General features: G+C 34.6%; 7 protein-coding genes and 2 long non-coding RNA genes across 9 annotated transcripts in view; 6 read left to right on the top strand and 3 right to left on the bottom strand.

Moving 5' to 3' along the window:
- Positions 1-4019: 4019 nt before the first annotated feature.
- Positions 4020-4753, bottom strand: LOC128218946 (uncharacterized). The gene is made up of 3 exons (XR_008258517.1): positions 4690-4753; positions 4390-4439; positions 4020-4157 (listed from the first exon to the last, which is right to left on the bottom strand). It is a non-coding gene; the product is annotated as an uncharacterized LOC128218946 (long non-coding RNA).
- Positions 4754-8804: 4051 nt separating this feature from the next.
- LOC128218776 (uncharacterized) lies at positions 8805-10427 on the bottom strand. Its single transcript, XR_008258456.1, has 3 exons — positions 10319-10427; positions 9600-9670; positions 8805-8913 (listed from the first exon to the last, which is right to left on the bottom strand). It is a non-coding gene; the product is annotated as an uncharacterized LOC128218776 (long non-coding RNA).
- Positions 10428-12079: 1652 nt separating this feature from the next.
- On the top strand, positions 12080-17325 carry LOC128219155 (putative nuclease HARBI1). Its single transcript, XM_052926975.1, has 6 exons — positions 12080-12388; positions 14461-14929; positions 15933-16068; positions 16491-16639; positions 16807-16950; positions 17252-17325. Exons 1-6 carry the CDS (start codon positions 12080-12082, stop codon positions 17323-17325), a joined length of 1281 nt encoding a protein of 426 aa, XP_052782935.1.
- Positions 17326-30901: 13576 nt separating this feature from the next.
- LOC128218742 (uncharacterized) lies at positions 30902-33709 on the top strand. Its single transcript, XM_052926429.1, has 4 exons — positions 30902-31094; positions 31402-31468; positions 31799-31915; positions 32215-33709. The coding sequence occupies exons 1-4, from the start codon at positions 30984-30986 to the stop codon at positions 32649-32651; spliced, it is 732 nt and encodes a 243-aa protein (XP_052782389.1). The 5' UTR covers positions 30902-30983; the 3' UTR covers positions 32652-33709.
- Positions 33710-38181: 4472 nt separating this feature from the next.
- On the top strand, positions 38182-38712 carry LOC128219154 (major royal jelly protein 5-like). Its single transcript, XM_052926974.1, has one exon. It carries the CDS (start codon positions 38182-38184, stop codon positions 38710-38712), a length of 531 nt encoding a protein of 176 aa, XP_052782934.1.
- Positions 38713-51329: 12617 nt separating this feature from the next.
- LOC128220462 (tumor necrosis factor ligand superfamily member 15-like) lies at positions 51330-53806 on the top strand. Its single transcript, XM_052928871.1, has 4 exons — positions 51330-51563; positions 51806-51872; positions 52448-52558; positions 52841-53806. Exons 1-4 carry the CDS (start codon positions 51363-51365, stop codon positions 53275-53277), a joined length of 816 nt encoding a protein of 271 aa, XP_052784831.1. The 5' UTR covers positions 51330-51362; the 3' UTR covers positions 53278-53806.
- Positions 53807-59236: 5430 nt separating this feature from the next.
- Positions 59237-61323, top strand: LOC128219153 (putative nuclease HARBI1). The gene is made up of 4 exons (XM_052926973.1): positions 59237-59780; positions 60160-60295; positions 60661-60811; positions 61132-61323. Exons 1-4 carry the CDS (start codon positions 59237-59239, stop codon positions 61321-61323), a joined length of 1023 nt encoding a protein of 340 aa, XP_052782933.1.
- On the bottom strand, positions 60909-62495 carry LOC128218936 (uncharacterized). The gene is made up of 5 exons (XM_052926713.1): positions 62466-62495; positions 62202-62276; positions 61869-61921; positions 61446-61642; positions 60909-60963 (listed from the first exon to the last, which is right to left on the bottom strand). The coding sequence occupies exons 1-4, from the start codon at positions 62484-62486 to the stop codon at positions 61447-61449; spliced, it is 345 nt and encodes a 114-aa protein (XP_052782673.1). The 5' UTR covers positions 62487-62495; the 3' UTR covers positions 60909-60963; position 61446.
- Positions 62496-70932: 8437 nt separating this feature from the next.
- Positions 70933-72089, top strand: part of LOC128220623 (uncharacterized) — a 3761-nt gene continuing 2604 nt past the window's right edge. Inside the window, exons 1-2 of the mRNA XM_052929094.1 lie at positions 70933-71152; positions 71397-71463. Coding sequence (XP_052785054.1) covers positions 70937-71152; positions 71397-71463 — 283 coding nt within the window. The 5' untranslated portion in view covers positions 70933-70936. The remainder of the gene's footprint in view (positions 71153-71396; positions 71464-72089) is intronic.

Below are 72089 nucleotides of genomic sequence, written 5' to 3'. Positions count from 1 at the left end.
AAGGGTGCAGGCATTGTCGAGTTATCACTCGGACATTCTTTTACCATTCAAAGTCACTGTGACCTTGACCTTTGGCCCGATGACCCCCAAAAACAATAGGGGTCATCTAATGGTCAGGCCCAACTTCCATATCAAGTTTGATGACCATAGGTCTAGGCATTGTTGAGTTATCACTCGGACAACCTTTAAAATTATTTTACCATTAAAGGTCACTGTGACCTTAACCTTTGACCTGATGAGCCCTAAAATCAATAGGGGTCATCTACTGGTCAGGCCCAACCTTCATGTCAAGTTTGATGACCATACGTCCAGGAATTGTTGAGTTATCACTCGGACAAGCTTTGGTCTACCGACGGACCGACCGACCGACATACCGACATGCCTGTGCAAAGCAATATACCCCTCTTCTTCGAAGGGGGGCATAATAAAATATAACAACAATAGGAGACCAAAAATTAGTTCTTTCATTAAAATATAACAAACTAATTTGTTTTCATTTGCAACCTTAAATTCAAATTATTATCCCTGAGCTGCTATTTTTGTTATTTATTCATCAATATTATCAAAAGAAACTTAAATTAAACGAGATTTGATGTTTATATGTTATGCAATTGTTAGACATGTCACTTTAAAATAAGCAATAGTAGTAGCTTATGATATCTATAGGCATACCGTTTTTGTAAAAAAAATTCACATTCCACTGGATGTGATGTACAACTTAGAGGTGCACCTCTATATTAAGAAGTGCATATTTGTCTTTGTGCTTCTATGTTTTAAAACATAATGTAGCCGAGCTCTCTAACTTATAGATGCACCTCTAAATATAGGCGGAACCCTATTTTGTTTACTCCTAGTACAATAATTTGACCCTATAGGTATATCATAGAAAAATGATGTTAATTGGTATTATATTATGTTTGCACTCACTTCATTTCATGCAGATGTCTTCATAAGACTGGAGGATTCCTCCAAATCACACCTGAGAAGGCAGCCAAAGTCTTTGTTGTTTGTGCTAAACTGCACAACATGTGTATAGATGATGCTGTCGTGTTTGATGGACAAGTCCATGTTGCCCCTGACAATGCACCACCTTACATTGGAGCACTTGACCCAAATGCGCAGAGGGACAGAAGAGCTATTATTGCAAGATTTTGAAATGAACTCTCGCATTGTTTTAATTGGTTGCATATCTTGTTATTTGGACTAGCGAAGGAAATATTATTAATTTGTGATAGATTCACATTTTTATGTATAATTAAGTTAAGAACTTTCTGTATCAATTTTCATAAACTGTCACAATTGCCCATTTTTTCTCAAAACATCTTAAGTCTCTTAAAACAGAATTTATCTTTTATCCAATATTTTGGTTTCGGTATAACTTGTACAGTATAAACATTTTGAAGACTTTTTATACATGTACTTTCAATAGAAATTATTTTGCTTATATTACTGACAAACAATCTTTAACTTTATAGAGTTTTTATTAGTAATCTTGATTAATGAAAATAAATACCAAAGCTTGTTATGCTTTAGATGTTTCGAGAAATTGGGTCTGAAAGATTAATACCTGTATGAACTAAAATACAATATTGACACAACTGATGACAAACTGTGCCTGTACCATGAAAACCTATTATGACTCAGTATATGGGACAATCTTCTTTTTAAATGAAGTTGCCGCAAACTCCAAAATGGCCAAAATTAGTAAAACAACCTTGAATTTGAATGAAGCTTTCAATTGTATGGATTACTCTAAAATCTCAGTATAGTGTAAACCGTGAGAACAAACTTTTTCATGATATAATGAATCTGAATGTATTCATGAAAAAAGGAGACAATGCATTACTATTATCATAACCATTGTTAATTTGTTGCACAAACATATTTGAAATGTAATGATTACCATCTAAATTGTCATATTTTATTTCATTTTGACATGAAGAAAGTAATTACTTATTATAACATACAGTATAGCCATGACTCATAATATGATGAAACAGTAGCTATTCTATTTATTATGCTGTTTATGAGGGGGTATATACTCCTAATTATATCAGTGGAAGAACTTGAAGTAACAAAATAAATGCTGTTCCATGGTGATTTTAATCATCCTTTATCTGATATATAAAGAAATCTTATAACACAGTAAAAAGGAAGTTTTATATTTTGTTGAAATGCCAATACAGTTTACCTGACCATTCTTTTAAATATGACATGTTCTTTGCAAATTCAATCATTTCAAATAACTCAAAAATGTACTAGCTAATGCATTTCCGCTGATGATATAATAAATGATGGTTCAGGTAAATGCCATATTTGGATGATAACAAATGTACAGGAGTGATGGAAGTATATTGAATGCTTAACTAGATTCAATTTGCTTTTAGCCAATGTTCCCAAATTAATAAACATCACTTTAAATGAAAATGTATGAATTGATGAAGCTGTTACTGAATAGCACTTTTTTGTTATTAAAACAGTTAAACTACAAACTGGACTTTAAACTTAATGAAAGTAATTTATAATGTAACTAACAACATATTTGTGAAGTGTCACATAGTAATAGTTTTCTTATAACTTTTCATTAGCTGATGTAAAAATCATGGAGAGCTGTAATAAATACATGGATCTGTACACATATTTCTGGATAAACCAGTTTACAATTATACATCTACTACATTGACACATAAAACTTTACATGAACATATAACAGACATGAAATAACATTTTTTTGTAATGTTAACTGTAACAAGTATATGTTATATGTGACTAACATTAACTTTTTTGCTCACCCTCAAATTTGATTTACATAAGTTAGTACATTAAACATTATACAACATAAGAACAGATAACTCTGATAAGTGTCAATTATAAATGTTAATATGTATATATCCAAAGTCAATTTTATGAATAGATACACCATTCACAGTAAATTCTGATGTAGGCATGATTGATATCATTTGGAAAAAACAATTGTTAAGTCAGACATTTTATGAATAAGTATTAGTGTAAATGTCACAGCAGATGAGAACAAATTCATACAACATATTATACACAAATAATTAAGTTGTCAGAGACAAATGTGACTGAAAATAATGTTGGAATTTAAATTTCTTCTACTTCTAACATTTGCTGCACTACAGCTATGGATATTATCGTGATGATTTGGTGAACACTTCGAAAATTATTTATAATAAAACCTGAACTTGCAAACAGGCAATTATTAAGCAATAGGCATAATATTTAAGAATTTCAGGTAGTTTTAATGTCTGCCTACTGCCACTCATCTGATACACACTCCCTGTGTTTTTTTTGTGTTGACAATGAGTCAGTAAATGAGTTGTATTTTAAGTAAGTTAGGGCTCTTTGCCTTTGCTCAATCTGCCCGTTCTTAATCATTAATAATTAAGTTCATGTCAACTATTAACTATTACACAGACTACTTAAAATAATATCAGTGTAACAAGACTATCATTTCTAGAAATTACTGCCTGTATCAGGTCATGTTAACAATTAGCCTAACACCATCATAAGCAAATTATTGAGTTCTTTATCAATTGAGTAAATAAATTATATCACTGGATGTGATTAATAACCCCACTATACCGCCTTATTGTAATAATATTGCAGTACAACAGGGAGTGATGTACACTTATTGAATGCCCTGTGACTGTGAAAAGGTATAAGTTAAGTTATAAATGTTCAATACCTAAAATACTTTAAACATGTCAAGTAAATGCTTTGGGCAAAAAATAATTATGTACATTAACAAAGCAATTAACGCAAACAAAAGTGCACCCAGAGGTATGGTTCTTGTGCACTGCAATTGGCCTTAACAAGATATATATCAATAACAAGTTTAAAAGCAATATCTCAAAGACTTTAAATTTTTGCTTCGTACAAGACACAAAAACATGAGTAATGGAGAAAAGTATACTTGTCCCAATGGCACAGGACGGACGGACAGACGGGACAAGGTGATTCCAATATAGCTCACAACGCTATATGGTGGGAGTAAAATAAAGTATTCATGTCATATATTTATGCCTTCAAAGTGTAGAAATTTATCATTAACTCATTAGTAATTTTTTGTTGTTGGAGTATTTCACTGAGGAGCTGATTCTGTTGAACTAGAAGATTTTCAATGCTATCTGCACCTGAAAAGTAATGTGATTTCATTTTTCAAGGAGCTGCAATAAATGAAAAGAATATCTTGATCAAAATTATTATGTTATTATTCGTTTTACAGTTATTTTAAAGAAGATGTAAATAGCATTAGAATTATTCATAGATTATTAATATAACTCAAATAATTAGTCAAAAATGATACTGCATATCATACTGTTTTATTTCTGATTGAGAATATTTAATTAAGAAATACTACAATACCTCTGCCTTTGTCTATTTGACCGCTGTCTTCTGTCACTGCCATTGGTGCACTAAATGTGAATAAACAATTATGTAATTTGTTACATTTTTGTTAATTTAGTTTTTTAATGTAAATGTAAGTTCTTGACTAGTTGTAATTGAAATATGGAATAAATAAATATTATACTAACAAATGATTACAATTGAATGATGATTATAATTTAATAATGTTGATGTTGCTTCATTGAATGCATCAATTGAATATTTAATGCAATATCCAAAGAATAGAAGTGCATCCAATGATAACCTTATTAAAATTACCTTTCTTGAAGAGTGGCACCTATGGGCATTGATGGTACTGATATGATGTACGGCAATGGTTTCTCATAGGCTGCCAGTGCTTCAAACGGCTCAGTGGCTGCAGGTTTAATGGATGATGTTTCATTGGTGTAGGTTGATTCAACTTTAATAAATGTAGTAGTGATAAAACATAATATTACTGGAGCTTGCATTAATGACAATAATGCTAACAAGAATAACACTTTAACAGTTAACCCTTTACATGCTGAGGTCACATACCTTTTTGGATCAGAAAGTATGTGGTAAATAAAATAACAGTAAGTGGTGATACAAATTTAAAAAAGGCCACTTACTCTTCATCAAGAAGGTATCAACACCAGCAAAGCCTCCAATCGCTGAGTCATCAATCAGGTTAATCATCTGTAACAGTTACACAAAATCAATGTAACTAAGGCCAAAATTAAAGTTATGTTTCCTGTACACAAAAAAACATTTTCATGTCAGTAAAATTCATTTTTGTTTCAAATATTTATATAACAATAGATTGAAAATTATGTGATTTGTTTTGGAATTATTTTTATCGCCTGTGCCTTTCGAATTGTGAAAAAGGTTGACTTTGGGAAAAATACAAATCAGGCCAAAATAGGCGTTTATCAAATTTGGGAAAAATATAAGTAAGAGCCACCCAGAAACATAACCTATAATCCATTTATATTACATTTGATTGTGTCCAATACATGAGATGGCATTATAGTGGACCAACTCATAAGCACCCCATTTATTGTGTTTACTTCAAAAGAAAACAGTTTAAATGATTATTTTACCTTATCCTCCCAATCCTCCAATTTCGGAGCTGGCCCACCCCGTCACATTTGAAAGCTGACGCCTCCTCCTTTCTCGTCTCTTCACATCAGTTTTTATGTCACTGATTTTTTTTTGCACTCATCAAGTGTCCTCTCACAAACGCCTTGCGCATTCACTCTGAAATTCAAGTGAGTTTTCAATATGTATTTTTATATAATATTTAATTATTTTACTCATATTTCGGGGTGGGGGGGGGGGGGTCCTCCCACAGTCTGGCAGTCAAAATTGTTGTGGCAATATATATTTATTGGTAAAACTAAACATAAGAGATTTATCTTTCAAATACAAACCGATTTTTGTTGTTTATGACTGAAAAATACCATACCGCTCCACTATTTCCTTCCAGGCCCGATCTTTATCAACATGAGTTAGTCCAGGGCAGAACTTATTGTCTAATGTTGAGGTTAGCTCAAAGTAACTTTCCTTTAAAAATATCTTGTTCCGCCCTGGACCAATTCACCTTACGTCGCTGCTTTGCGGTCGGCTCCATTGTTGCAGACGATTGTTTACTTTTTTTGACAGGTGCGCGCGTGCTACCTCCTATCGGAGAGTTACGCATTTTTTTACCCCTACGCAAATCAATCGTAACAACTCGGCCATCTCCGGCAAGCTTCGAGATAGACCTCGTAAATAGTAGTAAGGATATACGAAAGTGCGATGCGGCTGCCGGCGATTAACACCGTTTTCAATCCGCGTAAAGAAGGCCAATTGTAACAACAAGGAAATGGATTGTGTTAAATTAAATGTGCTTGCTTAAGAGAAAATATTTATTGTAACCTCAAAGAATGTTCGTTTTATGAATATTTAGATGATTCCTTATAGTTGAAGCACTCTATTTCCTCTAGAAAAATCGTGAGCACACAGAAAATGTACTTGACAGTCATTGAAATGATCATACGGTATGCATGAATCATTACATCGGATTAAATGCATGCATGGACTAAATGTCAACATTTTCTCAACAGTTATAGGAATACCCTATGAAATGTAAGTTTTAAGTCATACTTTGCCGTGTTATTTTTCACACCATGCCTTGCCATTAAAACAGCATTACTATTCTGTAAAATCATTGATTGCCTTGTGCAGAGTTTTGTGGGTTGTGGTAGGATGGGTGTGAGCTTGGCACCCAGTCAGCTTTAGCAGCTGAAATCTATGCATGCCTTTACTTCAGCATTGTTGGGTTTGGGCTGCAGATTTTTTTTGTGTAAACAGTTCTGTGGGGTTGGGGTGGGGCGGTGACTATCCACGCAGTAAGCTCAATTGTTAGAGTACCAGTACAACGTTCATGAGGATATGCACCAGACAATTGTAACCACGCCCCCCCCCCGGTCTGGGGAATAGTGGGGACTTTGACTTTCAATACAGCCAACCCCGGCTAAAATCCCCACCCTGCGCGGACGATCCAATGGCAAAATCCCTGCCAAAAGCCCCCACACCCAGGGACTATAGGTAAGGTCCATTCCCCTCTATATTTTAAGCGAAGATAAAACCACCGCATTCACCCAGCACTGCAGGGCCACCTGATAGGTAAAAACACGGCCCATTTCCCCGGGTTAACCCCAGTATTCCCCCGGACCTGGGGTGGGGGGGGGGGGTTACAATTGACTGGTGCACTAAGTTGACAGAACTTGTCTTAAAATTGTATTTGTTCAAGGCAGATCATGCTTCACTTTACCTCCTAGGCTGTGGATAAACCCATTCATTAGAAGTTTCCTTACACATTATATTTGTCTTAATCTATAATTATTAGTCTCAATATCTTTGAGTAAATTGTCATTTTTTATTAAAAACAACAACACCAAAAGAGTAACTGATAAGATACTCAACTGATTTATTTTTTTCTAAATAAAAGCCTTAAACAAATATTTAGCCAGGTTACTAAGCTTTTCAGCAATGTATACCAGACTTTTTTCAATAATACTTAATCTATTTTGAATAATTAGCCTTTAGATCACTCTTCACCAAATGACTCTTTTATGTCCAACTCCATAAAATGCAAACAAGAATAATTACAGTTTGGATCAACATGTCTCTTAATTTTATTTTTGATATTAGTCAAGTAATAACAGAGCCATCTGTATGCAATCCAATGTTAAATTAATGATAAATTAGGTTTTGCTCCCATTTTTACTTTCATTTCTGTGCCAAGCCCTTTTAAGTGCATTGAGTTTGGAGACTTCACAATATTTCTGGCGTTTAATCCACATATATGGCTTTAAGTTGCCATACAAATTTAAGTCTTCGTTATAAAAAATACTGTATGTCTCCACTTTAACAATAAACACACAATGAGAGGACTATTTAAAGCATTACCATGTGTCAGAATTATAGATCTTTCTTTGCATTTTATTTGTCTAAATGTATTACCGGTCTCTTTAGCAATATCCTTGTGCCTCTTTGAGTACTTGGCTTGACAGTTTGGTTTTAATTACATTGTTTTGAATGTTTTATTTGTACACAACAATGATGATGATGATGATGATGACACTATGCTATGCCAAAACCTCAACACATTTTCTTCAAACAAAAAAGGACAGTCATTCAGAATAACTTTTATTACATCATTTGAGAAAATAAACTCATACAATCAACCAAAATAAACATGCATCTGTAAAATCACAAGTCATGTTACGTGTTCGTTAAATTTAACTTAATAAAGAAAATAAATTGTGGTTGCAGTAAGCAATGCGCATCACTTCTAATAAACATTCCAACAGACTGAAAAATAAATCAACACAAATGGAAAAACTGTTTGCAAGTCAGCTAGTATCTTATTTTATGCCTTATCAGATTGCTATGGAAGCTTACAAGATCACTCTTAAGTCTGTTGCCTAAGTAGAAACAAGTATGGACATCCTTTTCCTGAGGTCAAGAGAAAGTATCTTGGAGGTCTTGAACTCACAACCTTGAATTTGAGGCGTATCCTCTAGACCACTTTCACCTTTTCACAAGAGCCCAGTTTACAATATGGCATTTGCAAGGATGTGCCCTATTAACGGAATTTCTGAAGACTTAAAAATTGAACTGAACAAAATAGTTTATTTGGTCTGCCGATGCCATCTGTTTCTGTTTTTGTAGTTATCTTCCCTCGGAAAACCACTTTAAGCGTAGATATATCCTTTACCATATTACCCTTTTAAAATATATGTTCGGATTTATTTAATAATCACGGACCAACAGATGTCTTTTATCTTCAACTTCACATCAGTATGTAAGTCATCAAATATTCGAGATGACAAGATGTTCCACTGAATGCTTTGTTTCCTTTCCATCTTGCACTCATTTTTCAAGGTAGGCGTTGCAGTTGTGTTAGATGATTTCCATGCATTGCAGGTCAATCCTCATACAATGGCATTTTTGATTACATTCGGATTCCAGTGCCTGAAATAGAAAACAGAAAATACAACAATAATAGGAATTATATTTTCAGATCAATTATTTTAAAAGCCGGTACAACAACAGAAAAGTATTCACAAAACATTAAGTGCAACACCAATTTAAAGCTGCATCCTCACAGTTTTACTGTTCTGACACCTTTTTTATTTTTACCTTTAAACGAGCCAATTGGCAATTATTGTGCAAATGTATGGAAACCAGTGATATTAGACTGCTGACATAATATCAGATCACAGTCTTTCATATACAAGTTTGAAAATTTGGTAAAAATTCCTCCAACTAGTCATATAAGGTCACACATAATAGAACAGATTTCAATTGTTTGGAAAATATTTTTTTGCTATTGCTTTAAGCCATATAATGAATTATATGTGTAAATTTAATTTAATTACTCCTTTGGGCTTTTGAAGAATGACCAAGAAGAACTGTCAATCTGTGAGAGAGCAGCTTTTAGCTCTGGACTACTGGTAAATTAAAAAATATGAAATGAAATTGTTATCATGTTTTAATTTATCTACAAACTGTAGATAAATTGTAACAATGTTGATATTTTAATACTGTCAATCCTTGTTGGTTAATTGTACAAACATGCAGGTACTTTTGGGCTTAAACCAATAGGATACTTGACTGTTAAATTATTGTCCGAATTTCGAAAATAGCACAACCATTACCTCATCTGCCTTTTTTCATTAGAAGAAGCCGGGAATCAGAGTCAGCTGTACCCCTGGTACCATACTCTTCTCTGAAAATGACAATAAGATTAAAATTTAAATGTCTGCATTTCATTGGCACAGTAAAAATGTCAGCATTTTTCAATGTTTCTGCATCACCACCACTGGTGGATATCATAGAATTTAGTCTTGAAAGAAATGTGTGCTGGTTTATGCATTCAAACTCATTTTGTTAAACCAATAGAATGAAGATCTAATTTATTTAGAGAACTATATTAGTGAGCAGGCCGAGGCATTCAATTGTGCCATTACATTAAGTTGTTCGATACCAACACTCACAGACATTTAAACCATACATCCTTGGTTAAAAGAATGTAAATTTTAATTATAATAATTAAAATTAAAGTTAATGATATGAAATGTATGAGATAAATACACTGAGAAAGAAAGTCGAACCAATTATCGATCTAAGTAAAGTCAGATTCAGACTTATTTGTTATTAAAAAAAATCAAATAGAGTATTTGTTTTCTTATTTTTTGCCACTGATCACTGGAGCTTCAAAATTGTTATTTACTATATTAGAATCTGTCAAATGAAAAAAGACTTTACCCCACCCACTAAGAATTAATGACATTTCCAATTAGTTTCTCATTAGGGCTCTTTTAAAACTATTTTTATATTTTATTAAAATACAATAAGTATAAAAAATAACACTTACACACAAATAAGTGGTAAAAGTTCGCTCCTCATTCTGTCTTTGGACTAACATATCTCTTGGTTGTTTGAACATCTTCTTGGTCGGCCATGATGGACTATTTTCTTACGACCCGTATTATATCCGAGGCCATATCTTGATACTAGCCGAGGAGTTCCGATTGCTACGCAAATATTTAGGGTCCTACTAAACACTGCAAAGCCTAGCAAAGCCTAGCAAAGTCAAGCAAAGCCTAGCAAAGCCAAGCAAAGTCAGTTGTATTTTTATTAATTTGTATTTATTTTTATGAGTTTTATATATTTAGTTGGAAAAATGTATAATTTATTGCAAATTTTGTGTTAAATTTGTAAAATTACATTACTTCAAGATTGAAAAAAATCCAGCGAAACCTAGCAAAGCCTATGAAAACCTAGCAAAGTCAAGCAAAGTCTGTTTTATTGTTATTTATTTGTATTTATTTATATGAGTTTTACACTTACGAAAATTTAGTAAAACGCACGTACGCATTTCGTATTATTTACGTAAGTTGAAAATGTACGTGGAAACTTACGTAAAACTTACGAAATGTTAGTAAAACGGGGCCCTAGTGTGTTTCATTTAGTCATTAAATAAACTTTAAAGTGTCCGGAAATAACACTTCATGCCTTAGTTCATATTATCAGATAACAAAATATAAACAGGTAAATTCAGTTCATTTATTGTTTTGTCTTGGTAAAGCGGAGAAAGTCTTTTAACCGAAACTCGTAGCCAGTTAAGACTGTCTTCGTAATGTCTTTACTTTTCTTCATTATTGATTGGTTGTACCGACATCGAAGCTGATGTTCAGTTTTATCGGTTTGCGACCTCTCTTCTGCGCATTTCGAACATGGCAGACGGACTGCTTAAGAGGTTGAATATAGTCAGTCTATTGTTATTGCTTGTCGTTCTTATTGAAGTACTCTGCATTATGTGGACTCTGTCGGACAGTATGCAAATCGACAGTGACTCAGAAATGTCTGCAATAATAACAATAGTGTAGAATGTGGTAAAACAACCGATTTGTTACATGCATTGTTTGAAAAGGGAAATATTATAAGCTTTTGATTTGAAATAAATGCTACTGTCTAAATTAGTTTTAATATGACATCAATTATGATTATTTTAATGAGTTTCGTTTTATGTTCACAATTTTCGGTGATAGTTTTGATAACTATAGTTTATATATTTGTAAGTATAAACTCATGAATTATTCCGTCCATATTAATTCAGCATTCTCAAAGTCACTTCCTGGTTACATTTAACTTCCCACAATAAACGTGCAAAGATAATGTCTTTAACCCTGCCAGGAAATTTCATCTGCATACGCTGGAGTTGAAAAAGGAGAAAATTCAAACACAAATGGAAAGCAGGTAAAGAAAGAATAAACATACTTGTTAATTGCTTGTAAATAAATTGTTAACGTAGACCGTCTGTGAATGGTAGACAGTCATGGTATGGTAGATAGCCAGTACTCGGTAGACAGTCAAGATAGTGTAGACAGTCTGGTATGGTAGATAGTTTGGGTATGGTTGATGGTCTAGGTATAGTAGACAGTCTGGGTATTGTAGACAGTCTGGGTATGGTAGACAGTCAAGGTTTGGTAGACAGTCTGGGTAAAGTAGAAAGTCTAGGTACGGTTAACAAGTCTCTTTTAAGTAGACAGTCTGGGTATGGTAGAGAGTCTGGGTATGGTAGACAGTCTTGGTATAGTAGGCAATCTGGGAACGGTAGAGACTCTGTCGGGGTATGGTAGACAATTGTGGTAAAGTACACAGCCTGGGTATGGTCGAGAGTCAGGGTATGATAGACAGTCGGGGTATGGTAGACAGTCGGGGTATAGTAGAGGGTATGGTAGACAGTCGGGATATAATAGACAGCCAGGTGGAGAGTCAGGGTATGGTAGACATTCGGGGTATGGTAGACATTCGGGGTATAGTAGACAGTCTGTGTATGGTAGACATCCTGTGTATGGTAGACATCCTGGGTATGGTAGACAGTCGGGATATGGTAGACAGTCTGGGTATGGTAGACAGTCTGGGTATGGTAGTCAGTCTGGTATGATAGATAGTCTGGGTATGATAGACGGTCAGGGTATGGTAGACAGTCTTTGTACGGTAGACAGTCTGTGTATGGTAGGCAGTCTTGGTATGGTAAGCAGTACAGGAACAGTAGAAAGCCTCTGTATAGTAGAAAGTGTGGGTTTGGTAGGTAGTCCGGGTATTGTAATCAGTCTGAGTATGGTAGGCACTCTAGGAACGGTGGAGAGTTTCTGTATAGTAGACAGCCTGGTTATGGCAGACGGTCGAGGTATGGTAGACGGTCGGGTTATGAGACGGTCTGGGTATGGTAGACAGTCTGGGAAATGTTGAAAGTCTGGGTTTGATAGACAGTCTCTTAGTATTGTAGACAGTCTGGGTATAGTAGACAGTCTAGGTATAGTAGACCGTCTAGGTATGATAGACAGTTTGGATATGGTAGGCAGTCTGGGAATTGTAGAAAGTCTGGGTATGATAGACAGTCTCTTGGTATTGTAGACAGTCTGGGTATAGTAGACAGTCTAGGTATGGTAGACAGTCCGGATATGGTAGGCAGTCTGGGAATGGTAGAAAGTCTCTGTATGGTATATTATATAAAAACATTCAAAAACGAGATAGATAAGACAACTACGAAGTATAATTGAGTACGAAATTAATATTAATGAAAACGAGAAGGCATCGACCGTGTGCCATGAACGCGTAGTTCCTTATCTTTATCTGCAACGTCCGACAAACCGACAATCCGTTGCGTATCCGACAACCCATCTTATTTGTTCTATATAGTTTGAAATGCGCTTACCATCCAACACCATCGTATCAGCCTCTCTGTTACATTTGTTACATGGACCACAATCTAGAGGCTCCACTTTCGCACATGCGCATTCCGGCGACGTTTGGCAACGAGACAGATCGTGATCGTGACATGTCAGATCGCACAAAATGCTGTCCATGCAACACAAGGAAAAAAATTAAAGTGAGCTGGTTAGCCTGGTCAATATTCTTTTTCGAATGAATACGCTGCCGTGATCGCTGTCAATCTTGTAATTGTTCTTTGAGACGAAGATGGCAGACAAGCAGATCATCCTGATGCTAAACTTGCGATGAACATATATTGGTTGAAGTACTGGATGAAGTATATAACGGTAAGCAATTATTTCAACGCCACGCAGTAATTCTTCCTCGTCTTGTTGACAGAAATGCTAGCACAGGCAATCAAGCGTTCATGACCTTCAAGCAAGTGTGCTAATTCCGACACCTTTGGCATCAAAAGGAAATCACCCCCATCGTTTGTGTAGCCCATGACCTCAGAGCTGACCAGGTGCTTCTTTAAATTTTCAGGCATCTTTACACTTTTAGACCACGAATTCTGCCCTGACACTTATCTGTCATCCATATAGAAGAAACAAGTGACCCAATGCATACTTTGCATTGTTTACTTCTTTACTGGAATATGCTGCTGGAATTATTTAGCCTGATTGCCAAACGGGTCATTTCATAATGGCTAAATTTACAGACTAATACACTCTTATAAAATCACTGAACTTAAACGGTAATTAAAAAAGCAACTCTTGTCAAGTCAAGGTTGTGAACAACGTTTAACTAAAAACGGCATCTTGGTAGGAGTGGGAGACCTTCGGACTTAACCAACTCGTTAACCTTTCAATACTTATCGCATTGGAAGGATACCCAGAATTTCCTGTAGTTATTGAATGTTTTGCTAGGTCTGTAAACCCAATGTCCCATTAAAGTTTTGAACACACACCCTTATATTTAACCAGAAAGCCTAAAATTATTCATTTTCTCCTAGACGTTCTTACAGCCATAACAGACCCGGGGCCGGTTGCTCAAAACCTCTGTTTGGCTTAACGGACCGTTAAACAGCTAACGGTCCGTTAAATTTCAACATGGCGTTAATTTTCTGTTGCTCAAAGAAATGTTCAGTTTTAACGATGGAGTTAACGGTGGAACTGACCGTTTAAGTTAATTGAGTTAAGAACCTCGATTTAAGTTAACGGCAGCTTTACCATGGCAGGTGTATTTTTACCAAATGTAAGGAAACAGCGTCAGTATAGACATACTCCTCATGTTCAGCATCTTGATGATGGGGAAATGCATGAGAGGTATCGTTTCACAAATGATGGCGTAGCATTTTTGGAGGATATCTTGAAGGATGACATAAAAAGAGACACTCACCGGAACAGAGCCCTCAGTGTGCGACAGATGGTTCTTATAACCCTTCGGTTCCTCGCCACAGGGGCGTTTTTCAATGTTGTACTTGTAGGAGACAGCATGGGTTACCACAAATCAACAGTTTCTCGTGTGGTAACCCACGTGACGGATATTATTTGCAAAATAATGAAACGATTCATTGTATGGCCTTCCGGCGAAGAGAAGAATAGAGTGAAGAGCGGATTTTTCACATCGGCAGGCTTCCCTCACGTAGTGGGGTGCGTTGACGGGACACTCATCCGTATCCAGGCCCCTTCTGTTGATGAGCCAGCTTATGTCAACCGAAAAGGCTATCATAGTATCAACATGCAGGCAGTTTGCGATCATGAAGGTAAAAAATGATTGAAATTTCACCATAAACATTCTAAAGATCCTTTTCTTGTGGCTCAAGACCACAGTTATCTGCCCCCCGTTGACAAGATCCGGATGTGAATACAGAAAAAAGGAGTGCTTGTGTTCAAGTATCAATATTTTATTAAAATTGAATGAAAAAGAAGCAAAAAATGTTCTTTTTGCAGAGTACTTGACTGAATTTGACACTCTATGGCAGAAATTGATAGTTTTCAATGTAAATATTTGAAAATTCATAGCTTGTGGAAGTCTGAAAATTAGTTGTTTGTAGCCGATTGACTCCCTGGCGGAAGGGTTATGTATTTGAACTAAATTTTGACAGTCGGGTCAATGGTCAACATGGTGTTTTCTTGTGATTATATTTTGTGTCTTGAATTGTTCTAGAGATGCCATGTCCTTGTTTTTCAATTGGGGTGTGTATAAAGTCACAAGCCAGGTTAGTGTCTATATGAAACATATAGTAAAAATAACTGTGGTCTCACGCCTTGTAAACGCTTTATCAAATAATTTTTGTCAACTCGTCTTAGACCGAAACGGTCATAAAATCTGAAATTCACCCCGATTATCGATCAATAATGGGCATATTGGGTTTGGTCAGAATGTGACAATTATCATAGAAAGTTTTACAAATGGTCCCCTAAATGTTTTTCATTTAACTTAATACAGTTTACCACTCTAACCTAACCATACGCAGGGATGGCTCCAGGATTTGATGATTGAGGGGTTTTAGTTGGGACATACAGCTCTTAGTGCTCCCTCTATCCCCCGACATCGACACAAATAAACTTTACATTTGTGGTTGTACATTAAAGAACATTAAGGAACCGTCCCTGATGATATGGGCTGGAGGCCTTCATGCAATAAATGTTTGAATTGAATTGATGATAAAAAATGCGAATGTTGTTTATAATCATGTCATAAAGTTGTAAGACTGAACGTGCTGTTAAGCTAATTGGTAAATAACTAAATCATTATTTTCCCAGGATTGTTCACAAGTGTCAACGCCAGTTGGCCAGGCTCGTGCCATGACGCACACGTGTTCAGGACATCAGGGCTGTGCAACAGGCTACAACGAGACAATCAATGTCTGGAAGATGGGGTGTTTCTTGGAGATAGTGGGTAAGTAGCATATACAAAGCATGATGTCATCAGATGAAATTAGTAGCTGAACCGTGGTCTAGTTGTTAATTATAAACACTTCACTTTCAATCAAGCGGTCGCATGTTTTTATTCCCTGTCGCATCACTAAACGTAATAATCGTCTCGCGGGAGGGACGTTAAATGGGGGTCAGTGCTATACACTGATGCACGTTAAAGAACCAGGGTAGCTCAAACCAGGGTTACATTCTGTCTGTGCACAGCATGCTCCAAAAATTGAAATGACTAATATTCTTAAGGGAGCAATCGCTGAATGAGCAAGGCCCGAGGGCGAGTATAAACAATCTTACACACACCCGTATGATTACAAGATTGTAACATCGGGACGTTGTTGTTTTTTTTGTCAATTTTATTATTGATATTGATTTTATTCCCCGCCACAGGTATCCTTTACGGCCATTCCTCATGACGCCGTTTATAAACGCTGACACTCCTGCCAAGGAGAGGTACCAGCTAGCCCATACTAGAACCCGGGTTTGCATAGAAAGGGCCTTTGGTAGGCTCAAGCGGCGCTTCCACGTGCTGCACAGTGAGATACTTTCTTGCATATGTTTTTTGAATACTCGGACTAAGTTTCATTCAGTCTATAGTTTAAGTGCATAAAGTGACTGCTTTCATTTTTAAATTTACTGCTCGCCTTTATGATATGTGATGATATTAAAAACTTTGCTATGATTACTATTTATTTATTTTTATTTCAGATCAGGCTAAGTCCAGACAAGGCCTGTCGCATAGCTACAGCCTGTGCAATTCTACATAATGTAGCAGTCATGTTTAATATGCCAGAGGTAGATGATGTAGATGTCATACAAAACATTGATAATAATATGCAGGATGATGTTGGTACTGGAACAGCGAAACGGGATTTTATTGTTAACAGTTACTTTTAATCAACATCATCATCATCATCATCATCATCTGACATCATGCTCAAATCATCATGTTCAGATAATCATAATCATCATCATCATCATCATCATCATCATCATCATCATCATCATCATCATCAGCATCAGCATCATCATCATACTGTAATAAAGAATAGCTTTAACTGTTTGTTTTGTTCGTTTTCATTTTTACATATCTATTTACAATACAATATAATAAAATTTAATTTAATTGAAAAATTGGCTTTTTATGAAAGAGTCAACGTCCTCGTTGTCCATACGCCTCTTATATTTCTCTAGTACCCGTTGCTGTGTCTCAACCAATAATTAATTTAATAATAATAATAATAATAATGATAATAATAACATTAATTATAATTATGATAATAATAATAATAATGCTACTGATACTGATACTACTAATACTACTTTAACTACTGCTACTGCTGATGATGGTACTACTCCTGCTGCTGTTACTGCTTCTGATGCTACTACTGCTACTGCTGCTGCTGCAACTGCTGCTGTTTTTGCTAATACTACGACTATTACTACTGCTACCACTAGTACTATAACTAGTACTACTACACTTCCAGTTTTAATTCTATTACTTTCAATAATAATAATTAGCTGCAACAATCACGAAAACAATAAAAATAATAGGAAATTGATTTTATAAATGATGTTTATACCTTCTTCTCTGACAATGCCACCTGAGATTTGAAGAAACGAATTTGCCACTCGGCAACCTCCTCGCTTAGGGGTTTCTTCCGCTTTGGTCTGCAAACATAAAATCAGAGAATGCAATTATCAATACAAGGTTAAGTTAAAACTGTTAAATGGATATTCTAGAAGCTGCCGTAAACTCGGTTCGTATACGCATTTCATATCAACACAAAAGCCGGTTTACACTTTGACAGTTACACGTTAGTAAATATATTATTTTGTGTAGAGAACAAATAACCATATTACTGAAAATGATAAACTAACACAGAAGCTCTCCCTGCAAACGTTGCCCGTAAGCTCGAGGTGCAGGGGTCCTGTTTCACTTCAGTTGGGCATGTTGGCTCGAGATCAGAGGGCTCCTCTCCCTCCAATGGGACCACTGATGGGATGTTAGCAATATAGCTCAAACCATCTGCAATTAAAAAGCATAAGTTGACGTTTATTTCAAGATAAAAGAACAACACAACAACATTGTATATTGAAGAAATCATATATCTTATTTCATGATAAGTTTCTAACAATCTGTATTAAAGAACAAAGAATTAAAGTACGTTTTGACTTCTTTCAAAATTTGCCAACAAGAAAGACAGAAAAGTCAATTGACAGTAAATGACTATCGATTTATCATGCCATTAAAATGCTTTTGAAAGTCGACTAAATTTATAATATATATACACTTGTAACTAAGTTGTATGTATATAACGATTGTACATGACAAAATCTAATTTCCAATTAAATTAAGTAACAATGTAATTGAATTCCAATTAATATTGTGTCACTTTGCAACAGCTCGTAAAGGGAGGTCACTGCGTCGCAATTCAATTCTTGGTATAGTTTTCTTTGCGATATTTATTCTTGGGAGTTAAATGCTTGATATTGCCATGTGATCGTGTTTCTATAAAACTGACAAAAATGGTGATTACTGTGGATGTTTCGAGAAGTGAATGGAATAACAGGTACGTGTTAATGTTTATGTTTAAGCAGCTTTGAATAGTAAAATTTCACTTATTCGTCAGTGCTTTTCAGTAATAATATATTTCTATTAATAGCAACATGATGTACGTTTATTTTTAGAACATTGGGTTTTCCATATAGCAGTATTTATTTAGTAATCGTACATTATTCAAACACATACACTGCAAAAGTTCAAACCATTTTCGTCAGTGTCCGTCCCTCCTGTTATGCCGCTGAAGCTTGCATTGCCATGAACAGAGACAATCCTCTGTGATTGCTCCGATGCAACCTTTAGACTTGCCAAGCCCCTACCACTCTCGCGTCTCTGCAGCTTTTCACTGTAATTTTTGAGAAAATTTTATTATTCCATGACCAATAACTTTACTTACAGTTTAGTAATAAAAAAATTCTAATGATTTTGTGTGCTGTGAAAATCTTCAAATGAAAACAACATAACAAACCAGTGAAATTATCAACATCACAATATCTTATTTTTTTAAAGATGACATTTGGTATTATTTATTATTTTGCAGTATTCTATATATCTAAGAATTAAACAAATATTTTCACCTTGTCACCTCTTCCTTTGCAATTCTTCTTATATTCTGCCATTTGTTCGATACTTCTTCTGCAGATCTTATGGCAATGCCCAAAGAGGAGATTATTCCAGCAATTCGGTGCCATTCTTCTTCTTTTTTCTGATTTGTAACCTTGTTACTGAAGCTAGAGCTAAGTAGCTCTTTAGTTTCTTCTACACTCATAAGTTCCTCTAACATCAAAACTTCATTTTCATTAAAGTTTGTTTTTCTCTTTTTTTTGCAGAAGACAAGTCAGCCATCTTGGAAGGAGAATGATGCATTATGGGACAGGAAGTAGAAATTTAACAGCCTGTTAAGGATTTATCACTGGCGTTATGGACTTAACGCTGACGTAATTTAACGGCAGCGTTAAGTCTCTTTAAGCAACAGGATTTTAACGGAGCGTTATCTTACGCTCCGTTAAGGATTTAACGGACTATTAAGGTAACGTAGCGTTATATTTAACAGAGGTTTTGAGCAACCGGCCCCTGGCGTACACTGCCTTACGATGGTGCGGATTCTCTTTTGGTTTTGATCGATATGGGGGTTTGCCTAACATTTCACTGCTTACCTGCAACATTCCGATAAAGCTTTCGTTCATTCTTACGCCAATGCTCTCGGTTCTTGCTCCCACCAACCCCTTCGATCCGTTCTAAAACTGCAAATTCTGCACTTTGTTTTAGTCATTTTGAAAAGGGTTTAGAACACGTACCTTACAAGAAGCAGCTTGATAAATGTCATAAGTGGATACTTTTCACGAAACATATATTTTGCTTCAACTATATAATTAGCCTTGTTGACCACCTCTATACGTTCCACAAAAACCCCATTTAGAGCAGCTTCAGAAAACATTGGTATGACAAAGTCTTATGCGACAACTATCTTTCTGACTTAAGGGACAGCACTATTCCGCAGGCAAGGGATATCTACACCGTCTAACTCTAATACGTCTCTACTCGGCAACATGTATAAAGAATATCTTATCTTATCTACCTAAATTCCGAACCCATGCAACGAGTCGTTTCTCTATGTCGGTTATTAAAAGCCCTTTTTTTCTTTCTGGAGTTGACCAGTCGTAAACTTGAATATCCACTTGCCCCACTCTTTGATTAGGGTTCAACCAGCTCCAGGTCGACCCAATCAGAACTGAGTTCTCAAACGTACTAACCTTCTCGTAAACAATGCGTGAGACAATGGGACTAGTAGCCACCAAACATTTCAGATACAGTGCCGATCTTACCCCTATGTAGATCCCAATGTCGTTGTTCCTTCAAAACTTACAAACCCCTTACCCATGCTGTGAATGCCACTTTCTGTCGATATATTTACGGCATTCTTATTCATGATCGTCCTCTAGTTACTCAATTGAATATGCCATAAACGTAATCATTTAGGTAACTTTAACGTTTGTCTATCTAAAATGTCAGCAAAACGAACAAGGTGTACAGTAACGATCATATAAACTTAAAGAAGGAAGCAATTACGAGCAGTGCAAATTTTTTATGCATTTCAAATGCTTAGAAACCCACCTGGCAATATTGCCTAGCCTGATCTGATTTCTTTTATAAATAGTTTTGCTCTTCATGCTTATTATGTGTATTTCATGTCAGTTTATATTAAAATACTATATTCTGTAACTTCACACTCCGAAAGTCCGATGTGTTTATTCCATTATGTTATAATATGTAATATAATAAGTATCCATGAATGATCTAAACAAAGGTTATTGATGACACATGATAACTTTCGCTCAAGATTGAATGTTCAGATATCTGATATGGGTTAAAAGGGTGTTAAATATTTTTTTATGGCGGGTTATATAAATATCTGGCTCCTCATTTTAAACGGTTTAAAAGCAGTTGCAAGGTCATTACTGTCTATATAAATCGAGGTAATGGAATTTGATTTGACTTCTTGAATTATAACAAAGGACAAAGTTAAGGATATGAGAATAAATAGTGGTCAACCAGGTAAGTTAAACTACTAGGTAAGTGATATTGGCTTAAAGCATCAATTAAAGGCCGGGAGGCCTGTCTTCTAAAAGAGATATATTTGTTCTTTCAGACTCTGCATAACATAACTGCTGAACATGTGTTACGCTTGGTACGGCAGTCCAAAAATGTGTGTGCATTTAATCACACGAGTGTTTTTCAATCAGTTGAAACTAAATCAAATAAACCCTTTATTTTAAATTTAAGACTTGTGTAACGTTATTAGCTTTTTTCAACATGTGGAATTGGTTAGATTCATAAGATCTCAAATGTAATAACATGTGTATGCATTCCTTCTCAAATAGCAATTGAAATACAATACCACAGGGATACCTTTACATGAAACATAGTATTCAGATTCAGAATATATAACTTCAATACGAAATCATACAGTAGTATATCAAGAATTGTGTCCCTTACTTACATTTTGATTTAGTATGCAACAGCTCGGACTTTTCGAGAGTCCTTAACTCTTATTTAAAATTGTAAACACATGTGTGTTTGTCATCGGGATGACTGCATGATTTTCAATCTAGTTGAGCTAATTTCTATGTCTTTTTCTTTGTATTGGTTCCAATGTTATTGTTTCTTATGGTATTAATGGTTCACTTATACTTGTATCGACCACAAGATACTAACTTTGTATTATGTTTGATGAACTTACTCATTGTATCATATAATTCAGGGCTCGCTGTTTATAAGGCGTGATCTAAATGGCTCAGGGTTAAAGTAACGAAAATGAACACCAACGCGTATTACAGCGGCTAATCCGTCTTCGGTTTAGTTTGACCATTGAGCCTGTTTCTGTGATATCTAGAACCGTTGTTGTAGTACCACCAGCTGCCTTGGATCAAAGTGAACGACTGCCAAACCCTAACTTGCAAGCGCCTCCATATCTTTAAACTTTTGTTACATACAAATACTTTGTTTTCTAATTAATGTCTTACTGATAAAGCATGTACACAACGATTTACACATGGGACGATGTGCAGTTAGTGTTGATAGGGGTCAATCGAATCCTTTGTCAAATATATAATGAATTATAAATCACTTTTTATGACAAAACGCACGGTGCTCAACGCTATATGAACCGAAACGAATCCCTCAGTTCAAATGCCTTGTCATAACACTGCAACGGTCATCACACAATTGGGCACAGCTATGAAGATGTTCGCTGTATAGAAATATCCAGCCAACAACAGTGTCATACCGTGTTTTCAGGGGGAATTACTTTTTTCCATCTAAAGAGCACACAAAAAGCATCATCGGGATTGCATACATTTGTAAATTTGAAGTTATCATGTACAAAAAATGGCCTCTACCATTCCATGATCGGACCTATACATTTAAGCAAATCAATCAATGTTATTATTTCAATAAATGATAATAATAATATTTCATTCCTTCCTTGAGTCTGTATTTAAACATCGTACAACAATTCATCTGACAAAACTTTAACAATTTTCGTACGTGGTAAGATTTCATTTAATCTTAATTACGGAATACAAATCACAAAAAAATGACCTTCTTACTTCCGGGATTTTCTAGAGAAGAGAACCATAATATAGTTATGTAATGTTTGGAGCACTTGCGATGTAAACCTGATATTGCCGACTAGTTTAAATACAGTGTTCACCCCTCACTTCTTCACTTACATATTTCAACTATGGGCGAACCCTGACCTATTGTGTCTAAGGATATGACGGACCATAACCAAAACGGACCAGATTTTGATATGAATAAAAATGTTTTAGACATAGGGTGTAAAATCTACTGAAAACCAAAATGAAAACCAAAATGAAAAAGTAGAACCGGGACCTGTTACACAAATAATGGCCCTATTCAATAACACTTGTACAAAGGCAGACCTATATAACCTCTTACACCTCTCACGTCTGGACCAGCCAGTTGGACTTATAAGTAATTTGGTTAATGAATATCTCACACCCGATTCTCTTGCAAAGTGCCGGGCAGCTGGCAGAAAAACAAGTGTACATCTTCATCAAGACAACAACCGACCATATCAAAAAGCCCTGTAGATACACGCTATAAACACTAGATCACAGATGCGATACTGATCAAAAACATACTGTATCAGGAAAAGAAATGGAAAGGAAATAAAAAAAATCCAATAGTTTATATCATGAAACTGTTGTAACAAGCAATACACTTTATAATACAAGATATTCGTAATGGAACGTTTTCCCCTCGCTTCAATTACAACTCACCACATGGGCAGTACGTCATTGTACTATCTTGCATTCCGCCATAACATCAGAATAAAATGTTATTGTAACCGTTTTGTTTTCCGTATGTGTAATAGTAGTTCGTCTTTCAGCATATATATACCTCGGTTAAGAATAAGGCATTTCTATTAACACCCTGCATTAGGCGGGGAAGTTAAACGAACACCGAACTGATTTCAATGTTTGCCAACATCTTTGGACATATTTACATCTCTACCAAGCTCTAACCTTCATGCATTAGTATTCCATAAGTATTGGTTCTTTGTGACACGAGACCATCCAGGAATAAAGTCAATCCCGATCTTGTCTGTAAAGGCTGAGAGTGATGATTATTCAGACGAGGTATTTCGATACTAAGATCAATATTCAACGTGAATAACTTTGGTATTACTTTGTCTCTTAGACTTAATAACACACGCACTATTAAAAAAAATCATAAAATCGCAAGATTGACTATCAGTTTTCCTTTACGATGGTTAACGTTCGTAAATATTTAATATAAAGCATAATAACTTATACACATATGGGTATAATGTATACAAATCGAAACATATAAATGAGAGAGCATACGTCAAAACTTTAGTGCAATATTAAAATACTATTGCCTCCCTTGTACCTAAAAGGCACGATGCAAACTTTACAAGTTTTAAATATACCTCCACAATTCAAAGTGAATAATAATAATAGATAAAGTTAGACAAATACTTCAGTCAACATCATGTTAAAAACACTTTATAGTGGTAATCTATTCGTGTATACATCAACTTTGACGAGAGGTTCTATGAGGACCTTGTAAGATATATTATATATGCTCTAGATTAAAATTATGTGTCTTTTGATTATTGTTGTTGTGCTGACAGTCATGCGGTCCGGTGTCATCCGCGTCGGCGGCATCACACTTTCATTTATTCTCTCACCTACATATCTACTCCAATCTTAAGTAAGCAGCAAAGTTTATTGACATACTATCTCGACTGAGATTAGTTGGCATTAAGATTGCCCTCTTCACTCTTTGGGGTTACGGGCCTTGAATTGTCAAACATGATGAGCATTTTCGAGAGGATACAGGCGATTCGCAGAAGTCGGGCAATTAATAATACTTAATTGTCCCCTGCCCATATACGTTTTGAATGAATACCATTACTTAATATTCATAAGAACAAGCGATAGCGCCTGGTGCATGTGACATAAAAGGTAAGCATACGGGGCATCACTAAAAAATTCTTAACGTCAGTTAGGTATTCCTTTGTGTTGTTTTATCCCTGATATGAACATCTTATTTTCGGATAATACTTCAATGAAAACGGTCACATGTTGGCGTCACAACAAAGACCTATATGAAACAACGTTGTTTCAAATTAGGTTCCAAAATGGCCGATTAATTGACATATACCGACATATACTCGTTCCTAGGACTAACTGAACGACGTCTAACAGAATATAGTTCCGGTATAATCAGACTATACGAAAGATATAAAATATTCAATGCATAAATATAGCGCAATTGATACCGTTCAATTGGAAATCGCATCAAATTTGCAGCCTCGTAAAAAAGCTTCGCTAGGTAAGTAAAATATTTACGCGAGTCAAATATCTACAATGTCGAGGCTTCTCGCCGGTGGTAAATATCAATGAAGCAAAGCAATGTAATACTTTTAAAATACACGGGCAATAACTTCTTCGGCTTGCACCTGGTATGATATATCCGGCAGTCGAGGAGCGTCCCTGCCGCGCCGGAGGGCTGAATGTAAAAGAGGCATTCCATTATACCGTATTTAAAACAAGAATAATAAAACCATGATATCCCGCGCAAAAGCTTTCAGTTAAAGGGTCTTATTATCCAAGACCCCAGTGTAACAAAATTCTGCATTCATTCGCAAAAAATGATTGCTATTAAGATAAAGTAATTCACTATTCGACTATGAAAACGCTCAATTAAGTAACAGTATTTCAATACAAAAGGAAACGTAAGAAATGTCTACGCCAAACCGTAATGAGAAATATATATTTTGCTGATCTCTGTAGAAGCAACTTTAAGTTCCTTGAAATCTGAAAATAGAAAATATTATAATTTTCAAACAGATTAGATTTAGGGTATATATTAAACAAAGTATACCAGTTTCAGCTAAGAGTAATAACCCTTTATTACTGACTCAACTTAGATGGGCAATATGCACCACTGCACATTGCTACACATAGTTGAAATCAGTATTATACCTGTTCAGCCAATAGTTCCAAAGAAATGTCTCCAGATGGACTTTTAAGCTTTTATTATTCACAGTGCGATTATTCTGGTTTAAATGATCGTATCAAGACAAAAAAAAAACAATCACAGTCCAGGTATGTACACTTAGTTGCATTTTGATATCCATAATTTGCTTACATGGAAAGGCTCCTGACCGCCAAGTCTGTTTTCTTTATTTCTGAAAGGGCAATAACTCACTGCATAGACCGTACTATAAATATACATGTTGTTTGTAGTTATACAGTACTACAAGAAGATGCGCTAGTTATCTGCGGTATTTTGGGACCGCCATATAATTAACAAATGCTCAGTTACTTTAAAAAAAGCGATAACAATACAAAAATCGGCTCTGTAGTTCAAACAAAGACTTTCGACTATAAGGTCTATTTCCTACAACACACTCTTCTTTTTACTGGATATACTTCCATCAAATAATGGTAGTGCTCCACGACTCACCAGCCTGACTATTAATCTGACAAGTATGTTATTATTATCGTTTAATACCATGATATGACTTCATTTTCTGAAGATAAGTACAAAACAATAGAACCTTCTCAGTCGGAAAAAGCTAATATTTCACTACTGAGAACGGCTTCATGGAAACGGTCCGACATGTTTGCAGGTTCAGATGAACGTGGTCACAAAACAAATACAAATATAACGCACGGGAACCCATATATGCAATACTGCAATATAGATAACAATAGCCTCAGTTGCTTAACATACCACAATCACACATTACTAAAAAAAAATTGGTCTTTTAAAACTAATATTTACCAGATGGTGAATATTTTGGTCTGCCTTGCATACCAATAATGGCACAACTCACAAAATATATCGGCAAAACAATGAGGAAAATCAGGTAAAAAATAACATTTTGCAGCATCAGACATAATGCTAAATTCTTTAACCACACGATACGATACCTCGAGTGTCTATTTAGAAACTGTGTAAAATATTAATTAAGAAATACACGGGAAACCTATCGACAAAACCATAATTATTGTAAACAACATACCAGAAAGAACCTGTATGTTTGAAACGTGAATTTTTGTATTTACAAACTTAATTCGTGAGTTAACCATTTTTCTTACATAATTAAAGATGAAAACAATGCAAACAATTTTCGATATGGCTTGGTATGTTGTGTCCCATTTTGAAACAAACACAGCTGGTACCTTTTCAGATTTCTGAAAAATATATAATGATAATTCATACCAAGTTATGTAAAGAAACACAAACATCAATACTGAAAGTTGAATATACAAATATTTAAAATAATAACCCTAATACATACCAGAGATGAATCGGCTTCGCAATGTAAACAATTAAACGTCGTTCAACTGATTTATTTTGATCAAAAACCAGAAACAATTTAAACACTTGAAAGGTCCCCTTACCCTAGCTATCAGATCTGAATAACACAAAATGACACCAAGCCATGGATAGCAAAGTCAAATATAGAATGGGCATCTAGCTCTGGCTATCTTAAACAAATACAAGAAATGGGCGTGTAGCCTTGGCTATCGAAGCCAATTATCACAAAAGGGCATCAATCACAGAGCACTCACTTAACAAGGCGAGAAATTCGGTCGAGCTCCGTCGAGAAAGCATTTGAAAAATCACAATTGGGGTGCAATACAGATGTAGTACAGACGTCAATGCCGATGTTCTACCGATATACCTCTTTTCTGTCATACCGAGGCACCGCCATTGTCATACCGATGTGCCACTTCTGACCGAAGCTATAGCGGAGAGATACCGGGCCCTGATGCAACAGAAGGTTAAATAGTACGAAGATAACTAAGTCATGAAATCCATTGTAATTCACTGTTGAATAAAAAGAGAAGTAAAACATGGTGCGTATAGTATTTTTGACTTTTAAAAAAACGAATTATTTTTCACTTGCAATGGAATGGATATCTAGGTCGGGAAAAGAGTAAACGGATTATTTGTCTAGGTTACTGGACTTTCATTATAGGGGAATAGCTGATTTTTTTTTTACAGATTTTCTTCAAAAGTTTTATTCGAGAATTTTGAAGCCATATCGTTCGGGTATAGATATATGCGCAGAGAACTTGGGATGGCAAGTTGTATTATAAATGCCAGATATTGCAGTTACTCATAGGAATATTACGAAAATGACGAATGATGTATCAAGAGGTTTTGGAAGTCCATATTGTAAATCAGCTTTGAACGTATTTGTGCCTAAATACAATATTTTTAGATACATTTGTTGACTGGTTTGACTAACATTTTTATATTAAATCTTAAAATGGAAAGGGAACTTTCGGACAAACAGATCTACAAATCAGAATGCTTGCGTTAAATATTGATTTGAGGGGAAATGAGCGTATTGTATAAACACTAATATAGAGTTAGTTTAGTCTCCCTTGATTTGTAAAAGCGGCTGTATCGCCGAAGAATCAAGTATTTAAATGAGCAGATGTGATATCGCTGCAAATATATTTTTTTAAATGAGTAGTAATATTCGCAGAATTGCTAAAAGAGGATGTATCGCCGAAATATTGTCATTGCGTTAGAGCAAGAATGACAAACAGAATTGCTTTCAAATGTTACATTATTGAATAGCGTTTTATGTGTTTTTTTAATATTATTCTGTAAATATGCATTGTCAAGTTAAATAAATAATTTCGAAACAACTTGTGTAATTTTGAAATTCTGTAATTGTCATTTGTTTTATACTTTTTTTAGATTCATGAGAAAGCAGCTGTCGAACTGCAGTAAGTCCTAATGGAGAAAGTGAACGTGCATCAGGAACTGCTTCGAACAGGGCGTGTATCCAGTACGAAAACAAACTAGCATATTGCATTCCTGCGTTTCCAGAAATGGGCGTTGTGTAACGGAAAAGAGGCTAGGGACAACTCACCCGCTTATGCTCTGACAGCTCTATTTAGCTTCTTTGATTTAAACAGTAAACGCTCTTAGTAACTGAGCTAAATAACGCAGCATGGTAGTCTTATTCCATGCCCGCTGGTTTATGGATGAAGGTAGAATGTTGGAGTATTAGATTTCATGTCGGCTCCTTATCTCCAAAAAACACTTGATATATGTTCATGAAACTTGAGTAAAATGTTCATTTATATTACAGCATATTTGAAAATAATACGAATGTTACAATGAAGATTTAACAGAAAGTAGATTGAAAGAACTTCTATAAAATACAGCTGTTCTTAAATATGATAACTTAATGTGCGTTGTTATCGTCTAGTCATAAGTGACCTTCACAGTTTTTGCGTATGTTTTCATTTGGAAATGTACTGAATTTGACTACCACGTAAATCCCAGTTAATTTTAAAATAGCGTCGGTATATATATATCTGTACTAATTACGTGACATTTACATGCTAAATATACTCACTATAAACTGGGAAACCAGTATGCGCTGTTTTTTTTTAAACGGGTAGACACGGCAGAGACAGCCCAAAATATTCTTTTCATCATGTAAAATGGTGTTTTGTCAGCCGCATACTAGCTCGTATTGAAAACATATTTAAGCAGCATACCTATACGTTTCAACTTGTTAAGAAACCTTCCCCTGTGGTTAATACTAGAAAGTATGCAAACTATTGTTACAAAAGATATCACAATGAAAATAGTACGAGCCTTATAAATAACCCAATGATGTCATATTATAAGGACATTTAGCACAGTTGTATTCTTTCTGTTCAAAGGCTTATATATATAACCTTTAAGGGTATTTTACAGTGCAAAAAGCGTTTGAAGGACAAATCGTTTTAATGCTTAAATATTTATCTTTTATATAGTTTTGAGGTTTAATATTTAGCAAACATAATACAAACATCCGTTGCAATATGTGTAGGAGTAATTAGGAGTTGAGAAAATTGTACGAACGAAGACTTGATCATCATTTTCAATTAAACAGTATTTGCATTTTATCGCAAATGTCTTGATACAAAACGAATATTTTTGTGTCAAAATAGACCATCAACAATACCCATTCAGAAAGTGTTTGGCTCTGTGGTGATTGTAGCTATTTGAAGAAAGATATTTGCATTTTTATGACCAGGAATTAAATTCAATCCACATCTCCCCTAGAAATCTAAACCTTCGAAAGTTTATGTTACAAATGGTTTAACATGTACACAAACCTTCTATTGGTACATGTTGGTGAAGCCAGTATCTACAACGAATGAAAATGTCTTAGAAACTACGGAGTAATGGAATTGAATTGAATTTTTAAGTACTAAATCTCGTATTCATTGGCCAATATTTGACTTGTTTAAATAATTTCAGTCATTTAATTAAGAAATACATTGTAGCATTGTCAATTCACACATACTACAATTATGAAGCGTGTTTTTTTTTTACAATGACGATACAGGTAAAATAACGCTGAAAAGCTTAAGATATTTAAAGCACGTCAATAAATAGATAGCCACACCGCTAACCCACCCGATTATTTTCGACGCAATTTCATTACTGTCCTTAAAGTAGTTTATGATATTGCAGCTATTGGTATGCGTCACTGTGCCATTAAACTTTAAATAATTTGGTCAAGGACACTTCAGTAAAATATTTGTTGAATGCACTTCCTTGTCCTATTTGTCAGGCAAGTACAAAAGTACAATTCTTCCTAGGCTAAGGCAAAAGAAAAGAAATAACAAAATTGTTACATGTTTATGTTTAAGTTTATTTCAAAGTTAGATGTTGATTGTTTGATGATCTAGTGTCATCAGCATGGTCATGTTTTCCCTTTGTAGTATTTTTGAATGTGCTAGACTTCTATTTATTTCCTTTATGGAAAACACATATAAATTGAAAAACTTGAGTGAGTGATATGCATATTTGAAAATGTTTGATTAACAATGATTTTATTCAAAGGTCGTTTATTTGATACGTGTATTTTCTTTGCAAATTATATTATCTTCTCTGAAATTAGAAGCTTATGTTATAGTGCCAGTCATCCTTGAATAGTGACTTAATATCATTATAATACTTAACGGGCCTGTCTTATATTGAACATGGAAATACAAATAGTATTCTTTTTACGCACGCTCTATTTTTTCTCTCCAAAAATCCGTTGAACCAATAATTTTTTAGCGCGGCCTTATCATGCTATATAAACATTCGCCACTTACTACTACTCATCATAAGTACTTTAAACCCACCGTGTGAACATGTCTGACAAAATTTTTAAAAGATTGGCTGGAGTCAGTTTATCTTTATTGTTTATAGTCTTGATTGCAGTGCTCTGCATTGTCTTTAATATGCCACATATAAAACAAATAGACGCGGATACGGAGATTTGTCTTCATAGTAATGACAAAAAAATAGAATGTGGCAAAACAACAAGATTACTACAAGAACTCTTTGAAAAGGTAATATACATGTATATATTATTATTATTTTCAAACATACCAATTGACACAATGTAAGCTTCATGTATATAACAATAATGGTTTTAATTAGACAACTATTTTTGTTTTCCAAACACGTTCTTAGATAATTTTTTTATAAATCTCATATACTTATGTTCATTTTATAATAGCGCTGTTACCTATGCCAATAAGGCAATTCTCACAAATTTCTGTGGCATCTAATACACTTCCAGTGTGAAACTAGATTAATTTGTTGAACTTTAATTCCTTTTAAACATCGTAAACTTAAGCTTGTTAATATCTTTAGGAAATTGCATCTGCATATGCTGCAGCTGAGAAACAGGACAATATTCAAGCTCAAAAATACGTACAAGGTAAAATAATGCACATTGTAGTTATTTACATGATGTGAATATTGTTTAATAATATCGCCCAAGCGAGCATTTAAACTTTGAGAGATTAATTATTATCAACTGCTATCTTTGATCCGTGAAAAACAGGCACACGTACCAGGTATTTGACCTTACAAGTTTAAAGATACCGATTGTTTACATCTTTTGTTCTCGGTTTCTTTGTAATAATCCACGAATTTGTTATCGTTTCCGATCAATATCAGTCTTGAATGGATATTAACTCTTGATAATTATTTTAATAAACATGTAAATCGAAAGCGTGATAAACATGCCTTTGTATACGTATTGTAGATGTCTCAAAACACGACGTACAGCTATTGACAAACTACAAAAACACACTGTGGTACAAAAAGCCATATGCAAAAGTTCTAGGCAATAGCGAGGAACAAGAGCATGTGAACGGTACTTGTAAGTTTAAAGATATTGACTGCTTATAATTCGTTTTTTCCAAATCCTTGTAGTAGCCCGTAGGTTGTTTATCGTTAGCGATCAATATAAGTTAAGGAATGGATATCTACTCTAAATAGTCAATGGCACATGTTTTCCTTAGCGTAATGGATTTGTAAAGAACACAACGAATATAGCTTCAAGGACGCAGGTCAAATTTCAAAATTACTTAAGGTCAATTATTGCATTCCCTTTGCGGTGTATAACTTTGATATATAAATTTTACTTAACGTGTTTAAATACGGGTATATTATTTTCAGGTAATAATGCAATGGTAACGGTCACATGCTGGCGTCACGACACAGACATTTATCAAACAACAGGTCTTCAGAGATACGGAATAAGGTTCCAAAATGGCCGTTTAATTGTCTCTGTAAGCGGTACTTACTACATATACTCGTTCCTAGGTCTTACAGAACAACGTCTAACGGACGAAGGAATCCCCGTAGATTCAACCAAAACGCAAGAAATAAAACATGCAATGCATAAATATAGCGTTATTGATGACGATGACATGGAAATCGCATCAAATGTGCAGTCTCGTAAAAACACTTCACGAGGTAATGTTATTTACTACGTGAGTCATATAGCAACATCGGCCTACCTTCACGCTGGTGATGAAATATCAGTTAAGATAAGCGATGGTACACTTTTGAAACAAACTGGGAGTAACTACTTTGGCCTGCATCTAGTATGATGCATCCGGCATTGGGGATTTGTCCACGTCGCGTTCGTGTAATGGCAGTTTTCTGATCGACGGTCCATGTGTAAAACGCGAAAGCATTGAACTAATTGTACGGACAAGTGTACTTTGAAACATGCATCACTTTTAACTTTTTATGTTACATTATACTAAAAGGGACTAGACACCAGATGGTCCCAAAATCTGCAAATACAGCTTTGCCTAGAAAGACAGCCTAAAACTGTCAAAACGAGCTATTATAACGCCGATACTAATATTTTTACACGATTTAAAGAAACAACGCAACACATATGTGATCCAACGAGACATCTCCGATGAATTTCCCCGTTTAGAGATGGAGCGGAATGGTTTTCTCGTGTAAGAATAGTGCGGACTGATTTTTTTTCAAACACCTTGTAAGTCACGTGGTCACACACATAGGTTTCAAAAAGCGTTTCAGCCAACTCGCTGTCATCCTAAGCACTTCAAAAGATTCCAGCTATCAATTCCATCAACGATGTTGATCAGTCAGGCTATGTGCCTGCATTTTTTGGCAGCTCTTTTCCGTTCATAGTACTTTCCGTAGTTTTGGTAATCTATGACGTTTTTTTTTATATTAAGCGTGTGAAATTCAGGTGATGCGTGGCGACAAACATACCGACGCTTTTTCTAAAACTTCCTGGGTAGACAAACGGAATACATTTTGAAAAAAAAATACAATCTGCGAGAGATGTATCGTAAGCGACGTGATTCGCCAGTACGTCAGATTAAATTCGTTTTACATAACGATATCTATTTTATGTAAGTTTTTGACGATTGTTTTTCTTGCAATTGTATCATCGGATGTCTAGTTAAACTACATTGCTTACATTTTTGCTATAGTTGTCTTGTGTTTTTCAGTGTTAAATTTGATGTGCTGATATTAAAATGTATTTTCAGGATATGAAATGGCACACCTACATTGCTAGTTAATTTCATAACACGAAAGTCGTTAGTATGCAACAGCTGATTCAAAAATACATCTATCTTTACATAATAAACTATGAAATAGAACGTTCTCAATCATCGCACATTTTTTTAAATAATTATAATAATATTAGTCCAGGTTTAACCTATACAATATATCTCTTGTTAATGTAAATAAGTTACAAAAGTTATTATATATTGTTTGTTGAGTTTTGTGCTGTTGTTCCATGTTTCTTGTCTTGTTCTTTTTTGTATAAGTGGTTTATGTCGTTTGCGTTTACCCTGTGTCATTAAACGGGGTTATGTTTAAACTCATGTTTTCACATGAATATTGATTACATTGGTATACTCAATTCTTAAGTGTTTCATTAATATAACATTTGTATTGTATAATTAAATGTTTCCTGTAACATAATTTGAAGCTGACCAACAATTCGTTTAATTTGAACAATATTAACACTATCAGAGCTATGTATAAACCAAACGGCACACTAAAAACGTGCAATTTGATAACAACAGTTAAACACGAACACATGAGCAAGTTAACGGTACTGTTATTTACCTATTAATGAGAAACGTAGCACATACGTTGAAATAAGGTCAATAACGGCACCAACTAAACATGTAAACGTCCGTCCGAATTCCGGACATTATGAAATATCCCATTTATCGTAGATGCTTACGATTCTCGGTGGAAGACATTTAAATAAAGACAATCCGTTAGTCAAACTTGTATTTCTTTCAAACAAATGTACAACACAGTTGCGATTTGCGGGTGAAGCGTATATTGTGACGACACGAAACAGAGTGCAAGAAAGCTTGGAATTGAAAACGTATACAGTGCCGATTCTAGAAAAACAAAACAAGACAAAACGTGCAGCAACAAAAATGAGATTATGAACTTGGTCGACTCGCCGAGGCAAAACTAAGATAAAAACCCATCCATGGTGGTGGGACTCAGAAACATCTGCCCGTTCGTCACCAGACATACAGGATTGTCAATTACGACTTGATGTCGGGCCTCATCTCCCGTAACCCTCCTTACAACAATTTATTGGACAATTATCTTATAATGAATACATTTTTGATATAAAACAATATTCGATTTGTATTATTGGGATACATGTTTAATCAGTAATACGTGGACTTAAACAATCATTTCAAAGCATTGAATTTTAATTGTTAATTCGATGTTACCACGAAGAGAGAGAGTCTCTTTAAACTAATCTCTGTTCCAATTTTATCCTAATTCAATCAACCGTACGAACCGGTTTGTTATACAATGACCGTAAGGACAAAAGTACACAGCTATACGATGTAACACAGAGAAAGTGTCTAGAACTGATTTCAAATTAGTCCCTGTTCCACTTATATTGCAATTCACTCAACCGTATGAACCGGTCTGTTATACAATGACCATAAGGACAAAAGAACACAGCTATACGTTGTAACACAGAGAAAGTGTCTAGAACTGATTTCAAATTAGTCCCTGTTCCACTTATATTGCAATTCACTCAACCGAATGAACCGGTCTGTTATACATTGACCGTAAGGACAAAAGTACACAGCTATACGTTGTGACGCAGAGTACTATAATTATTGTCGACATGGTTTAAAACTATCTACATTTTATTTCACAACTACGTTACGACCCTTTTTACCTTGAAATCAACACAGACTGGTATTATCACGCAGAGTAAAATTTAACAATGATGTTTATCTTCATTTATATTAAATGCAAAAGCTCTGTTCTACAAGTAAATTTCAGCCTGGCATATCCTAACACGTAAAAGTGAGATGCCATATCTAAAGGGACAAAATGTTAATCTGAATAATTGTACAATATTTCTCAACTCAATGATAATGTTTCAACATACAACCTGTTGTATGCTCATTGCATTTTTGTCCAGAGCTGCAATAAGCAAACTATAAATATCCTAACTATCCAACCATTATAATCATATTGAAAGATAGCCTTTTCTTGATATTTTGTTATACATTCACTGAAAGGTCTAATGATGTCAGTAACTTCAAAACATTGTAGTTGATATGCAAACATTGTATACATACATGATTTAACCAGCCTTTACAAACATGCGATTGACGGTTAGCACAGAGTGCAAAACATTTGTCTAGACGAGACATGTTTATGGTTGTAAACCGCACCCACCCACTATCAATCATTGTCCATTGATTTATTGAGACAGGAATCCATGCCATTGCACCACAATGCGTCATTAAAGCACAGTGAGGTAATTACGGGTTGTTATTTATAAATGATAGAGAAGGGAATGGGGAAGAAATATTACGAAAGCTCTGTTAAGTATTTACATTTACCTTTGATGCAAATTTGCCAAAATGGTTTTTAAAAATAATTGTAAACTGCCTTACCACATGCTCTGTTTAATCTGTTGAATAAATTATCAGGGGGACAGGTCGAGGGGTGAATACGAAAAGGTTCAAAGTGACATTAAATAAAAAAGAAGTTAAAACGTTTTCGCTTTCACCCCTCAAGGTAAAGGTTTAAACGATCATGCAGTCAATCCGGCGAACAACTGATCAATTTGTTGTGGCTTTATAATACATTGCACTTCCTTATGAAAATGCGGGGTATCGAATAACAAGTCGTTAAAGTAGATTCTAATTTTGAATTTAACCTTGAGATAATATTTAGCGCACTGTTAGGTGAATGCAATATGGAATAAAGTCACCATGGGTTATAATCATATCAATAATGTTTCAGGTGCTAACGTTATTCATTGGGCTATTTTAAAAGAATATATCACAATCTTAATTAACTGTCAACATAATATAAAAACAAAAATCCTATCTTATGCTTTCAATTATAGGTATTTCTTACGTTTGTTTTTATATCGTGTTTGTTATTATATTCACAATAAAATAGTGAACGAACATCTTTTATTTGAAGGATTATGAATAATTGTTTTCATACATTTTTTTATTTTAGGGTCCGATATTGTACATTGGCTTTCCTTGATGAATTTAGATAAGAAAGGATATTTGTCATACAATGATTGATCCGTTCATATTGCTTAAACTGATTTATATTATCTAGCTTTTCAAATTGTTGTCACAAATCCTGAAAATGGAAGTTCATTGGAATCAGGAAATTCACAAATGGAGGATAGAATCTTATACAGATCTGCAAATGAAACAAAGATATCTGTTTTTAGAGAAATGTGGGGCATGGCGGTTGCCAAACCAGAACAAAAACTATAAGCACAGGGGCGTGTTTGAATTTAAGGAAGGGGGAAGCGTTCATTTACATACGTCAAGTATGCAGTCCATTGCAAGTGACACCTTACATCAGAGTTTTATATTTATTTAAATACATAAAATAAAATATTCAAAATAAATAAAAATGATAATAAACACGACCAAAAAGAAACGGTTACTCTGCATTATATACAAAGACAAACGGGTAAACTTTATGCACATTCATTGCATCCCATATATGGCAAATCGCACATATTTGCAAACACGTACCATTCAATTGCAAAAACTGTGAACATGTGTACCTTATCACATACAATACAGTACAGTTTGAAAGCATCAGTTATGTAGCAAGAAAGTTCTAACTAAAAGACCGTTGAAGTCCGCACTTTCTAAGATTAAAGCTGTGTTTTTGGTTAAAATTACTACGCAGATCGATGTTTATAAAAATGCATAAATCAAATAACTAGTCGCCAAGCAGCGTCGGATCTGACCACTTCTAAATCTATTCATGCAAGTTAACAATGCGCATACCAATATTAAGTTGGCAGTCGCAAATTAAATTATAATTTGAAACATGACCCAAAATAAACGATATCTGTATGGACTACAATTCCTATAATAAAACTGTGACAAAGAACGAAGTTGAACCTGTATATATTGCGTCCTACTTGGTTGCATAATTCTGTACATTCATATAGATATAATATAATATAATTAATCGCGAACTATTTCATTTTTATAAACTATATTTTTTTTCTGAAAAATAGAATGTATGTCACAAATGTTTACAATCTTGACTTTAAGTATTCCTTGATATAACTCATGTGAACTCTCTCACGGCATGTTTATATAAGATAAAACCTGAACAGTGCAATGTAGGGCGTTTATTATTAGATCAAGTTTACAGCCGGTGATTCAGTTTTTCAAATATTACAGATATTTGAAACTATTTCTTTACTGCATTACGATATATAAAGTCCCGGTATTATCGGTTTGCGCTCACTCTTCGATGCATTTCGGACATGGCAGACGGACTGCTTGAGAGGTTGAGTATAGTCAGTCTTTTGTTATTGCTTGTCGTTAGTATTGCAGTGCTCTGAATTGTGTAGACTCTGTCGGACAGTAAGCAAATCGACAGTGACTCAATGATGTCTGCAAAAAAAAAACGATAACAATAGTGTAGAATGAAGTATAACGCGCTGTTTTCGGGTAGTGTGTGTTGAAACTGTTGTCGTTGGAATTAAAGGGCGAGATAACATGAACTTTGAGAACAGGCTGTTTTCGGGTATTGTGTGTTATTAAATTGCTAAAATAGGTGCCAATTGCGAATGACAGTCTGGGAATGGTAGACAGTCTGAGAATGGTGGACAATCAGGGTATGGTAGACAGTCTGGGTATAGTAGACAACCTGGGTTTGGTAGATACTCAGGGTATGGTAGACAGTCTATGTATGGTAGAAAATCTGGGTTTGGTAGACAGTCTGGGTATGGTAGACAATCTGGGTTTGGTAGATACTCAGGGTACGGAAGACAGTCTATGTATGGTAGATCTGGGTCTGGTAGACTGTCAGAACATGACAGACAGTCAAGATATTGTAGACAGTCTTGATATGGTAGACCGTTTGGGTTTGGTAGACTTTCAGAACATGACAGACAGTCAAGATATTGTAGACAGTCTGGATATCGTAGACCGTCTGGGTATGGAATACAATCAGAACATGACAGATAGTCAAGATATGGTAGACAGTCAGGATATGGTAGACAGTCTGAGTATGGTAGACAGTCTGGATATAATAGACAGTTTGGGTATGGTAGACAGTTTGGGTAAATTAGGCTACGAGTCTTCAAAATTTGCTTTTTACGTTAATATTTAGACGTCCTTAAAAAATCAGCTTCTATCAGAAACCATTTTATTAGCCAATCGGTCTTAACGAAAAACCATGAATATACAATGTGTGTTAGTGTGTCACAACATTAAATTTATCACTCTCGTTGGCACTAGGTTACGCGAGAAGGTGGTCTGGTGTTGTAGGGTAACCGGACTACTCGGACGAAACTCACTTATCCGGCTTGGTGACCACAAGCCAAACTCACATGCGCCCAGGCCGGGAATCAAACGCGGGTCGCCTTGGTTAGAAGCGAGTGGGATAACCGTTGCGCTAACCGGGAGTGATATTTGTTTCACCGTGATTTTATTACTAAGAAAGTAGAATTTTTGTCTGTTGTCATATATCCATATTACGAAGGCATTGTCAAGTTATATACACGAATCATTGCATTTTAAATCATTGGAAATGAGTCTGTTTAACGGACTCTGATGTCTTTATTCCAGCTACAGCTCTAGTCGCAGCTTTCTTGATCATCTTATAATGAATGTGGCTTTACAAAAAACCTTTTAAAAACATGAACAACACATTGTTGAAGTCACGCTTAAGACAGTTTCCTTCACTAATGGTTATTAGTTATATTGTTTGGCGCGGATCTGTTCTATATGGTTTGATTAACGTTCGCCATCCCCCACCATCGTATCCGCCATTTTACATTGACCACATTTAAGGGGCTCCACTTCCGCGCGCCTCCCGGAAGAGACAAAAAGACCCGTACATAGAGCAGTGATACCGCCTGCATGGCCACTACTCGTGCATGCGTAATCCGTCGGCCATGGGCAACGAGATAGAGTGTGATTTTTTTTCAAGAAATGCTAGCATATACAATCAAGTGTTCTCGACCTCCATGCAATTGTGCCATTTCCGACATATGTAGCATCAACGTCTAAGAGCAAGTCACTTGCATCGTTTTGGCAGCCCATGACCTCAGAGCAAATCAGATGCTTCTTTATTATTTCCACGCCTCTTTGCACTTGTCGCCCAGACTAGTTCTGCCCTGATCTTTATGATTTTGATTCTTAGCTGTCCTTGTTAAACTATGGCTGAATCGCCTATAGTTCAGTGTAATTGCACAACAATGTTTAAACTTCATTTAGTTATTCGGCTTTAGCTATCCCAATAGTTTAATTGCTGTGACGCGGTCGGACATCCTTCTTTTAAACGATATGACGAGGCACACAACATCTGTCTACAAACAGGAACACCTTAGCTTTAATCCCGTTTTTCTAACTCTCTCGAGAACCAAGTTATGCTGCTATATGTGCTAAAGGAGGTCACGCTCGTTCACTAAACTGTCAACCATTAAGACGAAACAAGTGATCTATTGCATATTTTGCAATGTCAACTCCATTACGCGCTGGAATATGCTGCTGGCATTATTTAGACAGATTGGCACACGTGTCATATCATTTTGGCTGAATTTGCAGACTACTTCGCCCTTATATATTCACTGGACCGTCACTGAAAATAACCTCCTGTCAAGTCAAGCTACCTTAAAACGGCGTCATGCCACAGGTGGGAAACCGTCGAACTTAACCGACTCGTTCATCTTTCTGTACTCAACGCATTGGCAGAAGGCCAAGACTTGTTAGGAATGTTCCGCTAGGTCTGTCAACCCAATGTCCCACTTAAGGTTTAAACACACACCCTTATATTTTACAAGAAGGCCTAAAAGTATCCTTTTTTCCTAGTCGTTCTTACAGCGATAAGACCTGGCAATATAATGCCTTGAAATGGTTTTGCAATCTCTATTGCCTTTGCTCAAATTGGGGGCTTTGTCTGTTTTAACATTTCATTGCCTATCTGCAACCTTCTGGTGAAGCTACGTTTATTTCTACACCAAAGCTACCGGTTCTTGGGACGACACTACCCACTCTTTCAATCCGTTCTAAAACTGAAACCTCTGCACTTCATTTTAGCATAGAGTCGTTTTATAAAGGTCCTCGAAACAGTACCACACATGAAGCAGCTTAATTTATGTCGACCAGCATCGAAGCAATCATACGGGGATACTTTTCACGAAATATACCTTTAGGTTTGACTATATAATTTGCGTCGGAGTCCAAGATGTCAACCTCTATACGCTCTAAAAACATAAAGAACAGCTTCAGGAAGGATTGGTATGACAGTGTCTTATGCTACAACCATCTTTCTGACTTACGGGACATTACTGTTCCACTTGCAAGGGATCTCTACACCATCTAACACTATTACGTCTTTACTCGGCAACACGAAGGCATGATTGCTTTTCCCATTTGTCTTAATTCCGATCCCGTTGAACGTTTGTCCATGTCAGCAACCACAAACCCTTCTTCTATCTCGAATTGACCAATCGTAAACTCCAACTCCACGTAACACTGTCGACGCAATCAGAACTGAACGTGCTCAAACGTACTTTACTTCTCGTAAACAATGCTCGAGATTATGGATCTAGTAGCCCCTGTTTCTGTTGTAAACATTAAAGGTACAGTGTCGACCACTATGTAGATCCCACTGTCGATGTCCTTCCAAAATTTACAATCCCCTTACCCCGGCTGTAAATGCATCTTTTTGTCGATATTTTTACGGCATATTATTCAAGATCGCCACCTAGTTTAAACCTTTTTGGCTTCGAGAGAAGGTCCCTGCCTGTTTAAAGGAATGTTCATGACTCTGCTGATTATTTTTCTGTCTTTTTACCTCTCTCTTGTAAGAAACCATCCTCTTTCTTCTTATGCCACTTTCGAGCATAATGTCCCTGTCCATGACAAAAGTAGCTTAACCTGCACTATCTTTTCTCTGTGTAAGTTTGTAATTCTGTTTTGCAGCTGCTTCTAGTTTCTGTAACCTCTGCATGATATTTTAACCATCTCAACGAGAAGGGGAGTGTAAAACGTTGCTAGATGTATGAAAGCTATAATAGGATTTAGAAATTGTACCCTGGAACGTTAACGGTTTTTCTCTTTTATGATATGAAAATGTATTGTTTTTGTGTGTTTTATTTTGTTGTTGTTGCTAGGTACAGTAACTAGTCATTTCTTATACCATGCTTTATCTCAACAGTTCTATTTGTAACTGGTTGCTCGGTTAGCGCATTGGTTAACGCACTCGCTTCTCATTAAAGCGAGCCGTGTTCGATTCCCGGCCTGGGTGCATGTGAGTTTGGCACCAAGCCGGAAAGGTAGGTTTTCACCGGGTACTTCGGTGCCACCATTACACAAGACGACACTCTCGCGTAAAATTTTGCCAACAAGAGTGATAAATATAATATTGTAACAACTTGTTTCACAATCGTTGTTAAATAAAGAGCTTTAAACTGACAGTTCTAATAACTTTTATATTAGAATTTAGTCCACCTTTGATTCTCGCCATAGAGTGTATTTATCGAGTCTTCATCTTTAAGTGAATAATGCAAATAACATTAAATATCGATCCCACATTCTGCTGATAAACTCTCAATATTACGTTACATTCCATGAATATGAAAGACATATACAACCTTTGCACTGTCACTGTCAGCAAACATTCAAAGTGGCAATTTCACCTTGACGAATACTATTCAGATTACGATGCTCTAAATGAAGTATTTTGCTATGCGGAGGGCAATTTTGTTTTGTATATTATTGATTCTGATATGTTCATAAATATTTAACTGCGATATACAATACAAATTTGGACACGATTAATACTATATATACTTAATTTTATTTACCATATTGTATTTCATGATCGAATTTGTCTCGGACTTGGCAAATATAAAATGTAAAAAAATTAATACAAATTTACTCAATTGATTGTGCTGTTGAAATGCTGTTTTTGCAATAAATCTAAAAATAATAATTTATGTAACTGTCAGGTTCGTCTATCTAAAATGTTAGCAATGAAGAACAAGATGTACATGTGTGATCATATCATTGAAAATGAAACAAGGGAGCAATTACGAGCTATGCAAATTTTCAATGCATTTTAAACATTGAGAAATCCACTTTGCAATATAGCCTAGCCTGATCATATTTCTGTTATAAATAGTTTTGATATGATACACGCTATTAAGTGCAATTCATGTCAATTTATATTTAAATACTATATTCTTTAACTTCTCACCCCTAAAACCTAATTCATTTATTACATTGTGTTAAAATGTGTCAAACCATAATGCAAACACCTCTATTTACATGTATATCTGAAGTGAGTACAAACCCTTAAAAATGGTATGATCAACAAATGTTCAAAATATGCTAAAAGAACAACATCAAATATTTTAACACACAACATTGTTTTCCAGTTCATTTGACTATCATAAGAAGGATATCAGAAACGCTTTCACATTTAATCTGAATTATGTAATTTTCTTCAGTAGTATATAACTATCTTACTTATAGCCTAATATTAATGTATATACTAACAATGAATTATACTGGAATACGTGTTCGAGAAACATTCCGGAGTTCATAAAATATCAGTTTAAATATTGCTGAAGACTTAATTGCTCACTGTATATATATATATTTTAAGTTTAAACAAATACACCAACAAGGTTTCAAAAGTTTCAAATGATCTAAAGATAGAATATTGATGAGACATGATGAATATCACTCAAATGCAATAATTTGAAGAAAAAAACAAAAACACTTTACAAATTTTTCATCAAGTTCATTACTGTCGTAAGAAATAGAGGTAATAAAATCTGATTCGATTTTTTTTAAGATAACAAAGGACAAAGATTAGAATATGAGGATAGGTGCCGACCTACTAGGCGAACCCACCAAACACAAAATAAGTAATGTCGCCTTCCAATCAAATTAAAGCTCAAGAGGTCTGTCGGGAATATAGCCATGATGGTTGGTCTTCATAAAAGAGAAAGGTTTGTTTCTACAGACTTGGCATAACAGATCTGCCGAACATGTTTTACGCTTGATACGACAGGCCGAAAATTGGTGCATTTAATCACACGAGTGTTTTTCAATCACGTGAATCTAATTCGATTAAATAGTGTTGGACTTCTTTTGTCAATCTTGACAGTGTAAAACAAAATGCTATTTATGCATCGATAATGTTCTTGGTCTTACTTCTTTTTCGATTAACACAACGATAGAACAGTGACGAAAGACACGAACGAATAAGATACCGCGGCATTTCACACGACACCCATTTTTCAAAATTTAAGACGTACGTAACGATGATTGTTTAGTTCGTTCAACAATATATGGAATGGGTTATATTCATCAGAACTCAAATCTAGTAACATGTGTATACATTCGTTATCAAATAGCAAGTGAATACAATGCTACAGGGATAGCTTTATATAAATGAAATATAGTATTCAGAAAAGATAACTTCTATACGGAATTTTACATAAGTATATCAAGAGGTGTGTCCCTTAATTTCATTTTGATTAAGTGTGCACAGCTCGGACTTTTCGGGAGTCCGTCATTCTCACAGTTCCAATTTGCGATTGTTAACACCTATATGTGTATGCCACCGGGATGATTTCATGATTTGCAATGCTAGTTGTATTGTCTTTTCCTTTGTATTGGACCCAATGTTATTGTTTGTTTTGGCATTAATGTTTCACTTATACTTGACCATTGAGCCTGTGTCTGTGATATCTAGAACCGTTGTTGTAGTACCACCAGCTGCCTTGGATCAAAGTGATCGACTGCCAGACCCTAACTTGCCAGCGCCTCCCTATCTTTAAACTTTCGTGACATACACATACTTTGTTTTCTAATTAATGTCTTACTGATAAAGCATATACACAGCGATTTACACATGGGATGGTCTGCAGATAGTGTTGATAGGGTTCAATACGATCCTTTGTCAAATATATGATAAATTATGAAGCACATTTTATAGCACGTTTTATGACACACGGATGGTTCTCAACGCGATATGAACCGACGAAAATCCCTCAGTTCACCTTCATTGTTTTAGCACTGCATCGGTCAACACAAAATTGGACACAAATATGAAGATGGTCGCTGTACAGAAATATCCAGCCAACAACAGTGCCATACCGTGTTTGTTTTCGGAGGGAAGGACATTTTTTATCTATAGAACACACAAAAGAGCATCATCGAGGTTGTAAGTATTGGTAAAATTGAAGTTATCATGTAAAAATAGTGGCCTTAACTATTCTATGATTCGACCTATACATTTAAGCAAATCAATCAAAATGAATATTATTTTCCAATAAATGATAATAAATATATTGCTCGAGCCTGTGTTAAAAGTTCTTACATATATCCATGTGACCACGCTATAACAATGTTCGAACGTGATATGATTTCAAAAATCTTAATTACGGAATACAAATAAAAACATTGACCTTCCTACTTCTGGACAATTCCTTTAAAAATGTTATCAAAAGTTCCCAGAAAAGAGAACCATAAGATAGTAATGTCATTTTTGGAGCTCAATTTTGGATGTGTAATTACAGTTCGTCTTTCAGCATATGTATACCTCGGTTAAGAATAAGGCAGTTATATTAACACCCTGTGTTAGGCGGGGAACGTTAAACGAACACCGAACTGATTTCAATGTTAACCCTCATCTTTGGCCATATTTACATCTCTACCAAGCTCTACCAGTCCTCCGTAAGTATTGGGTGTTTGTGAAACGAGACCGTCATGGTATAAAGTCCATCCCGAGCTTGTCTGGAAAGGCCGAGTAGTGATGACTATTTAGACGAGGTATTTTGTAACTAAGTTCAATAATCAACGTGCAACAATTTGGTTTTACTTTGGCTCTTATACTTAGAACACATTAACGCATTGTTAAAAAAAATATAAAAACGCAAGATTGACTTTCAATTTACCGTAACGAAGGTATAAAGCACGATCACTTAAACAAGTATAGGTGTTATGTGTGAAAATGTAAAAACTTATTGATAAACCAGGGAGCATACGCGAAATCCTGATTGCAATATTTTAATACGATTGCCTCCCTGTTACGTAAAACATACGGGAAACTTTAAAAATATTGCATATTCACATTTCAGCTCAAAGTAAATGTTGATAATGGATATAGTTAATAAAAACAAACTATTTATTTGAAATTATTGTCATCGCATTGCAAAACAATATTGTGGCTGAATGCGCGTCCACGCTCACCATGCCATGTCAAGCGTTTAACATGTTCAGCAGATCTGTTTTACCGAATTTGTTGGAAAAACTTTATAATTCACTATGATGCACCAGTTAATGATTATATTTCCGAAATGTCTTTCAAAGCTCTCACCGTTGCATTTGAAGTCGGTATAATTTGTGTTTTAGGGTTAGGATTCCGAGCATTACCTTTTTATTCGGACTTACTGACATATTAACATAATTAACGAATATATACATTTCATTTCTATCCAAGGGTAACGACACTTTGCAAGTCGTTGACGATTAGTCGCTATTTATATTACCCGTAAGTGATTACTGAATGAATTAAAGGCGAAAAGCAGTTTACTTAAACAACGAGGTATAATATAGTATTTGCCTCTAATAATTACAACCCGTCATACGGATGTTTAATTTATACAGACCGAAATGTCGGTAATGAAATACGCAGTAAAACATTTTCAAAAATCCCAGTGACCTAAATTATGCCGTATGCTATGGTCTAGGGCCCTCATAATTTAAATGATATCAGCTATCTGTAATATATATTTTTGTACAACGCAAATACAGTCTACATACGCAAAATGGAAGTTTATAAATTGTTAAATGTTTTAGTTTTCATTTCAACTATTTTAATAATTGGTAGGGGATAACGGTTGTGAAAATATTTATCGATAATCTAAATACACATATGTGCCTAATTGAGCAAGCATCAACTTGAAGACAAAAACAAAAAACTCCAAACATTTCTGCATATACTCAGTGTCTCAACATTTTGACTAGCTTCCCACCCTCTGAAAGTAAATGCACATATTTCGTAACTTGTATGTCCCTGTGTTAACTGAAGATGTTTATACAATAAAAAGCTCATGTCTCATCCGTTCCTTTCCCTGATATCATTTCTTTTTATTTTAAATATTAAATGCAATCTTTTGAAACGTAAGCGCTCCATAAGATACATGAAAAAACTTCGTCGGAGGCAGACGTATGTCTTGGTTTTATAGTTTTCGTTATCGTGTCTGGTTTTATATGACATAAAATTGCAACAAAATGTGCGTTATACTTGTCCGACATGTTTTGCCAACTGGTAGTTGAGCTATCAGAAGTGTTCAATGGGGCTTAATTCGACCTGTTAATGACTACTATGAAAGGGATCAGAATAGAGGCATGCCCCTTTAATCCGCATATCACACGTAACAATGTTATCATGAACCATCATGTTTTAAAAGCGTTTTGTCGTGTCCTAATAATCAAGTCCGTATTGTGCAAAATTATTTTCATGTATAATTTAATATTAAAGTTTTAGTTAATATCGAATTTATTTAAGAAAAGTGTTTCGTTCAATGACGACTGGTAATTATAAGGCACTAAATTACCCATCACCTTTTACAATCGATAAGTCTTTGTTACATTTAAGAATAACATCCTCTTACACAATATTGCATGTTTTTTCACATTTGACCAATGTTACCCTTTTCGTGAAAAAGCAAGTAATATAGACACTCTAAACCGAATAAGAGGACGTAATATATGATCCAATGTTTAAGAAATATAACACACCACTGAGGGTCATATGACATTATAAGGACCGGCCAGTAAGCCACCGAAAGTGTATATGGACCGAGGCGTTAGACGAGGTCCATTCACCTTCGGTGGCTGACTGACCGGTCCTTATAAATCCATATGGCCCGAAGTTGTGTGTTATACTTCTTATATTATACCGAACATTTTTTCATTACCATTAAATATTTTTAAAGCGATTTAAATGTGTTCTATTGAACAAAGCTTATAATGTTTACTTGCGACAAGTTTTCGCCGTTGTGAAAATAGCAAGCCGCACTTACAAATTGTATGACGTCAGCGGTCCATATTACTTTTTTGGCGAGGTCCGGACCGGCAAAAATATAATATGGACCGCTGACGTCATTAAACTGGATTTTCCTCACGGACCGATCGAGTTTATATATACAAAGAAGGGACACATTTATGTGAGGAATAATATACAACGATTTGATATAACAAATGTATGAAATACAGAATGATGATTGATGAGATCAACATGGGGACATAGTGTTGTTTTTCGCCATATTGGAAGTACTAATAACATAATACATGAGTTTATTTCTATCCATTTTCTCCAAACATTCAGAAAGGACCAGAAATGAACATTCAAAGAACACATGATTATGTAATGTTACTGTCTATGGACTATATTAACGTCCTGTTTCGTATATATGCCAGTTTCGTGTCAAGAGTATTGCATGCATGTTTAAAAAAGTAAACTGCATTATTTTGATTCGCTAACATATCGCAATCGTAAATTTACATATCAGTTGCATTTGTTAACATATTGGTACATAGTTTTTATCAATGTTCCTAGTTCCTTAACTATTGCAAGTTAATATTCAGAGCGTTGATAACAAATGCAAGTGCACTTGTCGCTTACATGTTTTGCTTACAGTGACAATGCAAATATTTGATATAGCTGTTGTAAAATTGGCAGCATAAATAATGTTTTTAAGTAGAGGTTAGGTTCCGGATCGAGAGGCTTTAAGCATGTTACTGCAATGCTGTATGTGTACTAGTACTGCATACACGTACATAGAAGGTAAATTAACAACATTTAGTGTACTTGTGCAAGGTGAAATTTGTTTTTCGTAAAGTGTATATATGCGAACGACCAAACTTGACATTTTTAGGGGAAACGACCTCTCTATCTCTAGTCGATTTATAATGTGATGTCTGTGAAGTGTTGTGATGTTGTTTCATGTTTCTGATTTGAGATGAATAGTTTTTGTGTTCTATATCCGTGGCGTTGACCCTGTGTGATTAAACGGGGTCAATGTTTAAACTGTCCACTACTCTACTTGTTTTTTAGTTTTCATTTAAATATTAACGGGAAGCGAATAAAACTTCCAACGACTAGCGGTGCTTATTATTTGTTAGAAAAAAAAGTACATGGCTTTGGGCACTGTGTTCTTTGTACTAATTTACTAACAAACTAATCAAGTCTTACTGGTTTATATGTTAACACTGTTTAGTTATTGTATGTGTATTGTGTGTCTTTTCGTTTTTATTCATGTTGAAATTGCTAAATTAGGTATATACATATGTTTGCTTGATTTACATACATGTTTGAGCAACTTATATGGACTACTTTTGGGTTACATCCTATGAACATGTGTACGCTAAACAGGACATCTATAGGGCTTAAAACATTCATCAGCATAGTATACTAAATTACTGACAGCACCAAAAAAGACGTAGCAGACAGCAACCTAGTTAGACAAATGTTTAGTGTAATAAGCTTTTATATTGATAAATATATTTCAACTAAAACAAGTGGACAATTAAAACTTCACGAACATGATATTTTATCAATATAATATCTGTGATATAAAGATTATTGGTTTTGTTTTGTTTATCTCCCACCGCGAATATGTGTCAGGGTTAATGACCGACCTTGTTTTAAAGAGTGTACCTGGAGTTATTTATATAACTGAAACTCGTCTAACCTTCGTAGTGAGACATTGACATTTCTGTATGAACATAACTACCGGGTATTGTAATGTACTACCCGACTTAAGCGTTTGCTATTGAACCGTGCAAATGCTTCACTGCTCGATAAATTAGATTTATGTTTTAAGTGGGTCAGGGTTACTGCCTTAGCTCGTTTGTTTAAGTTTATTTTATGTCAACAAAAATGAATCAACAAAGCAAATGGGTATGCAAAAATCAAATAGTTGTTCATTGTCATTGGTGTATTTTGTTTTTAACAATTAACTAGTCCAAGGGCAATTGACAAATACTAACAAGGACATAAAAATATAAATAAAAACATCTTAAGCAGTTTTGAGTATCTATGAAAATCAACTATATATATGTAGGATCATTTTTGTTAAAACATTTGCCATGCATTGACTACATTTCTGCTTTCAATAAATCTGTGTTTCTATAATTTATTTTCATAGAAATAAGACATACATAAGAAACTTTAATAGTGAGAGAATACCAAAGGTAGCAATCCGAGATGGTGATTGTTTTGAATATAAGCATGATATAGTTTAATTTCATATTAAGTATAAGTAGATCTCCATGTAGGTTTTCACACCTCGCCACATAAACCTCATCTCTTCAAGTTATGAAACATAACTAATGAGCATTATGCAATTCCTATAAAGAATTTGGATGAAAAGAAACTGTTATAGAACCTAGGTCTTGAAGAAATAAATGACTTTCCGGTTTACTGATCAAGATGTGACACCACTTCCTTTTGGGCTACAAATATATCATGTAAGAAAACAACTCCCTTCTGAGTCCCTTTTCCTAATCCTCAGTATAGTTTAATTATTCCAACCTTAACACTTTTAGCAATATGTCAAGCCATTTGACACCGTCCATCTTCACCTATTGCATTTAAGCTGTCCAAAATCAAACAATACAAATGTCTTGATATAGTTGCAAATGGTGCTTTAGTGATTCAGGTGGATAAGTTGATTCAAACCTTTTTCATAACAACAGGGGTATTATAGATTATGAAAGCAAATGAATATTTCTTTCTTTTAGAGTTACCTTAGAAATTGGTTATCAGTTTGGGTGCCACTCGAAATTGAGTACATTGTACATATTGGAAAATGATTCCATTGTCCAAAGAAATTAAGTTCAAGAATGTGTTAAAATAGGTAATATGACAATATGTTAAAAGTTTCTTCTTTAAAATGATAATTAGAAATCATAATTCTTTTCAAAAATCCGTAGAACACAAAATTAATTCCGTTTAGCCATACAATATAAGCTCCACCAAGGACAACTTATCAGTGTCAAAAGCACAATATAAACAAGTCGGATAAACTGCTTACAAGGCTCGCTGGAGTTGCCTATCATCTTGATTGCAGTGCTCTGCATTGTGTGGACAATGGAAAGTGAGCAAATAAACACGAATACAGACATTTATTTGAATGGTGAAAACATTTTTTAATCATATATTTTTGTGCAAATATATCAAGATATTTAAGATAATAACCAAACAAAATGTGTTGAAAATGAAAGCTATTTCATTACGTGAACGATTTTTAAGGCAATTTTGGAAACCATTGCAAATTTGATAACAGATCTTCCGTATTATTTGACCAAGCACAAAACGATTTTACTCATTCATTATTGGTTGTCCGAAGTTTAACTGACTACATGTATTTAGTATTAATCAAGTGTTAAACATTGCCTACATAACTCTTCCTTCCTTAGGTCAACGAAAAAATAGTATTTTTTCCAGTGAAGATACCAGCTAACGTCAGTTAATGTCTGTCGAGTTATATCAGATCAATGTTTTGGAAGCAATTTATAAACGTAATGTACGATCACGTTTATAATATGCTCTTTATACTTGCATCCTATGTGTAACCCATTTGAACTTCAATATAAATATCGACCTAAATACGACATGCATTGATAGGCTGTGTTTGTTGACGCTTATCGCGTAGGCTTTGCTATCAAGTTAATAACAACCGCCACTGGCAACTACTCCGCATAACGGATTTAAACACAAACTGAAATATGTCGGTCAAACTGCTTCAAAAGCTAGCTGGAGTAAGTTTACTGTTATTGCTTATCGTCTTGATTGCAGTGCTCTGTATCGTGTGGACCATGCCGGATAACGAGCAAATAGACGCTGATACGGAGATATGTTTAAAATATGATAACAAAAACATGAAATGCGGCAAAACAACAAGTCTGTTGCATGAAATATTTGAAAAGGTAAATAAATCTTTATCAAGTTGCCAGTTGTCTGTTGTTTCTTACTACGTGACTCTGTTTTGCCAAAACGGAAAAAAATAAATTAGATGTTTCTTTATAAATATCGTATATATTTATTCATGCGCTACCTATATTACTCCTAAGGTAGTTGTCACAAATATTTACTGGTGTGAAACGAGATACACAAGTTAAACTATTATCATTTTAAAACAAAATTGACATGAGTTTGTTACCACCTTTAGGAAATTTCATCTGCATATGCTGCAGCTGAGAAACGGGAAAAAATTCAAACCGAAAAATACATACAAGGTAAAATCCTCGTTATCTTTTATAAAGTTATTTGCATGCATGTAAACTTTATTGTAAGAAAAACAGGTGAACATGCAAACTGCGACGAATTTATGTTAATAGATGCTACCTGATGAGTGTAAGTATAATTACAAGGTTTTGACTACATGACTTAGTTAAATATTACCTATTTTGCTACCATTATCCAAGTCGTAAATAGAGTCGGTTCAATGTAATACTTTTTACTTGACCCAGTTTATCTGTTTGCGAATTAAGTAACGTAGTTTAACAGTAAATATTTACATTCGTACTTGATTTTCTGTACGATGTCCTTTGCGTTAATTATGCATGAACCGGTCGACGTTTCGAGACATCTGAAGGCGAGGTTTTGCACGAAATACCTCGATAATATCTTTTTTTTTAAAAACGCGAAAATTATTACATCCAAATTCATTTTTACTTCAAATGAATACAATCATATTTTTCGTGGGTTCATGTAATATGGACGATTGGTGGCGATTTTGCAAACACATGAAACACGCGAGTACAATAAGAATCAATAATTAGTTAAAAAGAGTTCTCAATCAATATTGTAGATGCTCTTAAACACGACGTACAATTGATGACAGACTACAAAAACACATTATTGGACATGAAGCCATCTGCAAAACTAGTTGGCAATCGTGAAGAACAAGACCCTGATCCAGGTTCAGTATCAAATATCATCTTGCTCCTAATTGTGATTACCCCCAATGTAACAATACAATACGCCTTTATTTGTAATTGATCGAAACGAGTTTATAGTGGATTTTAACTCTAGATATTTAAAGTAGCATTTAGTCGATAGCATCATAACCTTTAACTTCACTACAGGATATAACTCAATTTTGATTCGAATTACTATACCCAAGTTTATTTCTTCTCTTGTGTTGTAAAACTCTGATCTAACATTTTATGTCAGTGTTCACATACTGGTATATTACTTTCAGGTAATAATGCAATGACAACGGTCACAAGTTGGCGTCACGACAAAGACCTTTATTACACAACGGGGTTTCAGAGATACGGAATTAGGTACCAAAATGGCCGATTAATTGTCCCTGTAAGCGGTACTTACTACATATACTCGTTTCTAGGACTTACAGAACGACGTCTTACTGACGAAGGAATTCCTGTAGAATCAAACAAAACGCAAGAAATTAAACATGCATTGCACAAGTATAACGTTCTTGATACCGTTGATACTGAAATCGCGTCAAATATGCAGTCTCGCAAAAACGCTTCACGAGGTTACTTTAATTATTACGCGAGTCAAATAGCCACGTTGGTGAAACTTCGCGCCGGTGATGAAATATCAGTGAAGCTAAGCGACGTGAAACTTTTAAAGCATACTGGAAATAACTACTTTGGCCTGCATCTGATATGACATCTCCGGCACTGGGGCAGCGTTCTCGTCGCGTCGGAGGGATGGAAGTACCAACAAATGCCCCAATATAAAAGAATCAAAACAACAACAACAAAATAAAACAAATTCGAATTCAGCAAACAGAAGTGGAACCCAGCATTATCCAAGCTTCCAGTCCCTTAATTTTAATTATGAACAACTAACACGTCCTAATTCCATAATATCAATTACAACGCCATGCTATGTGATGATGTTACCAGTGCTGCAGTTTGATGCAATTCGAGGCGAAAGGATCGGACATCTCAATATGCTTGCTTTTCATTATAAACGTTACTGTTTAAACTCGTTTCAATTGATGTCGTCATTCATTTTTTGATTATGTTTATGTGTCACGTGTAACGTGTTTGGTCAACTGTATGCTTATCAAACTGTAGGCTTATAACTATATTTGCATAGCTCGCTGCTGTGTGTATCTTGAATATAATGAGATTAAAACTCTTCAGTAAATGTTTAATTGATAGATCATGAAATAAAATGGCATTTAAATTATGAGATGTGTTTTACTACCCTTGTACCTTAAAGCATGTGTGTACTTTTAATGTAGGAAATTATTGCTCCTACATCAACATAAGTGTACACAAAATAATGGTATACAAACCTTAGTTAGAATCAATATAGCTTTTCTTTATTGGTTATATAACTTGACTGAATCCAACTCATCATTTCCAAAGTGTTTCATGAACTCCGCGTTATCACTCACTAAATAATAAAGGAGACTATCGCTATCAACCTTAACCTTTATGTAAATGTTATCTTTAACGCATTTCGTTCTTAAGTAAATGTATACAATTGGCCATTTCAAGAGAGTCAGATCTGATAAACCACATTTCAAGCAATTGTTCCATCTGTATTTGCGAGGAATCGCGATGATTCTAAAAATGTATTTTTCTCATACATCAAAAATTTAAGTAAATGGAACACGACGTACAGTTGAGGACAGACTACAAAAACGCATTGTTCGACATCCGCAAAAGTTGGTGGCATACGTAGAGAAAAAAGGACATGTATCTGGTACATTGCTTCTCTAGTTTAAAGATTACGATTGTTTACACCATATCTTTCTTAAGTTCTTTGCAATAAGACCACGCTTTTTTAATCCTTATTGACCCATTTAACCTTGGAACGGATTTTGATCTAGATATTTAAAGAAACATGTAATCGATAGCGTACTGAAATGGTAAACAAAAAAACCAAGTAAGCTTCGGGGAACAACTCAGTTACGAATTGAATTGCTTAACGTCATTTAGTAATTTCCCTTTGTGGTGTTTTATTCTGATTTATTCATTTTATATCACGTGTTTATATACCGGTATTTCATATTCAGGTAGTAATGACAAAGACCTGTATGACACGACAGGTTTACAAAGACAATGCATATGGTTCAATAAAAGCCGATTAATTGTTCTTGTAAGCAGTACTTATTACATATACTTGTTCCTATGTCTTACAGAACAACGTCTTACTGATGAAGGAATTTCCGTATAATCAATCAATATGCACGAAATAAAATATGCCATACATACGTATAACATACTTGATACTGTTGATAAAGAATCAATTTTGCAGTCTCGTAAACATCCTACGCGCGATTACTTAAAGTATCACACGTGCACTAAAGCGTTGACGGATGACCTTTGAGATGGTGATTAAATGTCAGTGAGTGTTAGTGACGCAACAAGTTCAAAATAAACGGGGAAAATACTTGGAATTGCATCTGAAATAAAATCTACGGCATAGGGACTGCATCTTAGTTGCGTCCTGTGTCTTCATAGAAAAAAACACAACATAATCGAATGGTCAAATGTCCAGTTGCCATCAATCTACAACCTACCCACCCTGAGACGTTACTATCATGATAAAGAGATATGCTAGCCTTTATTATTTACATTGTTGTTTAAAATTTATTCTATACCATTGTAACGTCATTTTCTATTTATTTCTGGATTTAGTGAAAAACGGCCGTAATGCAAATACTGGAGTACTAGCAAGCGTGTTATGAACAAAATCATTGAAAACCGTTTTTGTACATCATTATTGTAAAATCTAGTTCGCTTAGTATTTCTGTTTGGCGAAAAAACTGTTATGTCAATATGTAATTGAACAGAACAAAGACATATTCTAACGTGATAAATGAATATTGTTTAAAATACGCAAGTTATATAAAGAATTTAATGACGTATTTATGATATATTTTTATAATGTTTAAGGAGTAGTAAAATACACTTTTAAATTTGGTAAGGCAAAATGATATGTGATGGTGCTATGTGCGCAATTTGTGTTTCTAGTTCGGTGTCTTGTGGGTCATTACATCGGCCCTTAAAAATGGTTTTATCTTTTGATATTTTACTATTGGCCTTGTACCCATTATTTCCATTGTATTAATTTATTCTGAACAGGATTACTCTGGTTTTATTTTCACTGTTGATGAAATAGTTCGTTTTTAGCTAGACTGCTGATGAATAATTCATTATTAACTATTATCAGGTGACCAAGAGTTCGCTTCTATTTCTGATAACTCACTAGTTCAAATGTCAGGTGACCAAAAGCTTGCTTCTATATCTGCTGAGTGACTGGTTCAAATATCAGGTGACCAGGAGCTTGATTTTATATCTGCTGACTGACTGGTTCAAATATCAGGTGACCAGGAGCTTGATTCTATATCTGCTGAGTGACTGGTGCAAATATCAGGTGACCAAGAGCTTGCTTATATATCTGCTGAGTGACTTGTTCAAATATCAGGTGACCAGCAGCTTGATTCTATATCTGCTGACTGACTGATTCAAATGTCAGGTGACCAGAAGCTTGATTTTAAATCTGCTGACTGACTGGTTTAAATGTCAGGTGACCAGGAGATTGATTCTATATCTGCTGACTGACTGATTTAAATGTCAGCAGTAACGACCTTCAATTTAAACGTTATGTTATAAATAAATATACTTTTAATTTGACATAAGGTAGTATTTAGTCTTTTTTACAATACATAATATATCAGTAGGATGTGTGTATGTGGGGGGTAGGGGGGGGGAGAGATCACCTCTATTCGCCGCAACTATGTCATCTCAAAGTTGTCTCACCGGTCGAAAATGTTTTAAACTGATTCCTTTTACAGTTATGTATATACAAAAATACAGACGGTTTCACTTATTTGATTAAAACACACAGAATTTTAAGTATTGACATGAACCTAGTTTCGCATCTTAAATGATTCAATAATTACATTAAGGTTTAATATTATTAAGAGCAATCAACTGAAATTCAAAACACATAGTCCACTAATGTCGTCAGACGAACAGCCTAACGGGTGTCCAACATCCAGAAGCAGACCAACGCAACCACATGAATAGCAACCTTACCAGATGATGAAGATCACAGAAAAAAGGTACCCATTATGAGGATACAAATGGATCTACAACAGGTTCCCGCTTCGAAGAACACCTTTTTCTAATTGCCTTTCATCGAGTGCCTATAAGAAATCACACGATGTTGACCCCATGGGTAACACTGATATATTATCAATTACGATTTCTTCAAAAGTTTTAACTTAAACCAATTTTTAACAGAACAAATCCACTTAAGGACTAACATGGCACAAACAAGAACCCTGCTTTCATTTCATCTATTTACGTTAATACTCAATAGTACGTAGATAAAATCGGTCTCTCCTAGCTCTGATTTGTTTTGCAAAAATACATAACATAGTTTTGTCACCGCAACATTTACTGTTTTGAGATGATGAAAAAGAGATATAGGCGTTAAAACCGACCTCGTTTAGGAGACACTGTGTATCGCTGCGGTCAAAAGCGATCTCCTCCAAGAGATGATACACAGCGCTGGGTCATAGCGACCTTGTCTGGGTTTTACTGCGAAGTGCAGGGATGAAGCCGACCTCTTCCAGGGGGGTGGGGGTAGCGTTTGTTTATGTGGGGGTGTGTTGGTGGGGCATGGAGAAACCTCATTCGTCTCTGCCATGTAGCGCAGGGTTGAATCCGACCTTGGTAAGGAGGTGCTGTGTAGGTTGGCGATTGAAGTCAACACGGTCTTGGAAGTATTCCTTTACATCGAGTGTTGTATATCTTATCAAAATTGCAGAAACACCAAAAGGATCGTGCAGACAATTCCATCTAACAGCTATTTTGCAATTGGTATTATTGACTTTGGCTATCATTGTCAGCAAATAATATAATATGTCACGTATTTTTAGTTAGCATATGTTTAACTTAAGTAAAGGAACTGTATATATAAAAATTGTGCATATACAATATGTTTAAAACGACTTTACATATAATACATTAAGATATCAAAGTTTAACACGTATATGGATTATTTTCTTACAGACTGTGCATTAACCTATATAAATATACTTATCTAAGGCAGTTAATTCATACATAGTTCTGATATCAGGCTTTTCATTTAAGAACTACGTCTTGCCAAATTCAATGTAGATTTAAACGAAAGATTTGTCCGAAATAAGTCTCTGAGTATTAAATACGTTACTTTTGTATGGTTTATAATGATACAGAATGAAGGAGTTTGATGGTGTGAACGATCATTTTGCTCAGTACAATCGTTTTCTGTTGTCTAAATTGAGTAAACATTTCGAGAATGTTGTTACATATAATACTATGTTATATTAGATTGTGAAATCAAAGTTATGATAGAAGTTTTACAACGTTAATTCAAATTAAACAAATTCCTTCTTATTTTATTGTTTTATCTAAGCTATTTGAATGTTGTAACAATGTCCTCAGATATATATATATATATAACATAAACGTAAACCCTAGACCATATTATTATATAAGCCAGTTTTTGTAAACTTGTAATAAACTTTTGAGATTTTGTTTTTTAAAAATGAAATAACGTTAACCCAAATGCCTAATTCAAAACGAAAATTCGGTTGTGAAATACGCAGTTAAAAGTATTTTAAAACAGTGGCCTAACTAATGCAGCATGATATGGTCTAGGGCTTTAATGATTTATAGCCATATCGGGTAAATTAAGTAATTCATATTTCTACGACGCAAACACATTCAACATGGAGGCTTTGAGAGTGTTGAATGTTTTTGTTTTGATTTTAACTATTTTACAGATTGGAAGTTTTTTAACTGCTGTTGTGGTCTGGAAATATAAAAGACAACATATACTAGCTGAATATACTTCGACAATATGCGACTGTGTTGTTGCAAAGGGAGATGACGAACAGGTGTCATGTAGAGGCGTGTGTAATGTTCTGCAAATGAAAATAGAAGAGGTATAGTTAGCAATAACGTTTTCATAAAATATAGATTATATAGCAATCTCAATAACCTTTTGTTTTTTAAAGTAAGTTTTATGGTAATATGCATTTATCACAAACATAAATGTCAATCGTATATATAACAGTTGTTCATACATGTCTGCTGAGTGGTAGCTATTGAAACAGCTACATGAGCCTCACAACAGGAGAAGCGTCTGTACAAATGGCTTACATATTTGCTGTGCATCATTCCTTTTTTGCAGGAAATCAAGAGAAGAGCTAGAATGGACTACGTACTATATCAAGTGAGTAGGTTAATATCTGACTCATATAGTGAACTGTCTTGTTAAACTTTGTGATTATAAGAATACTATGGATTCATTTGTTGAATTCGATAATCTTATTGGTATTGAAATATTGTACATTGTATTATAATCGATATGTATTTACATTGGCCCGGTTGTTGGAACGTTCGCTAAATACATAACGATGAAATTTATCGTTAACATGACTAAAATCGCTAAATTTTCGTTAAATACCTTCGTTTAATTTATGTCGCTAAATTTCGGTTGTTGGAAATTTTAACGATAACGAAACCGTTAAATCAGTCGTTAAGTTAACGAAAAATTTAAAGTACCTAAAATGGTACTTTACATTTTAACGAATCAGTTAACGAAAACCAAAATGGCTGCCGTAATTGGCTGTTTAGTAAATATACCACGGAAAAATAGAGAATTTAGAGTAATAAACTTAAATGAAAGCCTAAATGATGAAGAATTGAGAAGAAGGTTCAGGTTTGGAAGAAGAGGAATAGAGTATTTGGCCGATTTGCTGAGAGAGGACCTAGCTAGGGAAACAGACAGAAGTTGTAGACTGGCAGTCGAGGAACAAGTCTGTATAGCGCTGAGGTACTACGCTTCAGGTTCATTTATGCAGGTTGTTGGGGACACACATGGGAGACATAAAAGTACTGTTTGTAGAGTTGTGGATAAGGTTACCAAAGAGATTGTGAAGCGTCATAAGCAGTACATTAAGTGGCCAGTTGATGAAGCTACCAAGAGACGAGTGAAGTCTGAGTTTAGCAACATAGCTGGATTTCCAGGTGTTATAGGATGTGTTGATGGTAGCCACGTCCGTTTGATCAAGCCATCAACAGACCAAGAGAGAGGTTTTATCAACCGAAAAGGAATCCCGTCCATAAATGTGATGGCAGTGTGTGATGCAAAAGGTAGTATATTTAAAAAATATTAAACTGTAAATATTATACAGCTCTCTTTATAACATGAAATAAACGGAAACTTACCCATCACTGTACTGCTGGTGTTGCTAAAGAGCTCAAATAAGACAAATCCAGCCACATTTCGTTTGGTATTTGTTATTAAGACATAAAATTACTGCTTCAGTACAATGCTGGTTACTGCCATTAGTAAGTGCTTTAAAATTCTTTGATAATACAGATTTGACAAGAACTTACCAAGGCAAAAACTGTCGTTTCAATGTCAAGGTCAACAAACTTTAGATATAACGCCTTAAATGAAACGGTCAACATTCACAACTTTATAACCACAGTCATGTTATCTCCCCTTTACTTGTTTTTATCCTTTCAGGAAAATTCACATTTATCAATGCGCAATGGCCTGGATCAGCTCACGATAGCTTTATATTTCGAACATCCACACTTGGATGCCACATGGAGAGAAACCACAGGGGTTTGAAAGATGGGATTATTCTTGGAGACAGCGGGTATGTAAATGTAAAATACAATGTAGATACATTATCATGAATTTCGACAAGATTTTATACCAGTATCAACTTATTATAATAAGCAATAACGTACAACGTTTACATCACTAAAAGTAATATTGACAATGACAAAAATGTTCTGTTAACTGATTTCAGCACAGTTTAGGAGAGTGTACCTGATCTAGATTACAAATGTGTTTTTAAAGGTCACGATAAAATGGCCTTTGTTTCTCTTCACTGAATACCACAATAATAGTGTTTAAGAAGTTTTAAGAAGTATAAAAAATGTTTTATTTGAAGGTATTAAACGTTTTTGTACACACAATCTATGATATGATTTAATGCAGACTGTGTACTTTTGGCAGGTATGCGTGTTCAAGATACTTGATGACACCATACAGAGTTGCAGACACCAACCAAAAGACAAACTTCAATAGGGGGCTCTGCAGAACAAGGGTAATTATTGAGTGTACGTTTGGACGTTGGAAGAGGAGATTTGGAATTCTCCATGGAGAGGTAAATACAAACATTTCTTTCATGTACAAATGTATGTAAATGTGTATACACAGCACAACTATTCATACAATACATCACATATATCAATTCAAAAACTGGTGCCGTCGTTTTTTATGAAATTCTGCTCATGAACATCTGATACTCTGTGTGACCTGTAAATAAAGCAATGTGCTATTGTATAATTTTTATAAAGTTACATTTATTCAGAAATTAACGTTTTAGACATGACCAAAGCGGTATAAATATGAAAGAAAGGTGAGGGGTACATGTATGCCAAACGCCAATGCCGAAAAAGCTATGACCATTGTGATATGTTTCAGTTGAGAAAGACACCAGCCAAGGCATCAGAAGTGATTGTGGCGTGTGCTGTTCTCCACAATATAGCCACCATGCTGCAAGAACCTGATGTGCCTGATGATGACAATGACGATGGGGCAGACGCACAAATACCATATGCAGGCAGAGAGACTGGCTTCTTGGTCAGGGATCACCTTGCTCAAGTTTACTTTTAATATACACGTGGGACATTTTTTTAAGTTTGCCATGTGATGTTGCTGGAAACGTTTTTACATTAGTTTACTTATCATGACTGAGAACGGATAATTTGAATGTTGTAATTGGTGTTAATAAATACCTTATTCATCAACGAGGAACTGAAACATTCCAATTTCGTCTTTATTCTCTATGGAGGTGATGAGCTTGTTCATCAGCAGACGCTTGGTTTTTGAAGTTTCTATCTCTTCCTTTATGAGCAGTTTCTGTAGTTGCACCTTCTCTGTCTGGGAAATGAAGAACTGAAGTTGAGCCTCCTGGAGCTCCTCGGAGATTGACCTGCAATAATGTTTATTTGTATTATTTAGGTGAATTTATACAGCTTCTTTTTCTTTTTGTGACGCAAAGAATTTATTCATGGAATACAAGTTGTCGATAGTGTTTAGAATGTATATAGTTTTTTAATATTTCGTGAAACCCTTTCACAGCACATGCTATTTATTAACATTGTACATGCCTCCAACTGCATGAAAATATGCAGCATGTATTGTTAAATCATACTAACTTCTTCTTCTTTTGACTCGTGTAATTGGTACATGTAGCTGGTTTGCATTCATTCTGAAATATGAGGACAGTCACAATTTTGCATTAATGCAAACGCAGAAAAAAACATTTGCCAGTTTATAATTAAGTTTAAAATATATTTGAAAGGTCATGTGTTCTTTGTCAATGTATCGGGATAGATGTACTAAAACGCACCAATTCAGCATAGAAATACATACTAAAAATTGACGTGAAAATACTAAACAATGTTTATGTGTTAAATTATCTTAAAAGGATTGACATTAAACCTTTTGTTACATAAAATGAAGTTATAAATACAATATAAGCCACAAACCGTGAAATTCGCAGCTACATCCACTCCTTCCTCTTGTCTTGATGTCCCTGGCGTCTCGTCTACTGAATGACTTGCCTAATAAAAGAATATATATATATATATATACCATTAGCATTTGCATTTGTATCATAATTTATTTTATTATAATTATATATATATTCATGTATCTATCCATCTTTATGTTTATTCACTCAAGGTTACACTTCTTGAAAATATTTTTTGTTTTAACATTATCAACAGTTGCACATAAGAAAACGAACTTACAGAAATAAGGATGTTCATCATTTCATCATCTACCGGTGCATGCCCTACGAATGAAATACACATATAAAATTTATTGTACTCAAATGTCAATTTTTTGATGACTAAGGCATGTCGATTAATCAGTCCAAACAATATTTTTATATCTTAGATTAGATCAAACAAAATGATGTTGTTCGTGATCAAGTTATACCGCTTCGACTATTACCGTTTCACATTGGAACTTGTTGAGTAACAATCCGCCAATTTTCGTCAATGGGTTTTCGATAAAGAATAAACAAAAATGTAAAATATTTTTGAAAAACTTATCATGTCAATCAGATATTTTTCGTTTTTTTATCTATATGGTCAGCAAATCTCATTTATTTCCATGTCGTCAGCTAATTGGTCAGCACTTTAACTCGACCCAGTTTTAATACCGTTTCACTTTTGGGCGTTTTGTCAAAAGTTTGCCATATAAGCTAGCAGCCAATATATGAAGCCAATAAGTGTTTGTACTTAAATAGAAACAACGGAATAGAGAAAGCAACCAAATACATTTTATAACATAGCAGCAAGTAAGAAAGAAATTATTACAAAATAAGGAATTAGGTACTCCAGTTTCATAGAAAAGTAGCGTAATCGTATTAAACAGAGGTTTCGACGAGTATCGCCTAATAACTTCTATCTGGGGTCAACTTGACCAAAACTCACCCCCAACATCTGGGTCACAACATCTTCTTGCCAAAAGTGTCACTCAAATTTGTGCTATAATACATTTATATCAAATCTCACGATTTCGTATGGACAAAAATCAATGACCAAATCTTATATAACACGGTTGTTACTGTTGTTGTTATTTGTATAACTGTACCAGTAACAATATTTTTTTAAAGTTTATGTTATATTTTGAATGAACGTGTTATCAAACTATTCTCAGGTTTTAATGCTAGTCAATATAAACAGCCGCTTCACAGTCTGTTCACAGTCTTTTGATGATTTGGGGTTTAAAAATGTCTAAATGTTAAAACAGTTTCCTTTAAAATATGGCGCATTTCTGTTTATAACTTCTAACCAGGGTTAACTTTTATCTATACATACAGTGTAATTATTTTTTATATTGTTATATTTGTGTTTATGAGTTACATTCACGATACTGTTTTATTGTGACATTGATGTTGTTAAGCAGAATACACTTATATTGATTTTCTACTTATTGGCTGCTAGATTCCTTTAACATTTCTTGTTTCGTGGTAAAAGTACTTTTTGGCTGCTAAGTTCCTTAATTACTGGCTGCTAACTTCATAGGTGAAAGCATGTCCGACGATGAAAATGGATTAAATCATAATACTATCACGAATGTTTAAACCATGCTAGAATATCTCAACTACATCGGAAAAGATCAGCGACTTTAAATAGGTAAGACTAATTTTGTTATAGCATTTGTTATTAAATCAAGGATGTCACATTTATGACAGTCTTGGGATTCCACGACTTTTAATTTTAGATTGTGTACAGTAGCGTTTCTATTTTTAGACTCATTTATTTTATTCACTTATTAAATGCAGACGATTTATTCGGTACTCTGTTTTTTTGCATTTTAACAGGCAAAAATTGAGCAAGCGTATTGCTTTTTTAAACTACAGAACAATAAAATTTAGCAGAAATAAACTCATTAATAATAATAATATCAGAAATTGTGTTCATACCAAGATCAATGACTGTCATCAGTCCACCAGGAATCCCACTGAAAGCAGCCTGATCTTTACATAACTCGACAACTTTGTTGTGCAGTTCTCCACATTTTTTTTCTGGGGGTCCACCTCCTGTTGCAGCAATCGACCTTTTCCTAACAACCTCATCTTTCTTTACCTCTCTTTGCAAATTATCCCATTTGTTTTTTTATCTGTGATGGTGTCCTTATTGTAACACCAACATTACTTACTTCTTTGGCAATTTGTTGCCAAACTTCAAGCCTTTTTTCTGGCTTCTTCACTACCTTTAATGTTTCTTTATTCTTTTCATACTGTTCCACAAGAACACTTATTTCAGTAGCAGTGAAATTTAAACTTTTTATCTTTTTCTTTTCAGATGTGTTGCTAACGTCGGCCATCTTGGAGGAAGTGAGTCAAGTGCATTATGGGTCAACCCAATAGTTTAATTGATCGTTAAATTTAGCGATTTCGCTACATATCTTAACAATTTCGTTATGTAGCGAAAATCGCTAAATTGATTCCAACAACCGAAAATTTAACGACTCGTCAGGTAACTGTAAGTAGGTAATTTAGCGATTGTTATTTTAACGATTCGTTATGATTTAGCGAATGTTCCAACAACCGGGCCATTCAGTGACTTTGTTGTAGGTTTGATTGAAAAACTTGGAAATGAAAAATGCCTCGAAACTTATCGTCAATACTGCTGGATGGGATATCAACACACACACAAGGAAAAGGTTAATGCCATTGTCATTCTTATCAAAATGAAAACTTTATCTGCATAAACATTTAACATAATTCCTTAACAATAATAATGGTGCTTAAGCTATTAAAAAACTTTTGTTGGAAGCTATTTCAAATTGTCTTTAAATATGGTGTTTCTTTTTAAATTAACGTGAAATTGATTGCTATTTATGCTTACATAGGATATTAACAAGACGTAATAACACGCTTATTAATAGGATAACGTATACCTATATTCATATTTTTTTAATTTAAGGTTCCGGTATGGTGCATTGGCTGTCGTTGGTGAATTCAGACCCAAAAGGATATTTGTCATACAATGATGGATCCGTACATATTGCGGAAACTGGCTTTTTTTTCTGACCTTTCAAATTGTGGCCACAAATCCGGAAATCAAAGCAATAACAAATAACTCGGAAACTACACAACTAGAGCACTCATACTTAGATCTGCAAATGGAGCAAAGACAACTGTTTTGAAAAATGTGAGGCATGGTGGTTGCCAAGCCAGAACAAAAACTATAAGCACTGGGGGCGTGTTTGAATTGAAGGGAGGGGAAAGCGTTTATTTGCATACGTCAAGCATGCAGTCTATTGCTAGTGATATAGGGTATCATAGTTTTATGATGTACAAGATTTGACTGTTTTTGATTTGAGTAATTATCCAGTTTTAGCTCAAATTTAGTATGTTATATTGATCACGGTGACATATATCGTCTTCGTGTCTTACGGGGTGGGAGGTCGACGGTTCGAGCCCCACATTGGGTTTGTTATGAAATGTCCGGTTGATGACCTAGCATCTAGGTAAAGTGATGGGAACCGATTGCCTTCCATGCAGACGTCCGACATGCAGGAAAGGATTCGGTTGTAAAGATGTTAATCAATCGAAGTGTCTCATTAGTCCAGCTGTTTGGCCCTTAACTGAATTTTTTTTGAGCAATTATGAAATTTTATTTTTCACGGTGAGGTACATTTGGACTCGTATCGCATATAAATGATAAGGGAATTTGAATGTAGTAATTAAATATGTGAGCTTTATTACAAATAGTTTACATCTATAAATCGAAGTAAATGCCATGAAATCATTTGGTCAAAGTCCTGAACACAAATAAATGTATCGATACGAATGACTCCATGATTACAAATATATGTCGAAGAGATAATGATTGTAATTGCCAGGTTCATTATAAGTAATATTTGTCATACGTCGGCGTCTTAAATACAAAGCATGGTGTCATGTCATTTTTCACTTTGTGTCATTAAGTTGACCTTATTATTGTAAGTAGTTTGATTTACGAGTTATTTTGTAACTGTTCATAACGTACTCCCATGTGCTTCAACGGAATAAACAAATATTGATATTTCAATTCAACAGCAGAGAAACTGGCTAATCACTTTATTGTAGTTTATGTAGGCATGCACTCAAACAAAATAGTTTTCAATTATATACCATGGCCCGCTGATATAATGGCACCAGGCATAAAAACTAACATACTTTAAGTTATTATATTTCTGCAAGACGAAAGTACATTAACCTTTGGTGTCAACCATATCAATTAAGCCCTGCCAATATATTTTAAACGTGTTATTGTATATCGATGTTTACGTAAGCCTTATTCATACAAGGTAAGCCGTTAAATCAAATGGATGACGAAGTCGGTTATCTCAATGTATTGATATAACACTTCAACTGTATCTTGTTTAGCAGCGACAAATTGCAATATCGGTTGCAAAGTCACTCGAGAAATATCAGTTTTGGTGCTCAGTCGGTTAGATATATTGCATATCTTATATATGAAACATTCAATTATCCTCTATCGGTTTCAGTTTCTTGATATCGAGTAATAGTATGACTCGTTGCGTTTATCTGCAGATTGAATCTTATTCTGTTTCAACATAGGTAAAACGTTCATTTTAAATGTATTGTTAAACATCTTTTGTACTCCTACAAACAAGTGAGTGGTTCGGACAAAGTGTCGTATAGCAAGGCACTATGCTACTCGTCTCAATTTCAAATCGATATTTCGTTGTAATTAATTATATTTAATAATAAAATGATAAGTACCCTTTTGTATGCTTTATTAGAGGGTCAAACTGAACCGATGTTTCCCTTTTCGTTTAGATTTGTTTCAAATACGTCATGCCGAAAACTTTAACCGAATCAAAAGCTAAATAATATGATATTTTTTGAAATGGTCGAAAATATGTTTTGCCCTAATCGTGATGCTCATGTGAAAGATTAACCATTAGTCATGGGAAATGCCTTAAGGTGACTTAAAACCAAAATAATCGTTTTAACCGACTTTTTAAGTAACATTAATATAGAGTTTGATTTAGTCTGCAAGAATTATCAAGAAAACTGTAACCATTACTATCGCAGGAATTGGGCATACCCCCAGACGACATCCGGACATAGAATGGCAGTCCATATTTAAAATTTGCATATACTCTTATTTGTCCATAATGACAGAGGTACTTATTTAATCAAACACATCGTTTTAGTAAAAGCATGATAACATCTTTGATATGCATCTTTGTTTGAAATCGATTAAACCATAACATATCATGTTTCAAATATGCAAATTAATAATTATTGTAAACAGAATGAAAGGTTTATTTTGTTAGCCTTAACACTTGACATAACAATATCATAATCAGAGTTCATTTGTATTTATTATTCCCCCTAAAAGAAAGTTAAGACAATTGAAAACAACCTGAAATGAAACATAGGAAACATTATAATGAAATGGTATGTTTCTATGCTTTTACTTAATATCGTCCTGCAAAAAATAAACGCCACTTTCCTGCCAATTTTAACTTGTTTGTAATAAAATTCTGCAACATTTTAATTGATTGTAATTATCAGCAAAACAGCAAAACAGGTACAAATCGTAATAATCGCAAATGCATTGCATTTTTCAACATTGCAAACTACTTAGTTGTAAATAATGTTTCTAGTTGGCCACATGATGCCAGTCAATATTTAGAGCGGTGAAAACAAATGCGTATGTAATTGCCAATCGATTGTTGTGATAACAGTGACGATACGAATATATGATATGACTATCATATATAAACAGTTTATAGGTATTAACTAGGTTAAGGGCTGATATTTGGACTGAGTGTTTATATAACAATTAGAACAGTTAAGATAAAACATGATATATCAATATTGTTTATACACTAGTAAATGCACCAACCAACTTTTAAGTTATTGACATTACAGAATACAACAAATCACTAGTTAAGTCAAGCAGTCAATTCAAAATCATATTTATTATGTTACAAAACTCTTATATTTCCGCCGCGGTGGTTGATTACCTTTTGATCAGAGAGAATGTAACAATATACATCATGTCAAATCTTAAAAGACACATATCAGTTTATAAAGAGTGTAATCTATACTACGATATAATATGTAAATATATACCCCTATTTATACAGCATTAGACCAATTATGCAATTTTTTATCAGATTAGTTACATCAAAAACATCAAACGGTAAAGTGCCATATCAATAAGTGACAACTGTTTCATTTCCAAGGTAAAGTTTCCAAATTTCAAAGCTTTAATTATCTAGCTACATTTAACGCGTCTCATCGAGGTGATTGATTACCTTATTATCAGAAAGAGGCAACATAATGCATCATGTCAAATCTTAGAAAACAAATATTATTTTATAAAGAGTGTAATCTATACTCCGATATATGATGTAAATAACCCCTATTTTTATAGATTTAAATCAATTGAGCAAATCCTTATTCCATTGGTTAAATCTGGTTAATAGGACATATCAAGAACATATAGTATATGTGTTTACAATGATTTTTAAGTAGATCAGTTGACATATATGAGACTTAAACTGGTCACGAATGCTACATGTAAGCAAACGAATGTAACATAAAACAAAGATTTTCAATCACGGAGTTCATTTCGTTAAACTTAGATAACGAAAAACATATTTTAGAAGCAACGACTTTAGTGGTATGTCTGTAAGTATGTAGCTCACTGGGGATTCAACTAGTTAACAGGTACACAACGTTTGTCCCAACATTTATCAGCAAAGTGTATATATTAGATAATTAAAGGCTGACGCAAACATCAACAACGTAAGTGAAATGTTTACGTAATAAACATTTTTATCGATTTATATTGGTCACCTAGAACAATTAAACTAATAACAAATTAAAACTCTGAGTATCCCTAATATAAAGATAACAGGTTAATTGTTTTTAACCTCCTCCACGAATCATTTCATATTGTGTACCATTTCGGGTCGGGGTGTTTCTCGTTTTAAAGTATGTAGTGTGATAATTTTAACAAAATGTTTGACAATATATATGTCACCTTAAATGACCGATCTTGTCTAAGATACCTGGAGTTTAATGATTCATTGAAACCAATATACCCGTCGTAATGAGAAAGTGACTGCGTCTTTTTTGTATGAACTTAACTACCGGGTATTTAAACAAATACCCTAGCTGATCACCTGTCGCTTTTAAACGCATTGACAAAATGTAAATGAACTACCCAACTGAAGTGTTTAATATTGCTTCGTGCGTATGCTTCAAGGTCTAACATTTTAAGTGGGTCATGGTGACTCATATGTTTTAGATTATTTTAACTTTAAATAATTCTATGATTCAATAGCACTAAGCCATTACAAATGGTGCGTTTTAACAAAGCGAATGGGTATTTACAAATCCATTAGTTGTGTCATGCCATTGTAGGATCGTGTTTTAGACAACTTACTAGTCCACAGGCCATTGCAAATGGATAGCTGGGACATACATATACAAATAATATCTTAGCAGTTTTATCAGATTTCTGTGAATATCAATTTTATATATACTTATGAACCTTTTAGGTGAGATATTTGGCATGTATTGAGTAGATTTCTGCTCATAAAATATCGGTGCTTCGGCATTAATTTTCTTTTTCATAGAATTCAAACATAAAAATACTTAACCAACGAGAGAAAAGACCTGAGTAAACTACATTTGTAACCATAGATGGCAATATTATTCAGATATTGTGATTTCTTATAAATATGTAATTATATTTATTATAAGACGACTGTCATCACTTGACACATTAACCTAGACTCTTGCAAGAAATGAAACATAATTTATGGGCTTATACATTTGCCGCCAAAATTATTTTAATGCGGAATCACTTTCGCGGAAACTGTGTTAAAAATTAAATTGTTTTCCAGAAAAAGTACGTGTTTGGGAATACTTAATGAGACAAAGTAACTGAAGGTAGCTGTAGAAGAAAGAAACCCATTTCCCGTTGGATACGAAAATGAAATGTAAAATAACATTGCCTTTTTATTATTTTTTGGTCCCACTTCTAAGTCAGTATAGTATGTATACTCCGTCCTTAAATCCAAACCCTGTTCAATATCGTCCCACTCCATCATCTCATTCAAAGTGGAACTATGCTTCATATGATCGTATTTTGTTATGCCGCTCATGATAGTGATCATCTTTATTACCTCATTTACAAGCTTTAAAAATATAATTCTGATAAACTTTATCAATGAAGCTTAGTAAATATCAGTCAACACTCATATAGTACATGTTTGGTTGAAGAGATAAATAAATGCTAAAAATAAAAAAAATAACAGTTGTCGCACAGCTGCAAAGAACCTGACCACTGATAAATTGATCAATGCATATTAACAACCATTATTCTATATTACGTTGGCAGTCACACATATAATTGAACTAGAAAAGACCAATTATAAACGCTTTCTGTAAGTATATTGTGTACTTAAGCAGGCTACCCTATACTGCTCTACTTCAGGTATTCCATGACATGTGATGTTAAATAACAAAATTCACATTAACTTGTAGGTTATCAACTCATATGACAATGTTACGGTGATTTATCATATATCCTTACTTCCTTGTCCAAAAAAGCACCTATTTTCGTTTTAATTGCTGACGTTGTTCGTGTTTTGTGCGCCTATTCGTTAGTTAAACGATATTGAAACTAATATCAAGTTCCGGCAGTGTCGGTATCTGCCCACTTTTATGCACACGTCAAACATGACGGACATACTGCTTAAGAGGTTGACAATTGTCAGTGTATTGCTTTTGTTGATCGTGCTTATAACAGTGCTCTGCATCGTGTGGACTATGCCGGACAGTAAACAAATAGACGCAAATACGAATATATGTCTAAAAAATAATAACAATAATGTGCAATGTGGTGAAACAATCGAGTTATTACACGCATTGTTTGAAAAGGTGAGCTTAATATGCATTTCATTTCAAAGAATGTAGATCTGATGAATTTGTTTTTAATTTGATTTTTTCCGTGATAATTTTAAATTCTTTAGATTGTACATTTGCATTAATCTTTATCATCTCACTTTTTCTTTTGCATGCGACCAGTTCAATCAGTTATTTACTTCCTACACGAATTTCACTTCCCTCAATGTGCATAGTCAAAAGCTATCATTATTAATTTTGTTCTTGTTAACCTTTCAAGAAAATTTTATCTGCATACATTGAAGCTGAGACAAGGGAGAAAAATCAGACCAAAATATACATTGAAGGTAAGAGAAAGTACATTTTAGTAACGTCACACATAATTTATATAATTCGTTTAAATATTGTAATACAATTGCTCATGCTTAAAGGCACCTTGCGTCTGATTACTTCCAACACAAATCTTTTGCGCTATTACATTTTCATGATTTTGGTATAAAAAGGCTTTACATATCTTTCATTGTACTATTGACATAGATTTTGACTTATTTTGTAATATTTTAATTTCTTAAAATATCTAGGTCATATACAGACCGATTTTAATAGTATGCTCTATTAAGATAATGTGTGTTATCTAAACACTTATGACATGTTTAATCGGCAAATTAGATTAAAATTAGATGTGTGCATGCAAGTATAAGCTTGATTTTATAATATATTTCCAGCGCGTGTCCAATCAATTTCAACAATTTAATTTCTCGCGGATATTTTAGTTTGTATAAGTATTAAGTAGAATGTGGCGAAAGCAGACAGCTTACAGAATCAGGTTGAGTCCGTGCATGGGATCAAAACCAGGACTTGAGTCCATTTTGAGATACAATGAAAAGCTAACAAGGTTTTGGGATCGAACCCATAACCTCTTGAGTGAGAGGTGGGCACAGTGAGTGTTTGAAGGAAACATTATTATGTCGTC

The sequence above is a fragment of the Mya arenaria genome, chromosome 15 (assembly GCF_026914265.1).
Source record: "Mya arenaria isolate MELC-2E11 chromosome 15, ASM2691426v1".
NCBI classification, from domain to species: Eukaryota; Metazoa; Mollusca; class Bivalvia; order Myida; family Myidae; genus Mya; species Mya arenaria.
Note: the sequence above shows the minus strand (reverse complement) of the source record. Positions and strands in the feature narration are given on the sequence as shown.

What these genes read in the sequence shown, in the direction of transcription:
- LOC128218936 (XM_052926713.1), bottom strand. Translation starts at nt 62,486, where the DNA reads ATGATGAACATCCTTATTTCT. An exon ending in ATGTAGCTGCGAATTTCACG is followed by an intron (nt 61,922 to 62,201) that starts GTTTGTGGCTTA and finishes CTCATATTTCAG; the next exon opens with AATGAATGCAAACCAGCTAC. An exon ending in ACGAGTCAAAAGAAGAAGAA is followed by an intron (nt 61,643 to 61,868) that starts GTTAGTATGATT and finishes ACATTATTGCAG; the next exon opens with GTCAATCTCCGAGGAGCTCC.
- LOC128220462 (XM_052928871.1), top strand. Translation starts at nt 51,363, where the DNA reads ATGTCGGTCAAACTGCTTCAAAAGCTAGCTGGAGTAAGTTTACTGTTA. An exon ending in AACCGAAAAATACATACAAG is followed by an intron (nt 51,873 to 52,447) that starts GTAAAATCCTCG and finishes TCAATATTGTAG; the next exon opens with ATGCTCTTAAACACGACGTA. An exon ending in AGAACAAGACCCTGATCCAG is followed by an intron (nt 52,559 to 52,840) that starts GTTCAGTATCAA and finishes TATTACTTTCAG; the next exon opens with GTAATAATGCAATGACAACG.
- LOC128219153 (XM_052926973.1), top strand. Translation starts at nt 59,237, where the DNA reads ATGGCTGCCGTAATTGGCTGTTTAGTAAATATACCACGGAAAAATAGA. An exon ending in GGCAGTGTGTGATGCAAAAG is followed by an intron (nt 59,781 to 60,159) that starts GTAGTATATTTA and finishes TTATCCTTTCAG; the next exon opens with GAAAATTCACATTTATCAAT. An exon ending in ATTATTCTTGGAGACAGCGG is followed by an intron (nt 60,296 to 60,660) that starts GTATGTAAATGT and finishes TACTTTTGGCAG; the next exon opens with GTATGCGTGTTCAAGATACT.
- LOC128219154 (XM_052926974.1), top strand. Translation starts at nt 38,182, where the DNA reads ATGGTAGACAGTCTGAGAATGGTGGACAATCAGGGTATGGTAGACAGT.
- LOC128218742 (XM_052926429.1), top strand. Translation starts at nt 30,984, where the DNA reads ATGCCACATATAAAACAAATAGACGCGGATACGGAGATTTGTCTTCAT. An exon ending in TACAAGAACTCTTTGAAAAG is followed by an intron (nt 31,095 to 31,401) that starts GTAATATACATG and finishes TAATATCTTTAG; the next exon opens with GAAATTGCATCTGCATATGC. An exon ending in AGCTCAAAAATACGTACAAG is followed by an intron (nt 31,469 to 31,798) that starts GTAAAATAATGC and finishes TACGTATTGTAG; the next exon opens with ATGTCTCAAAACACGACGTA.
- LOC128219155 (XM_052926975.1), top strand. Translation starts at nt 12,080, where the DNA reads ATGGTAGACAATTGTGGTAAAGTACACAGCCTGGGTATGGTCGAGAGT. An exon ending in TGGGTATGGTAGTCAGTCTG is followed by an intron (nt 12,389 to 14,460) that starts GTATGATAGATA and finishes CCTCATGTTCAG; the next exon opens with CATCTTGATGATGGGGAAAT. An exon ending in CTTCCACGTGCTGCACAGTG is followed by an intron (nt 16,640 to 16,806) that starts AGATACTTTCTT and finishes TATTTTTATTTC; the next exon opens with AGATCAGGCTAAGTCCAGAC.